The following is a 72089-nucleotide window of genomic DNA, read 5'->3' on the forward strand; positions in this document are numbered from 1 at the left end:
CTATATTGCAAAAAGTATTGGGACGCCTGTCTTTACACACACATGAACTTTAATGGCGTCCCGGTCTTAGTCCGTAGGGTTCAATATTGAGTTGGCCCACCCTTTGCAGCTATAACATCTTCAACTCTTCTGGGAAGGCTGTCCACAAGGTTTAGGAGTGTGTCTATGGGAATGTTTGACCATTCTTCCAGAAGTGCATTTGTGAGGTCAGGCACTAATGTTGGACAAGAAGGCCTGGCTCACAGTCTCCGCTCTAATTCATTCTAAAGGTGTTCTATCAGGTTGAGGACAGGACTTTGTGTAGGCCAGTCAAGTTCCTCCACCCCAAAACTCGCTCATCCATGTCTTTATGGACCTGTGCACTGGTGCACAGTCATGTTGGAACAGGAAGGGGCCATCCCCAAACTGTTCCCACAAAGTTGGGAGCATGAAATTGTCCAAAATGTCTTGGTATGCTGACACCTTATGAGTTCCCTTCACTGGAACTAAGGGGCCAAGCCCAACCCCTGAAAAACAACCCCACACCATAATCCCCCCTCCACCAAATGATTTGGACTAGTGCAGAAAGCAAGGTCCATAAAGACATGGATGAGCGAGTTCGGGTTGGAGGAACTCCTAAACCTTGTGGGCGGCCTTTTCAGAAGAGTTGAAGCTGTTATAGCTGCAAAGGGTGGGCCAACTCAATATTGATCCCTAAGGACTAAGACTGGGATGCCATTAAATTTCATGTGCGTGTAAAGGCAGGTGTCCCAATACTTTTGGCAACATAGTGTATATTTGTGTTGCCATGCAACACAAGAAAAAGTCGGCCCCGGCACCCTCAGTAAGTCAACTTCTGCTACTTCAGTGGCAATGGGAGACCAGACTGATGTGCTCTCCACTCCCCTGCTCTGCCCCTCCTCCCTATGCCAAATGGAGGGGAAAAAAAGGCCACAAAGACTCCTGGGATGTATGACATCATTATGGCCTAGGCCAGAAACCAGGAAGCAACTGAAGAAAAAAAAAAAGTTTAAAGCAAATATAACATCCCTTCCTACATTTTTACTATGGCTAGCAGCATAGAGATTAAAAAAATAGTTCATGTTGATTTGAGAGAGTTTAGTTGCGCTTTAAAAAGAATATAAAATAACAATATCCAGTTATAGTTTCCTTTAACCACTTCAATACCGGGCATTTTCACCCCCTTCCTGCCCAGGCCAATTTTCAGTTTTCAGCGCTGTCACACTTTGAATGACAATTGCGCGGTCATGCAACGCTGTACCCAAATGAGTTTTTATCATATTTTTTTCCCCACAAATAGAACTTTCTTTTGGTGGTATTTGATCGCCTCTGTGGTTTTTATTTCTTGCGCTATAAACAAAAGAACAGTGGCAAGTTTGAAAAAAACACAATATTTTTTACTTTTTACTATAATAAATATCCCATTTTTAAGAAAAAAACAACAAAATTTTTCATCAGTTTAGGCCGATATGTATTCTTCTACATATTTTTGGTAAAAAAAATCACAATAAGCGTATATTGATTGGTTTGCGCAAAAGTTATAGCGTCTTTTTTTTTTCTTACTGGTAATGGTGGCGATCTGCGATTTTTATCGTGACTGCGACATTACGGCGGACATATCGGACACTTTTGACACTATTTTGGGACCATTCACATTTATACAGTGATCAGTGCTATAAAAATTCACTGATTACTATACAAATGTCACTGGCAGGGAAGGGGCTAACACCATAGGTGTGCGCAGCCTATTGTATTAGGGTGTGCACGTCAAAGCTCCAACACATATGCATTTGTCACATATTAACTGGCCTTTCGTCATCCTAAAACAATGGGGGAGAGCAGGTGAGCACACAAGGGGACCAGGGCAGCAGAAAGAAAAGGAACTGGGACAAGAGGGGTGGCATACATTGGTACCAATCCCCTGTATTTATCTCCAGTGGCAGCTGAATATCGCCGAGAGGAAGAGGAGGAGAAGCCTACTTTCAGCTGCTGCAGAAGAAAATACAGATCGGTCCATTAATTTCCACTCCAGCCACCTATCCTGTCCAGGTTCTGGGGGTCAGCAAGTAAGGATTGCTGCTTACCTGTCACCTGCTCACAAATGATGGGTTGCCAACTCCAGGATTAGGGTGTGCCCAGGCACACCTGGCACACCCCTTGCGCATGCCTATGGTTAACACTAGGGGGCGATCAAGAGGTAAATGTGTTACCTAGGGAGTGATTCTAACTGTAGTAGGAGGGGACTCACAAGGGGAGGAGACCGATCCGTGTTCCTCTGTACTGGAAACACACCATCGGTCTTCTCTCCCCTGACAGGACACAGATCCACGGGCCTGCTCTGTTATTGGGCAATCGTGGGTGCCCGGCGGACATCGCAGCCTAGATGCCGGGTAAGCCGAGGACGTCATATGACACCCGCCCAGGATGGGAGACCCCTCCTGCGGACGTCATTTGACGATGGCCGGGATCAGGCCCGGATTTACTCCCTTTGCCGCCCCAAGGCCGGGCCCTTCAATGCCGCCCCCCCCCCCCACAAACACACACCACCAGAAAGAGCCCCCAGACATGATACGGTCAAAGACTGCAGACATGATATAAGAGATGGTCAGAGACTGCAATCATAGTACAGGAGATGGTCAGAGATTGCAGACATGATACAGGAGACGGTCAGAGACTGCAGTTCCTATGGACATTAGTAGATAATGGCCGATAGGCCCTCTCACCTGACCCAGCGATACAGCAACGGTTCCCTCTGATCAGGAGTCAGCTCACTCTGAATTGCCCGTGGCGAGTCTGTTGGGTAGCACCCAGATCTGTATTCCTGCAATGACTCCATTCCTTTCTCCGCCAGGGATGGCGTCAGGCTGTGTGGCTTTCCCTCTGGTGGCGCAGGGCAGCGGGGTTCTCTCTCTGATGGTGTTCCCTCAGCACTGCCCTCTCCCTCTGGAGTACTGGGTGTACTTTCCTGGGTGTAGACCCCCCCAGGACAAACCACCCCCCTCCATTAGTACAGACCCCCCCCAGGACAAACCCCCATCCATTAGTACAGACCCCCACCAGGACAAACCCCCCTCCCTTCATTAGTACAGATCCCCCCAGGACAAACCCCCCTCCCTTAGTACAGACCCCCCTAGGACAAACCCCCCTCCCTTCATTAGTACAGACCCCCCTAGGACAAACCCCCCTCCCTTTATTAGTACAGACCCCCCCCAGGACAAACCCCCCTCCCTTCATTAGTACAGACCCCCCCAGGACAAACCCCCCTCCCTTCATTAGTACAGACCCCCCAGGACAAACGCCCCTCCATTAGTACAAACCCCCCAGGACAACCCCCCTCCATTAGTACATACCCCCCAGGACAACCCCCCCTCCATTAGTACATACCCCCCAGGACAACCCCCCAGGACAACCCCCCTCCATTAGTACAACCCCCCCAGGTCAACCCCCCCTCCATTAGTACAAACCCCCCCAGGTCAACCCCCACCCCCTCCATTAGTACAGACCCTCCCAGGACAAACCCCCCTCCCTTCATTAGTACAGACCCCCCAGGACAAACTCCCCTCCATTAGTACAAACCCCCCAGGACAACCCCCCTCCATTAGTACATACCCCCCAGGACAACCCCCCTCCATTAGTACAAACCCCCCTCAGGACAACCCCCTCTCCATTAGTACAAACCCCCCCAGGTCAAAGCCCACCCCCTCCATTAGCACAGACCCCCCCAGGACAAACCACCCCTCCCTTCATTAGTACAGACCCCCCCAGGACAAACCCCCCCTCCATTAGTACAGACCCCCAGGACAACTCCCCCCTTCATTAGTACAACCCCCCCCCCCCAGACAAACCCCCCCTTCACTAGTACAGAGCCCCAGGACAACCCCCCTTCACTAGTACAGAGCCCCAGGACAACCCCCCCCCCACCCTTCACTAGTACAGAGCCCCAGGACAACCCCCCTCCCAGGACAACTCCCCCTCCATAAGTGAACAGATGGAACAGATGGAGACAGGCTTGACCGGGAGTGAGAGACACAAGAGAACACGCGCCCCCCCACCCCCCGCACAGAGACCAGCCGCTCCGATCTCCGGCGGCTGCTCTCCTTCTCTGACAGGAGGAGGGAGGGGGGACAGGCTGAAGCCTCGAAAAAAACAGCGGCGGCGGTGGGAGCGGAGGGAGCCACGTCTGGACACAGAGAGTAGGAGGAGGGAGAGGAGCACTCTAGCGCTTCAGCGCCCCCACCTCTCTGGTGCCCGGGTGCGCTGCATGCTGCTAGGTTAGTGTGGGGGGCGGCCGAGAAGTCATTGCAGGAGCGGCGCCGGGCCGCCCCTGTACCACTGCCGCCCCGAGGCCTGGCCTCGGTGGCCTTGTGGGAAATCCGGCCCTGGCCGGGATGGGAAGTGGTTAAAGTAAAGGTTCTTTTTTTTTGTTTTGTTCGTAAAAACATGTCATACCTGCTCTGTGCAAGGGTTTTGCACAGAGCAGCCCCAATCCTACTTTTCTGGGATGTCCCAGTGGCACTCCTGGCTCCTCCTCTTAATTGGGTGCCCCCACGGAGAGCCGCTTTCCATAGGGGCACCCGTGCCAATGGCTCCTGCTGCTATCAATCTATCCAATGAGGACCCGAGATATTGGCTGGAGCTGCTGGGCTCGTGCTCGTCCCTGGAACGATCGGGTTCAGGTAAGAAAAAGGGGGGATCTGGGAGGCTGCTGCAGCGCAGAAGGTTTTTCACCTTAATGCATAGAATGCATTAACCACTTCAATACCGGGCACTTATACACCTTCCTGCCCAGACCAATTTTCAGCTCTCTGCGCTGTCGCAGTTTGAATGACAATTGCGCAGTCATGCAACACTGTACCCAAACTAAATTTTGATCATTTTGTTCCCACAAATAGAGCTTTCTTTTGGTGGTATTTGATCGCCTCTGCGGTTTTTATTTTTTGCTAAACAAACAAAAAAAGACCAAAAATTTTGAAAAAAATAAAAGTTTTGCTTTTGTTTCTGTTAAAAACATTTGTAAATAAGTACGTTTTCTCTTTCACTGATGGGCACTGATAAGGCGGCACCGATGAGGTGGCACCAATGAGCGGGCACTGATGGGCACTGATAGGGTGGCACTGATAGGCGGCACTGTTGGGCGCTGATAGGCGGCACTGCTTGGTACTGATATGTGACACTGCTGGGCACTGATATGTGGCAATGCTGGGCACTGATATGTGACACTGCTGGGCACTGATATGTGGCACTGCTGGGCACTGATACCCGGCACTGATATGAGGCACTGATAGGCATCCCTGGTGTCACTGGCAGTGGTAGGCATTGAAGTGGGCACTGATTGGCAGCTGCACATATTTGGTATTTTCCTGGGAGTCTAGGGGGGGCATACCTGGTGGTCCAGTTTGGTGGCCATCCTGGTGGTCCTGGGCGGCTTCCCTGGTGGTCCTGGGCTGGCATCCGAGGGGGGGCTGTGCTGATAAACAATCAGCACAGACCCCCCCTGTCAGGAGAGCAGCCGATCGGCTCTCCTCTACTCGCGTCTGTGAGACGCCAGTGAGGAAAATCCGATAAACGGCTCTTCCTATTTACATCTTGATCAGCTGTGATTGGTCTCTGACGGAGACTCTTTACCTAGATCGGAGTTGCGATGTGTCAGACTGACAACAACAACGATCGCCGCAATGCGTACTCCCGGGGGCGTGCAGCGGCTTAATATACTGATCATGTCATATGATGTCCGGTCAGGATATTGAAACCACTTTGCCGCCGTCATTTTGCTATATGGCGGGCGGCAAGTGGTTAAGGTGAAAAACCTTGAGGGTTTACAACTCCTTTAAGCCATAGGCACGTTTATAGTGAATGTGTAACTGATTGTTATGTGGATATTTAAGCTTTTATCATTCAAAATATGATATCTGCATTATCTATTGTAGGATGTTGAGTTATTACGTGTCCCCGTGCTGTGAAATGCACATGGGCCTTGTTAATTATCCAGGACAAACCCAGGTAACCTCAATGGACTGTAATTAGGAGAGGGAGGGGGTGATATTGTTTACCTGTATAAATCTTATATAAAGGGCAGGCAGTGTATGCAGTACAGGGGAGACGGACAGAATGAGGTAGGTGTATAGGAAGCTAAGAACATTTTTTTTTTTTATATATATTAGGTATTTTCCAATGTCTCATTATGGTTATTCACTTTTGCAAGGGAAGCTACACTTTGCAAGGGAGTTTGCCCCAGAACTTAGCGAATGACATGAAGCTCTGCTGACTACCATCATCCAATCACTTGCAAGCAAAAATGCTGCATGTTTTTATTTCCAGTGCATGTGATTGGGTGTTCTTTGCCAAGCTCTTGTGCAAATTCTCTTGCAAAGGTGTAATTTACCTTGCAAATTCAAACAGTCTTGCTCTTAGTATTATTATTATTATTATTATTATTATACAGGATTTATATAGAACCGACAGTTTATGCAGCCCTTTAAAACTTAAGGCATACCTCCCAACATTTTGAGATGGGAATGAGGGACACCTACTAACAGACATATGTAGGCATAGGACACGCCCCCCTGCCACATCCCTTACAGGAAAATTAACCAAAAATAAAAGGTTAATTAAATCCACAAGTGCTTTTTTTTACCACTACTATTCCTTTATATTGGCTTTTAAAACGTACAAAAGCAGCAATTTAGAATTTGGAAGAAAGGTTTAGCGCTGAGAAGGTTTAGCGATGAAAGATAAAAAGTGCATTTTATACACAACTATATGGATCAGACCAAAATGAGGGACCAATGAGGGGGAAAGAGGGACAGAGGGACATTGCTCCAAATCAGGGACAGTCCCTCAAAATCAGGGACAGTTGTGCGCTATGCTTGAGGGTAGACAGTACAAATACAATACACTTTAATCCAGAAGGATTTAAGGGGCCCTGCTCCTTAGAGCTTAGTAAATCATCTCTATTGCCTGCAGGGAGGTACCTGTGAATTATGGGACCCTATAGCAAAATGTTGTTGGGAGGATTCTGTGTAGCAGCTGGCTATATCAATTTTGACATTGGGGGCCGGTTCACACTGGGATGACTTGCCAGGCGACTTGGCCGCCTGACAAGTCGCATTCCGTTCTGTACAATGGAACCGTTCTAATCGGAGCGACTCAAGTCGCTCCGACTTAGAAAAAGGTTCCTGTACTTCTTTGGGGGCGACTTGAGGCGACTTGCATTGACTTCTATATAGGAGTCGTTTTTCAAGTCGCCGCTGCTGTCGTGTGCAGGTCGCCTGAGGCAGTCGCGCTGCAAGTCGTGCTGCCTCAGTGTGAACCGGCTCTAAAACTGATGCACACAGAATCTGATGCAGCTGTGCATAGTAACCAATCAGCTTCCAGGTTTTAGTCCTGGTTCACATTGATGCTACTTTGAAATCGTGCTACTTCACTTGAAGTAGCACGATTGCAAAATAGCAGGCCGGTGCGATTTCAGATGCTACTCGGCTGACATCTGTGCCACTTCATGCACAGATGTCTATGCAAGTCGCACCTGCAATTTAAAAAAAAAATAGTGCAGGAACCTTTTTTTTAAATTGGTCCTGCACCGCAAAGTCAGAGTCGCACTGATTTGAGCGGTTCCATTGGCGATAATAGGGTGCAACGTGTCATGCGATTTGGAAATGTCAACTGGCATGACAAGTCGCACCGGTGTGAACGGGGGCTTATTGTCAAAGCTTAATTGAATAAGCTGAAGTTAGAAGCTGATTGGTTACTGTGCACCGCTGCACCAGATTCTGTGTGCTCCAGTTTTTGTAAATCTACCCCCCCCCCCCCCCCCCCATGTTAAGGATATTAACATAAAGTATGTCTAAATCAGGGACAGGCAATGGAAGATCAGTCAGCACAGTCAGACTAGTAGGGACCAGTGCTTAGTTACAATAAAAGTCACAATAATAACAAACATGATAATATTTAAAATTATGACAAAATAATTATTCAGTTGCCATATTGCAGTCGCCCACCGTGGATATACGTTGCTACTTTGATGTTAAATACTTCAGTTATGGCAGCAGTTAATTTTTAAATGGTGTGCGGTCCACTTTAACATAAAAGTGGTCCCAGCGGTGGATCCAACACGGGATCACTTTTGTGGGCGACGGGAGAGGAGCCCCTCTCGCCGCTTACTGGTCGAAACTGGGAAACGATCCGATTGCCTGATGAGCAGGAAGTTGAGTGAGGACAAGATAGCCCCAACTCAACTCTATGCGCTTGGAGGACCGGAGCGACATCAAACGTCACCTCCGCCCTCCAGACTTAAAGGGGATATTTTTTTTTCTTGAAAAAAAAAAAATTATATATTTTTTGTATTATTTGCTTTTAAGAGTAAATGTGAGATCTGAGGTCTTTTTGACCCCAGATCTCACATTAAAGAGGCCCTGCCCTGCTTATTTCTATTACAAGAGATGTTTACATTCCTTAGAATAGGAATAAAAGTCATCAAACTTTTTTTTATTAAAGGGACAGTGTAAAAAAATAAAAAAACAAAAAGTAAAATAAATAAGAAAAAAAAAAAAATGTCAAGCGCCCCATCCCTCCGAGCTAGCGCGCAGAAGCGAACGCATAGGCAAGTTGCGCCCACATATGTAAACGGTCACATGTGAGGTATCGCAGCAATCATTAGCGTGAAAGCTGTAACTCTAAACTGGTAACCTGTAGGAATTTTTCAAGTGTCGCCTATGGAAATTTTTAAGTACCAAAGTTTGTCGCTATTCCCACGAGCGTGCGCAATTTTAAAACATGACATGTTAAGTATCAGTTTACTCAATGTAACATTATCCTTCACAATCTAGAAAAAAAAAATTGAGCTAACTTTACTGTTTTCTTATTTTTAATTCAAAAAAGTGTATTTTTTTTCCCATGCAATGATCTCCAATTTATTCCATAGGGTCTCTGTTAAATATATATATATATATATGTGTATATATATGTGTGTGTGTGTGTGTGTATATATATATATATATATATATATATATATATGTGTATATATATGTGTGTGTGTGTGTGTGTATATATATATATATATATATATATATATATATATATATATATATATACACAATGTTTTGGGCTCGATCTTAAAGGCATCTTTCACACGGGCGGCTGTCCTGTAACATGTAAAAGCATGTTTTGTTATTTTGAAATTCCAAGACTCCAGGCACAGTGATGCAGTTGAACATTGCGATTAGTAGCGTTTATATGCGGCTGCGTTTAGCTGCGGAGAAACATTCTTGCCATTTCTGATGTTCTTCCTGTTGCTTTTCTTTCCTAGTTGCCGCTGCTATCCGCAGGTGAAATAGTACACTGTGATTGCCTGCGGTTATGTACAGATAGCTGCGCTAAATCGGTCCTGGATGCAGTCAAATTTATTTTTTCAAACTGCACAAAGCTGCATGTAATGAAACCGTTGCTAAACGCAGTGTGTGCAGGCCAGTCAAGTTCCTCCACCCCAAAACTTGCTCATCGATATCTTTATGGACCTTGCTTTGTGCACTGGTGTGTGCAGTCATGTTGGAACAGGAAGGGGCCATCCCCAAACTGTTCCCATAAAGTTGGGAGCATGAAATTGTCCAAAATGTCTTGGTATGCTGACGCCTTAATGCCCTGTACACACGGTCGGATTTTCCCATGGAAAATGTCCGATCGGAGCATGTTGTCGGAAATTCCGACCGTGTGTGGGCTCCATCGGACATTTTCCATCGGATTTTCCGACACACAAAGTTGGAGAGCAGGAGATAAAATTTTCCGACAACAAAATCCGTTGTCGGAAATTCCGATCGTGTGTACACAAATCCGACGGACAAAGTGCCACGCATGCTCAGAATAAATAAAGAGATGAAAGCTATTGGCTACTGCCCCGTTTATAGTCCCGACGTACGTGTTTTACGTCACCGCGTTCAGAATGATCGGATATTCCGACAACTTTGTGTGACCGTGTGTATGCAAGACAAGTTTGAGCCAACATCCGTCTGAAAAAATCCTAGGATTTTGTTGTCGGAATGTCCGAACAAAGTCTGACCGTGTGTACGCCCTATAAAAGTTCCCTTCACTGAAACTAAGGAGCCAAGGCCAACCCCTGAAAAACAACCCCCCACCATAATCCCCCCTCCACCAAATGATTTAGACCAGTGCACAAAGCAAGGTCCATAAAGACATGGATGAGCGAGTTTGGGTTGGAGGAACTTCTAAACCTTATGGACAGCCTTCCCAGAAGAGTTGAAGCTGTTATAGCTCCAAAGGGTGGGCCAACTCAATATTGAACCCTACGGACTAAGACTGGGATGCCATTAAAGTTCATGTGCGGGTAAAGGCAGGTATAATAAACATTTTTCTTCTAGAACATTTTTTTTTTTTAACATATTTTAAAATCTGCATTGAAAATTATTTACCCCCCAGAATATTTTATATTTTCTGAAAGCAGAAGTGCTGTAGAATAAAAAGATGGATGGCAGTTGCAATTGTCTATATTTGCACAACTTTTTATCAAATCTATATTTTCAGGAGGGGGGGATGCAAAAGTGGATTTGAGTGCACATAAACACAACATCATTTCTGATTTTTTTTTGAGTAAAATATAAAAGATGAGGTTGTGTCAAGTACATAGACACAACCTATGCACCTACAAAACAGCAAAAATGACAGTACCCAAAATTATCAATAGGCAACATTTTGACCTTTACACAATATCAGTTTAGAGTTAAAGGGGTTGTAAAGTCAAAAGGTTTATTATCATTCTATGCATTAAGATAAAAAGCCTTCTGTGTGCAGCACCCGCACTAATACTTACCTGAGCCCCATCTCTGTCCAGCGATGTCCACGAGTGTCTCAGCTGTCCGGGACTCTCCCTCCTGATTGCCTGAGACACAACTATGGTGCCATTGGCTCCCTCTGCTGTCAATCAAAATCAGTTAGCCAATCAGGAGAGAGAGGGGGGGTGGACATAGGGAGCTGCAGCTTGGCTTGGGTGCCCCCACAGCAAACTGCTTGCTGTGGGGGTACCCAACAGGAGGGGAGGGGCTAGGAGCACAGAAAAGGGACTCGAGAAGAGGAGGACCCGGGCTGCTCTATGCAAAACCACTGCACAGAGCAGGTAAGTATAACATGTTTGTTATTTTTTTAAAAAGAACAAAAAAAAACAAGACTTTACAATAACTTTAAAGTGGTATTAAACTTTTCACAAAATGTTTTGTTTAAAAAAAATGCCCCCCCCCCCCCCCCCTGCAGGTTTAGGCCAAAATGTGCTAGTATGCACCATATACCAGCACATTATGCCAGACTTACAGTACTTGTCAAACAAAGCCTCCCAGTGCTGCACTGTTAGCACTTCTGCTAGTCCCCAGTGCTCCGATCTTCTCCTGACCTTCCTTCTAGGATCTGTCCCTTCAACCTCTTGAATGGCCAGGCCGCGATGATATCACACCGGTGAATTCCCACAGAAGTAACATCACCATAGCACAGCGAGGGTGCTTTAACCACTTCAGCCACAGACCATTTGGCTGCCCAAAGACCAGAGCACTTTTTGCAATTCGGCACTGCGTCGCTTTAAGTGACAATTGCGCGGTCGTGCAACATGGCTCCCAAACAAAATTGATGTCCTTTTTTCCCCACAAATAGAGATTTCTTTTGGTGGTATTTGATCACCTCTGCGGTTATTATTTTTTGCGCTATAAACAGAAAAATAGCGACAATTTTGAAAAAAAAACATTATTTTTTACTTTTTGCTATAATAAATATCCCCCAAAAATATATAAAAAAACATTTTTTTCCTCAGTTTAGACCGATATGTATTCTTCTACATATTTTTGGTGCAAAAAATCGCAATAAGCGTTTATCGATTGGTTTGCGCAAAAGTTACAGCGTCTACAAAATAGGGGATAGTTTTATGGCATTTTTATTAATAATTTTTTTTTTTACTAGTAATGGCGGCGATCAGCGATTTTTTTTTTTTTATTGTGACTGCGACCTTATGGCGGACAGATCGGACACTTTTGGCGTGATTTTGGGACCACTCACATTTATACAGCAATCAGTGCAATTAAAAATGCATTGATAAATGTGTAAATGTGACTGGCAATGAAGGGGTTAACCACTAGGGGGCAGTGAAGGGGTTAAGTGTGTCCTAGGAAGTGATTCTAACTGTGGGGGGAGGGGCTATGTGTGACAGGACACTGATCACCGCTCACCACATCCCACGCCAAGAGAAATTGCATGAGCTGATAGGACAATATTGACTGGTGTCATGTTAATACAAGTTAACAAATGGAACAAATTCAGATCCATTTGTTATCCGAATGATGGCCTTAAGTTAAAGTTGAAATTCAGTTCACCTCCTAGGTGGCTTTACCCCCGCGTTGGGCATCACCATTATGGCACATGTGCAGATGTGCCCACAAGCTCTGCCCAGCCTTTGGGTCCTGGCAAAGCCAATCAGCACATATGTGCATGCACAGGTGATCTTCCATGAATGCGCAAATACGGGGAATTTTTGGACTCCCCTGCTAGCAGTCTTTGTGCATGGGTGGGAAACCCATACATGCGCAGATGGCTAAAAAACCAGCACAAGCACAGATGTGCTGCTTAAGGGCTCTGTCAGGATCCAAGCCCTTTGGCAAATATGCACATGCGCAGGGGGTGAGGAGAACTTCTCAACTAACTGAGAAATGTGGAACTGCTGCTTTGCAAGACAAATACTTTTTTTACTGAAAAAAAAAATTAAATTTGTAAGAGAGGTATATCATTTATATATAATTTTTTTTTGCCTAAAAAAAGAATAGGCTGATAATTGATAAAAAACCATATCTAAAAAATCAACAGGTCCTTTTTAGAGTGTTTTATTGTTTTTGCAGGTTGATGCCCCATCTGTACCAAACGCTCTGGCACCTTGTTGTCCTGTACAATGTCCCGACTTCATACTCAGATGGTAACCCAACAGACTTGCCTAACAGCGGGATATTGGTACCTGGAGATGTGCTCATTGGGGCTGTGATTCCCCTCCACATTGACTATCTTAACCAAGAAGTCACCTTTCAAGAGAAACCCCACGCAGATGCTTGCTTAATGTAAGATAAGTCATAGAATTTCTATGTGTAGCACTAACTCTCGGTGGAGCTGCTGGTTTAAGCGGGCTTGTTACCTTCACTCTCCTTCCCTCTGTTTCACCGGCACTGGGTCTAGGGTTGCGTTGAGTTTACCTCTGGACGACACACACACCAACACTTGAGTACGTTTTCAATGCTTTATTGAACATTTTACTAAGGAAATAGCAGGAAAGAGGCAGAAGGGAAACTGCAGAAGAAACTCAAATATCTTCTCATAAGGTTCTTGACAAATGTCCTGGTAGGATTTAGATATTATAATAGGATGCGCTCCCCTCGTGGGACACACTCCTTGCTTGCCTGGATAGGCCTCTCTCACTTGCCTAGCAGCCAGTACAGAGCACGAACAAAAGTCTCTGCCACATACTTGTTTGGGATAAACCGGTACGATCCTCTGCCACAGGATGTATCGGTCTTTTCTGCAATGAACGTCAGTCACAGTGCTTGAACCTTTAAGCCAACCCGGCAACACTATGCTGTATAGTTACTTTTAGGATACGTCCTCCAACCGAGTCACCAGGCCCCTCTCCAGACCAGCACACTGCGGATCTCCTCGGTTGTCCAGCTTCCTCCCTTTGGATAGACAGCTCAGGACCATTCCTCGGCTGCTGTGGCAGGCCCCAGACAAGATTCTGGGCCCACCCCTGCGCCGCAGCGGCGTGGGCCTCCGGAACGGAGGACCACGAGATTGCTCTCTAATGCATACCTGTAGGCCAGGAGGGCCAGCAGGTGGCTGAAAAACAAACCCCTCAATATGGCATCTGTCACATAAATACCCTCGCCCGGCATGCATCTCGGAGGACCACCTCCACCGAGTTGTCTCCGGGACAGAAGAGCATCCATACGCTTCGACACGTTGCCTTTCCAACACTGACCAGTAATAACAGCGACACCCACCGGTCAGTCTGGAAACACATACAACGTCAGCCAAGCTGGAACAGAGGCAAACTTAACCTATTTAACGAACAAGTTACTAAATTTACCTAACATATGGTAGATCGCAAATCTACCTGCGCTACATATGTATGGTGGTGGGGCTGGGTGTGGAATCTCACACCATTTTTGGGTCCATAATTATTTCTTGCTATTGGATGGAAATAAAGTTCTTATGTAGTGTTTGGCGAACAGTTCAGGCCAAGTAAAAGTTTTGGCCTGAACATTGCCTGTTTTCCCGTTCGGTGAGCGCCCGAGTTTGCGGGAGAACATCCCGCCAAACATCCCGCTGAGCGCCCCACAATGCACTGAGCACTTCACAGTAGATTCTAGGGCCCTGATTGGATGAAGCCTTGCACCTGACCACTGGTCAGGTGCAAGGCTATCCCAATTAGGGCACGGAGCACTGTCAGAGCCCTGATTTGACAAAGTGATGATGACTTTCTCCAGTAACGGCTCAGTGCTCATAGTCCTACCGCACACTATAAAAGGTTCCTTCCCATGGGAGAGATAAATAGAGCAAGGCTCAGTTTGCTACTAGCGAGTTAGTGTGTTCACTTAGTGCCGGTTCACACAGGGGTGGATTCAAAGTCACCCGACTCTCGTCTGACTCTGAAGCCGCCCCATACAGAGTGACTTCAACGCGGCTTGCAAAACGACTTCTGTATAGAAGTCAATGCAAGCCGCTCCGAAGTCGCCCCAAAGTAGTACAGGAACCTTTTTTTAAGTCGGAGCGACTATTAGAATGGTTCAATTGCAATGCATGGAGCGCGACTTGTCAGGTGCCTAAGTCGTCTGACAGGTCGCCCCTGTGTGAAGCGGGCACTTGTTGTGACTCTGAGTGTAGTGTTAGTGTAGTGTTAGTATAGTGTGAGTATAATGGGCCAGTATAGTGTAGTGTCAGTGTAGCATGTTAGTGTAGTGCTGTGTTTAACACAGCATTACAAAATATTTAGTGCTATATACAGTGATGTATACCCTTTTTTTTGGTTGCTGTGTTTTTTTTTTGTTTTGTTTTTTGTCTCTTTTTTTCTTTTGTCCCCTGCCTGCCCACTTTTTTTTTAAATTGTCAGCTGCAGTTTTTCTGGCTGCAACGCTGGTGTTCCACCTTTTGTGTTTTTTTATTTTTTGCATAGTTTTTACATTTCCCTCAGCATCAGTCCTCGATTTAAAGTGCACCAAACACAACTTTTTATTCAATAATGTGCATCCAATCACACATTTTCCAGTTTCTATTACATTTGGGTAATAAGCCCCCCCCCCCATCATGTCTGGGAGGCCAACAAGGGGAGGCAGATGTTCCCATGCCACTATGAGGGAGCCAGCAGCGTCTGTGTCCACAGGCAAAGACATGGACATGGTCCGTCCTCAGGCAGGGCACATTTGTCTCTGTTTTGTGATGTTGCCTGTGCTATCCAGCCACAGCATGCAGAGGAGGGGGTGGAGGGGCTTACTAAACCATCCTCATCCTCCTCATCATCTATGACCCAAGCTGAGACTAGTGCGAAGTCCACTGCAGCTGCCAGAGAGGCTTATTCTGCCTCCTTGTCTATAGCTACTGCTGCCCTAGCCCCAGCATCATGCATGGAGGAGTCAGCTGAATTATTTGAACGCAGTGTCACCCACTTGCTCCTTGAGGATTCACAGACTTTACTTGATTCAGATGTTGGTTCTGAGGTAGTGAAAGGGAGTAACATGAGCCAACAGAGAGGGGAGAACACTGATAAACAACAAATTGGCAGTCATGTTCCCCCATCTGCAGCGTATTGTCAAGTTGGCTCCAGTGATAATGAGGATGGAGGGGATGATGATGATGAGGTCACTGATGCGACTTGGGTGCCGGTAGAGCAGAGGAGGAAAGTGAGGGGAAGGAACAACCCCAACGAGGCAGGATGTCCTCCAGAGGCAGCTATCATAGAAGAGTAGAGAGCAGCCACCCTATTCCATCATATTGTGGAGCTGTTATCTCCCGGCCCACTTCTCACAGCTCAGCTGTGTGGGCCTTATTTAGCACATGTTGCAATGACGATCACACTGTTGCAATTTGCAAATCTCTGCAGCAAGAAGATCAAGGGTGGCAAAAACACCAGCCATTTAGGTGCCACATGCTTGACATGACATTTAACCTCCCACCACTCAGCCCATTGGCAAGAGCACCTGAAAACCAGACACAGTTCTTCTATTCTTACTCCTCACCTTTCATGTCTACCCCTGCTATATCTCATGAACTCTGAAGCAGCCTCCACTGACAGGGATGATGATATAGCAAAGAGTGTCACAGGTCCTTGCAACACGTCGCCAGCAGCACACCACCAGCTGTAGAGTGTAGCAGGCAAATTTCTGTGCCCCAGTTGCTGCATCGAAAAAAAAATACATTCCTTGCCCACATGCCCAGTGTCTAAATTTCAGCTTGTCCAAATTCCTGGCTTTACAACTCCTGCCTTTCCATCTGGTGGATTCTGCCCCCTTCTGTGAATATGCAGAATGTGCTGTATCACAATGGCAGGTTCCCAGTCACTATTTCTTTGCATGAAAGTACCATTACTTGAAAGGCAATGTTTTGACATTGTTGGGCAAGACAATCACCTGCAAGGTCCATATTACTGCTGACACGTGGTCCAGCAAACATGGTCAGGAACGATATACTTAGTTCACAGCACACTGGGTAACTCTGTCTGCAACTAGGAAGAATGCAGGACAGGGCTCAGTACTGGAACTTGTTTTTCCGCCACGTCTCTATACAACTGGTGGGTATGATGTGAGATCTGTCAGCTCCACCCTCTCCTCCTCCCCATCCATGCCCTCCTCTGCTGGATTGTGCTATGAACCACCAATACCCACTAAGTATTCCAGGAACCATTTAACGAGTCAGGCAAAAAGATGTCATGCAGTGCTTCAGCTGGTCTGTCTAGGGGACAGGAGGCACACTGCAGGGGCAAGCCCAGAGATGGTTCATGCCATGGAAGCTTGAGCCAGGAATGGTGGTGTGCAATAATGGCACTAACTTTCTGTCCACTCTTCGACAGGGAAAGTTGACAAATGCCTGGCACATGTCCTTAATTTGGTGGTGCAGTATTTCCTAAAGAGGTACCCAGGTTTACAAGATCTTCTAAGGCAGGCCAGAAGAGTCTGAATCCATTTCAGGCGGTCATATGCTGGAGTAGCTGCAAATGCAGCAGAGGGCCGTCATTGAGTACCTGTTTGAGTATGGCACAAGGATAGGCTCAGGGCATCTCTGCTATTTTTTCCCCATGCCAATTAGTAATATTAAAGGGTGCATGCACTGTACGGTCACCATTTGAGGAGGTGACAAGGATGGTGAGCTTCGACAATGCATGCATCAGTGACACAATTCCGCTTGTGTTCCAGCTGGAGCATACTCTGCGTGGCATTATGGACAGGGAGCTCGAGACAGAGCAGCGGGAGGAAGAGGAGGACTCCCTTTCCTCTCAAGGCCTGCTTTATGCAGACACCATTCTTGTGATGCCAGAGGACACACAAGAGGAGAGGGAGGAGGAGGAGGTGGACTCTGGTAGTTTTGTCGGCATAGAAGCAGAGGAAGACATACGTCCAACCTTAAGGGATGGTTTTCAGTCCCCAGAAACCTTGGGAGTAGTACGTGGCTGGGGGGAGGCAGTTCCAGATACTGTAATGCTCAGTGACCCTCAGCACTCATGCTTCTCATGCCTCCACAAACTTGGGGTGCATGGGCTCACTTCTTCTTCAAAGCCTGCAAAAAGACCAGAGAATTTGTGGCATCAAGGAGAAGGCTTATTATTGGTTGGCAACCCTCCTTGAACACTGTTACCAGGGGAAAGTCTCGGAATCTATCTTGAGGAAACCTTAAAGTGGAGTTTATGTAACACCTTTTCAAATTCTGGTAGGTTATAGTCTCATGAAAAAGGTATTTTTGAGGCTTCTGTTTGTCAAAAGAGGAGCAGTGGAGAAGAGGGTTGCCTTAGTGATGCATTTTAAAATGCTATCAGCTTCAAGATCCCATTGGCAGCATCTGCATCATATGGTGGAAGATTATCTAGGGGTGAAAACAGACATGGAGAGCTTTCCAATAGATGATCCACTGGGTCTCTGGGTCATGACAATAGACCAATAGCCAGAACTTGCCCAGTATGCAATTGAGCTGCTGGGCTGCCCTGCAACCAGCGTTCTTTTGGAATGGGCATTCAGTGCTGCCAGAGGTTTTGTGACAGATAAAAGAGCGTGCCTGTCCACAGACTCCATTGATCGGCTGACATTTGTCAAAATGAATCTGTCCTGGATTAGCAGCAGCTATCAAGCCCCTCATTCTGATGTTACTGGTTAAGTGTTGGGATCTCAAATCTCTGCAAGACTGTCTAAGCTGCCTAGCTTGGTTGGTGTTGATTTTCTCTTTTTTGGTATAGGTTTCATGGGCATAATTAACACCCAAGGACCAAGTTTTCCACACCTGTTTGACAGGTGCATCAAATTAAAATTTTTTTACAGCAAGGCTAATTCTTGTTTTCATCAAGAGTATCTCTAGATGGTTACAGGGTGAAGGCACCACCAACACCCAAAGACCAATTTTTCACAGCTGTGTGACAGGGGCATAAAATTTAAAGGGTAACTCCACTTCCGTGGAGAAAAAAAATAGCAAATAAAGAAAAAATAATATAGTGTATACAATTGCGACACAAGTCATATTGTAATTGAATGTTATTAAAAAATTACCTTTCCTTTTCAATCTGCAGCTGCTGTGATTTTCTGTAAATGCAGTGCAATATGGCTACCTGGAGTTGTTCTGTACACAGAGTGTGTACTGACCACCCCCCAGAAACATAATTTTCTGCTTGTGTGATGGGCTCACTGATTTTCCCAGAAGTCTAAGATATGTCAGATTTCAGGCATCCTTTGCTTCAAAAATGTACCGTATTTATCGGCGTATAACACGCACCGGCGTATAACACGCACCACAAGTTTAGGAGGGAATTTTACGGGAAAAAAATTTTTAGGAGGGAAGTTGAAGGGAAAAAAAACTTACATTTAAATGCCCATCATTGCAGCCTTCTCAGTGCAGCCTTGCCCCAGTGCAGCCTTGTCAGTGCAGCCTTGTCAGTGCAGCCTTGTCAGTGTAGCCTTGTCAGTGCAGCCTTCCCCAGTGCAGCCTTCCCCAGTGCAGCCTTGTTAGTGCAGCCTTGTCAGTGCTGCCTTCCCCAGTGCAGCCTTGTCAGTGCTGCCTTCCCCAGTGCAGCCTTGTCAGTGCAGCCTTCCCCAGTGCAGCCTTGTCAGTGCAGCCTTCCCCAGTGCAGCCTTGCCCCAGTGCAGCCCTGTTAGTGCAGCCTTCCCCAGTGCAGCCTTGTCAGTGCAGCCTTCCCCAGTGCAGCCTTGCCCCAGTGCAGCCTTGCCCCAGTGCAGCCTTCGATCCCCTGCCATACTGGGCTTCAAAATTGCCGACCGCGATTTGAAAATGGCGCCGCCGGCGCCGAAATACACAGAGCCGGTCCTCGGCTCTTCTCGGCGGCTCTCGTTCACTTTCAGCTCCACTCGTAGTCCCGCCCGGGATGGGCGTGACTGTGAGCGGAGCTATCCGAACCTAGCCGAGTAGACTCGGCTAGGTTCGGGCGGCGCTCGAGTGAAGCCGAAAGTGGCCAAGAAGAGCCGAGGACTGGCTCTGTGTATTTCGGCGCCGGCGGCGCCATTTTTAAATCGCGGTCGGCGATTTTTTAGATCTGGTAGCTCAGGATCGCAGGGGATCGGCGTATAACACGCACCCGCGATTTTTCCCCTGATTTTAAGGGGAAAAAAGTGCGTGTTATACGCCGATAAATACGGTAATTTTTGGTGAGATACTCCCTGTTAGGAACACAGGCCCTGAAGATTTCCCCATTAGTACTGTGCAGGTGCACAGCTGAAAGATAATTATGAAACCACTCCCATTAGACTCACTCAAACCAGAGGCAGAGAGGAACAAACAGGGATTTCTTCAGAATAACAAAAAGTAGAAATCTGCAATAAAGGTTGTTATAATCCTTGCAATGTACATAGATCACACACCCAGAAGGGAATGTTTTTTTCTCAACAAAAGTGGAGTTTCCCTTTAAATTTTTTACAGGAAGGCCAATTCTTGTTTTCATCAGGAGTACCTCTAGATGGTTACGGGTGAATGCACCATCAACACCCAAAGACCAATTTTTCCGCAACTGTGTGACAGAGGCATCAAATTTAAATTTTCTACAGCAAGAACAATTCTTGCTTTCATTAAGAGTACCAGTCTAGAAGGTTACAGGGTGAAGGCGCCACCAACACCCAAAGACCATTTTTTAACAACTGTGTGACAGGGGCATTACATTTAAATTTTTAGAGCAAGGCCAATTCTTGCTATGATCAAGAGTACCTCTAGAGCAGCGGTTCTCAACCTGGGGGTCGATTGCTGATTTGCCAGGGGGTCGCGAATGCTGGCCGAGATGGACCCGAAGTTACTTTGTTACGCCGGAGTCTGTCCATCTCGGCCAGTGAGATGTCACTTTTGGGAGAGGAGAGACCGCAAAGAAGTGACATTCCGTCAGCGCCATCTTGGTACTCTCGTCCGCAGTGAGGCTACACTTAGAAGTCGGCAAGCGGACATCTTTTTACACCCACCGAAGTCCGCTTGCTGAGGATGAGTCTACCAAGATGGCGGCGACGAAACGAAACACAGACGGCTTGCTGATTCTGACGGAACACCAGTGATTTAGTAAGTCAGAGATAGCATTTTTGTACATCAATTGCCACCACTGTGCCATCCATTGCCGCCACTGTGCCCATCAATTGCCACCACTGTGCCATCAAACGCCGCCATATGCCATCAAACGCCGCCATATGCCATCAAACGCCGCCACTGTGCCATCAAATGCCGCCACTGTGCCATCAAATGCCACCACTGTGCCATCAAATGCCGCCACTGTACCTTCAAACGCCGCCACTGTGCCTTCAAACGCTGCCACTGTGCCATCAAACGTCGCCACTGTGCCCATTAATTGCCACCACTGTACCATCAAACGGAGCCACTGTACCCATCAAATGCCGCCACTGTGCCATCAAACGCCACCACTGTGCCATCAAGCACCGCCACTGTGCCCATCAATTGTCGCCACTGTGTCCATCAATTGCCACCTTTGTGCCATCAAACGCAGCCACTGTGCCCATCAAACGCAGCCACTGTGCCCATCAAACGCAGCCACTGTGCCCATCAAACGCAGTCACTGTGCCATATCAAATGCTCCCACTGTACCATCAAATGCTGCCCCCGTGCCATATCAATGCTCTCACTGTGCCCCGCCGCCCACCGTCTGCCCGGCACTTACCCTGTCTCTCGGTGGGGCATTTTATGTATTTGTAACTTATATGTTAAATAAATATTTTGTGCTGTATATTACAGATTGTTTTTGTGATTAATCACTACGCTTTAAGACGTTAAATTTGTAGGAATGAAAATACATCCTGCATATCATATATTTATATTTCGATTCATAACAGTCGCAAAATTACAGCAATGAAATGACCAACAAAAATAATTTTACTGTTAGAGGTCCCCACAACTTGGGAAATTTTATCAAGGGGTCACGGCACTAGGTAGGTTGAGAACCACTGCTCTAGATGGTCATGGGGTGAAGGCACCACCAACACTCAAAGACCAATTTTTCTACAACTGTGTGACAGGGGCATCACATTTCAATTTTTTATAGCAAGGCCAATTCTTGCTTTCATCAAGAGTAGCTCTAGAAGCTTACGAGGTGAAGGCACCACCAACACCCAAAGACCAATTTTTTCACAACCGTGTCAGGGGCATCACATTTCAATTTTTTAGAGCAAGGCCAATTCTTGCTTTCATCAAGAGTACCTCTTTCTTTATAAATGTTAGTTTTTCTGCAGCAGGTTCTATAGACGCTGCAGATGCACCACTTCATAGGCAGACTAAGGGGACCCCCCCCCCCCCAGCCACTATATTCAAAGGAACTTTTATTTATTTTTATTTTTTTTTACTTTAAGCATCATTAAAATTACTGCTCCTTTTAAACCTATGTTTTTTTAAAGTTTTTTTTGCATTAGTACATATGCCATACCCTTTTTATGGCCAATAACTTGCATATAAGCCTTCAAAGTGGGGATTTTTTAAGTTCAAGTCCCATAGACTTCAATAGGGTTCGCAGTTTGGGTCCAAACTTTTGCGATGTTCGAGAATTCTGGCACAAATTGAACTGGGGGGTGTTCGGCCCATCCCTATTCTTAAGTTATTCTATCTCATAAGAAACTTAATTACAGCATTAGCAGAAAGTACATGGGGCCCCAGTACAAGTTGTGTTATGGGCCTCACCTAAATGAGTCCACCTCTTGCTGCCACTTCCTTTCCTGGGGGGAACGAATAATGAAAAATCCTCTCTGAGGACCAGAATTGAGGAGTTTTTGTTCACATTAGAACTTCTTTTCTACCCATACAAATCAACAATTAGATTAAAGCAGCTCATTGATTGGGAAAAAGTCAACTGTAGGTTGTTCAACTTAGAAACAGGTTGCCCGCAGGTCAGATAAAGGTTAGCTGCAGATTGATGCAACTTTGAAGCAGGTTAAGTGCAGAATCTGAAAGAGGTCAACTGCAGGTTGATGCAACTTAGGTCAAGTGCAGGTCAGAAGGAGGTCAACTGCAGGTTGGTACAACTTAAAAGCAGGTCAAGTGCAAGTCAAAAAAAGGTCAATTGCAGGTTGATGCAACATAGAAGCAGGCCAAGTGCAGTTCAGAAGAAGGTCAACTGCAGGTTGATGCAACTTAAAAGCAGGTCAAGTGCAGGTCATAAGACGGACAGCTGAAGGTTAATGCAACTTAGAAACACGTCAAGTGCAAGTCAAACAGAGGTCATCTGAGCGTTGATGCAACTTGGAAGCAGGTCAAGTGCAAGTCAGAAGGAGGTCAACTGCAGGTTGATGCAACATAGGAGCAACATAGGAGCAGACCAAGTGCAGTTCAGAAGGAGGTCAACTGCAGATTGATGCAACTTAGAAGCAGATCATGTGCAGGTCAGAAGGGTGTCAACTGCAGGTTGATGCAATAAAGAAACAGATCAAGTGCAGGTCAGAAAGATATCAGCTACTGGTTGATGCACCTGTCACTGAACTCTGTATGATCTCATAAGCAACTCAAACTGATGTCAATTGCATTTGCCCATTGACAACAGCCCAAAGCTCCTCAACACATGTCCTGGTGGTGGTTTGGCATCTTTAGCACTGCTTTTTGTAATACAGAACTTGTGAAATTTTGGTCCAAAAAACTACACACCACTTCATTATGGAGTAGAGAAGTCATAGTATCCAGTATGACACCTACAATCCAGTGAACCTGGGAGGTTCTCTTGCCAGCCAATGCAAACATAACACCAATAAGCTAAACAGTGCCCAATGTTAAAGTTGAACTCCTTGCAAGCAGCTAAATACACAGATAAAATACCTACCGTATATGAGAGCTGTTTTGAGACTCACACAAAACTGCCAAATAGCATCGGCGACCCAAATTTCTTCTCCTGCATTTAAAGCAATACAGATAAGTAACCTTCCTGACCCCTGGACAGCAAATGGACAATGAAAGAGCAGCATATGTTTAATGAGGTAATTATGCTGTTTTTTTTTACTGTTTCTTTCTGGATTATTGGGAGCGTATGTGCAGCGTGATATGATGACAGATTAATAATAATAATGTTCCAGCTGTTGAGATAAAAATATTAACAAAAAAGTTTTTGTGTTCTTACACTCTTTCCATTCTTCACTTTCAGGTTCCTCTTTGAACAGTATCAGCTGTTGCAGGCTATGCGGTTTGCTGTTGACGAGATCAATCAAAGCGTCAAACTTCTCCCCAATATCACTTTGGGCTTCTATGCTTATGATTCTTGCACAGTACTGCAGAGGGAGCTAGAAAGCACCCTGTGGATGATGACGGGTCAAGATTGGGTCATACCAAACTACTGCTGTCGTGACCATCCCCCACTGGCTGCCATCATCGGCCACTCAACGTCCACATACTCCATTCTCATGGCTCACATTTTGGGGTTGTATAGATACCCACAGGTAAGACACATAAGCCTCTAGAGGTGAGAAAACCAAAGTCACTGTGGTACAGACTGGATCCCGGTGTCACCATTAGTCAAACACTGGCCAATCAGAGCCTCGATTTTGCTAATTAGCTGGATTAGTAGCAGTTCCTGTGCTTAGTAATATAATCCACCAAAGATCAGGAGACACAGTGGTCTGGAATAGGAGACTGGGCCAAATGATGAGTATGTAACAGTGAAATCAATATCTCTGACTCTGCATCAATGTAGAGACACAGGCTGTACCACCGCTACTTACTTCTTCTTTTTTTAACTTTAATGAATAAAAATAGCAACATCCCACTGGAAACAGGTTCCTCCACTAATGCATTTCTCTATGATATAGGGCTTAATCTCAGTCCATACCATGGACTGAGGAATGCTTTGGAGACAGTCTGTGTCCAGCAGGTTGTGGCTCTATAGACAATATTGCTCTTTGGTCAAAAAGTTTTAGAAATAAAAAAAAAGTAGCCATGATACTGTATGTGCCTGCCACTAAATGCATTATTCCAATAGTGAGACATACCCAGTATGGGCCTCAAGACTACATGACTGGTTTTTCTACAAGCATACTAATTGGCCTGGGAGCAGTACCAAGATTGTTACTACAGGTACAGTAGCTCTGGCAAAGAGTTCCCAAGTGGTACCAATAGGAGCTCACAGGATTCTTAATAGTTGCACCCACAACCTGATTTCCAATACTTTTCAATGAGTCATACTGGACCTGAATGCCCCATTACTTCTGTTGCTATACAACATGCTTCTGCTTGGCACAATCATGGGGTAGGTGGCCTTAAAGCTAGCAAAGTCCATTATAGTAGAGAAAAATGTATTCTCCAACCACAGAAGATCCAGATTGCCAGCCATAACAGGCACAACACTCAAATTTGAGAACAAATTTTTTCTCGGAAATATTTTTTTAACATAAAAATACTACACTATAAGTGGTCTCTCCTGTATCTCCACCATGACCACCCTTCAAATGTTTTCTATTTTGCTCCATAGCAATATTACAAAACCTGACCATAATTTTTTTTGGAAAATGATAATTTGTTTTTAAATTTTTACTCAACAGATAAGCTATTTTTCAACCAGTTCTCTTCTAAGCAACAGGGCAAAGTTCCCTTCCTTCTTCAGGACCGTTCCAAGTGATGCTTTCCAGTCTCAGGGACTGGCACAGATGGTCACACATTTTGGATGGACATGGATAGGTCTGGTTGCTGCTGACGATGATTATGGCCAAGAGGGCATTAAGATCATTAAGCAAGAAATTGCAAAATCTGGAGCTTGTGTGGCATTCACAGAGTATATGCAGACCACCTACAGAGACATCCCTAAGATTGCCAAAATAATCAAGACTTCAACAGTTAAAGTTGTGGTGGTTTTCTCTACGGATGTCTATCTTATTCATTTACTTGATGAACTTTTGATACTTAACACAACTGGGAAAGTCTTTGTAGCTAGCGAAGCTTGGTCTATTACAAACGTACTCTCAATAGATAAGTATTCTTCTATCTTGTTGGGAACAATTGGTTTTGCATTCCGCAGCTCAAACATCCCAGGCTTCCAAAGCTATCTTAACAATATTGACCCATACAATACTCCAGGTGCCTCTTGGGCCAACATTTTCTGGGAAGAAGTTTTTGGATGCACGTTACCTGACCAAAAGATGGTTAATGGGTCAAGGAATGCATTAAATGTATGTACTGGGGATGAGGACCTTAATAACATCCATAATCTTTATAATGATGTGTCAAGCCTGAGAGCATCTTACAATATTTACACTGCTGTCTATGTTATAGCTAAAGCTCTTGATGACCTTATGTTTTGCAACGATGAGGAAGGATCCTTTTCAAAGGGAAAGTGCGCAGATATTGGGAAATTTAAAGCATGGCAGGTAAAAGGCTGTCCAAAAATGTTTAATTTTTTTAATGTGAGTCTGACAATGCATAGGTCTAGCGCCACCCCCGAAGGAGCCGCTGGTTAAATTTTGGGTTCTCTGTTCTGCGCCTCAACTCCAAGAACAACATCAGCCCCCCTGGTACACCTGGTTGAATAAAATTACTGCAAGCACAATTTACAACACAAGTGAGAAATACATTTTGCCTGGCTGTGGGATATGGCAATAAATACACACACACACCTGTTTAGTGGTAAATATGATTCAACTATTGATTGACTATTATAGCTTAAGTAACAGTTAAACCAAATTGAACACACTCAGCAGGTTAGCAATAGACAATGCATATAAACTTTAACCACTTACAGACTGGAAGATTTGGCTGCTTAATGACCAGGCCATTTTTTGTGATACGGCGCTGCGTCGCTTTAACTGACAATTGCGCGGTCATGCGACGCTGCACCCAAACAAAATTGATGTCCTTTTTTCCCAGAAATAGAGCTTTCTTTTGATGGTATTTGATCACCTCTTTTTATTTTTTGTGCTATAAACAAAAAAAGAGTGACAATTTTGAAAAAAACCCAATATTTTTCACTTTTTGCTAAAATAAATATCCCCAAAAATGTTTTTAAAAAACAAATTTCTTCCTCAGTTTAGGCCAGTATATATTCTTCTACATATTTTTGGTAAAAAAATTGCAATAAGCGTATATTGATTGGTTTGCACAAATATTATAGCGTCTACAAACTATGGGAAAGATTTATGGGATTTTTATGGCATTTTTATTATTATTATTTTTTTTACTAGTAATGGCGGTGATCTGCGATTTTTAGCAGTACTGCAACTTTGCGGTGGACATATCGGACACTTTTGACACATTTTTAGGACCATTGACATTTATACATCGATCAGTGCTATAAAAATGCACTGTTTACTGTGTAAGTGTGCTATAAAAATGCACTGTTTACTGTGTAAATGTCACTGGCAGGGAAGGGGTTAACACTAGGGGGCGATCAAGGGGTTAAATGTGTGTTCCCTGGGTGTGTTCTAACTGTGGGGGGAGATAGGAGTGACTAGAGGAAGAGACATATTGTTTTTCCTACTTAGTAGGAACAAACGACATGTCTCTTCTCTCCTGACAGAACAGAGATTTGTGTGTTTACACACACAAATCCCTGTTCCTGCTCTCGTGCACATGATTGTGTGTGGCTGGCAGTGATCGCGCCTGCCGGCCACGCGCATCAGATTCCCTGCCGTGCAGCCCTTAAAGGTACAGACATACCCGTATGGCAATTTGAGGGAACAAACCACTTTGCTGACGTATATTGGTGTAAGCCGGTCTGCACGTGGTTAAATGCAACTAGGGTACTTATAAATCCACACTAGGTTTTGAGTGCACTCAAATGAATAGACAGAGATATAGTACCCCTTTAAACTGGCCAGCAGATCTTAGCTTCAAGCTAGTTACAACTAGGGGCAGTACTTAGTCCTAATTTTTGTTGGAGCTCGTTGGCGCACGTTGCGGCTGTCAGTAAGGCCTGCAGGCAGTATTAGAGCTAAGGGGTCACTGGTTAAGTAGCTCCTAGTGACTTTATTCTCTAGCAGTGGTAGCAAATATTGGCCTCAAGGCCTGCTCACCAGTCCCGGTAACACTGATTTAGTTGCCCTGCCGATCAGGCATCAACTCGCTTAGGTTGCCTAGGGTTGACTCTGGCAGGCAGCATGGCAAAGACAGCTTCCCGGGAGTAGCTCCGTCTCTCCACGATCCGGTCCCAGAACTGCTTCCCCACACTGTAGTAGCTTCCAATGGCGCCTCGTCCTCTCTCTCCACACTGGTCCCGATAACTCGCCGCAGACTTCGGAGATTCCCCAAATGGCTGTGGATTTCTGCCAACTCAGGCTCTGTCTTTCTCTGGCTGACAATCTTGGGCACAGTTGTTCTCTCCTCATTGTCTCTGCGCTGTCATGTCAGAGCCTTTTCTTTTCCTGGGCTCTTCCTGGGCTCCTAGACTCTCTCAAAAATCACATCACCTCAGCCTCTCTAGCTCTTCCTGAAACTCCCTTTTCCCCAGTGTCTTCTCTGTCTGAGTTTTCTGGAAGGACAAGTCAGAATCTCCCTATCTCCATCTTGTGACCTAAAAGAGAAATTGCATGACAATTGTCTTTCATTGGTCCATGACAATATGCCTGCTACATAAGCAATCCATGCAAATTTAGGGGCTAAATATTAAATTATTAAATTCAATTATTCAATTTAGGAGTTAAAGTGGGAAGACTTTAACCCTTATCTCTTGACATTAATTTAACCCTTAATTAAATCCCTAGTACGAATTATCAAATGCAATACATACAGTAGAAGCCCTAAAGCTTTACAGCTGACACATGATCTATGAACACTGAGATCTTGGACGCAGTGACCCAGCAACCCAGCAAATCGCTGACTGGTGGTGAATAAACCTCTTTTGGCCTTGTTAAGTCTGCAAACCCAAACCCCTATGAGCCAAAGTTTACAATAGCGGTCATGCAATCTGGCTCCACTCCTTGGAGAGCCTATGGCAGGTTCTATAGACTGGGGACACGTTTAATATACACCATTGATTTCACTCTTCGAAACTGATTCAGTTTTTCATTCTCTGTGGGATTTTTATTTCTACAATAAATAAACCTGCTTTAAGAGAATTACATAGGCTGCCAGTTCTGACCTCAATGTTATGCCAACCCTCTGAACATTTACTGCCTACACATTTGTAGTTCTTATATCCCTATCTGTATTCTTGTAGCAAATTAGTGACTTAGAAAGCCCTAAAGTCAGATCAGCAAAATGGCCAGCCAATTAGCGATTTTAGAAGGAGGTCAGCAATGGTGGCCTCTATATTTTTATCATGAGAGAATTTCTTTCACAAGCTTTCAGTAGAAATAAAAATTGACTATTTCCCCAAAGGAGGCCAAGGGATCCTTTTGGTCAACAAGTTAAAATATTAAAACCTGAACCCCCTCCATTTGCTCTTTCATAATACAGAACTGTATGTGTTTGTATTGTGAAAGTATCTGGAAGTTTGTTTATCCTTGGTAGCAATCGATCCCAAATTAACTCCTATTGGTCTTCCTTTGTTTTGACTAATGTAAGCTCCTAAAAGCTAATTTATTATTATGGGTTATACTACATACACATTTTTCTATGCATGATCTAATGATTAAAATTTGAGCCACATTTATTGCTGGGTTGTTGCTATCTTTACAGCTTTTGCACTACTTCAAGAAAGTACGGGTTGAACTAAGTGACAAGAGAGAAGTTTTCTTTGATGAAAATGGGGATCCACCAGCTGTGTATGATGTTGTGAATTGGCAAAAGAACCAAGAGGGTGCCATGGTCCAGATAAAAGTTGGAAACTATGACAGTGTTGCCTCATTTGGAAAAACTTTTTCCATAAATACAAGTTCAATGCAGTGGCCAAATGGCAGACAGGAGGTAAATCCATACATCTAGTGTTAAATCTGTTTGTAACTATAATAGTACAAAAGTGATCAAAGCTGCAGTTTATGTAAGTCTAACCATAGTTTAAAAACTAAGCTTTTACTTTTCCTAGGTTTTTGTAATTCCAGGATCAGGGTCTGGAGCTTGGAGGCTTTGAAGAGCTTTGAGTGGGAAGAAGTCTCTGATCCTGAGTCCAGGTCCTGGCGGAGTTCAGCAGGCTGAGTGTGCAGCTGTGCACACCTGTTATAAGCAAGGGCATAGCAGCATTTTTGGGTTCCATCTGTAGACACGTTCCCTATTGTAGGTATGCTGGTTTTAGTTAGTAGCTGGCCCAGGCTGGGGGGGAGAATTAATGTGAGTGCTGTCACTGTGGTTCCCAAACTTTTTAAATCCAGCCTACCCACCGGTGGTATAAATTTGGGGGAAGGCTTGGTTCAGGGATCTTTCGTTCAGCCGCACTAACAGGACATGCCGTGACTTCTGTAGAGGAGAACTGCTGTGCCTTGCAGTCCGTCAGAGGCACTGGGGATCTGGAGATTAGCCAACACTGGAAAGAACACCAGCCATGGACTACTGCACACAGTGGGGTATGAAGCTCAGCGACTAAAAATGTCTACTCGGCAAGACAAGCAGGAAGAGTAATGCAGTTGTTATGGGTAACCATAGAACAAGGTATATTGCAGCCAGTCATGAAGCATGGTAACCAGCATAGGTGATAGGTCCTCCAGTAGCGAGGGGGTTGATGTTCTGACTCCCTCCTTAGTGATTTTTTTCCAGTAGCAAACAGAACCAAACCTTCCATAGGGAAATCCATGACATGGTCACGTTGTAGGAGAGTGAAGGATTTAATAATTGCACACATGAGGTTCATGCTATGTGCACCACAAGGTAGCGGTGGGTAACTGAGGTATGCTGGACTGATGGATGGCGTGGGCTCACCAGCGTCCCTCCTAATTGCAACATATATTAAGCTAAGGTGTGTAGTGACATGGGACAGTGCTTTCAGAGGAACTCTGTATTTTTATTACTGCACACGGTGATATGGCTCATCTCTAAGTCGGGGAACTGCCTTAATGTTTGACTTTCACATGACCACAGCCCCCCTGATTGGTCCCAGGCATTCACGAAGAAAGGAACCCCCACGTGCAGGGTGAGTAGCCCCACCCACACAACAGCACAGTCATTAGGACCCTGAGCTCAATTCAGTACTCACAATGTCACAGGATCCCTGGATTCCCCCTGCCAGTATCCACCGGACAGTCTTCAGTGAGGGAGAGGTTAATTCCCACAATACCACAGGACAGTCAGACCATTTCCAAATTCCAATGGACACTCTTCAGTGAGCTGTCCAGATAAGATCCTTAGCTGAGGCTTCCTCTGATTAGATTTAGAGTAGGATTTCTAGAAGTAGGGCCCCTAGCTATGTCACAGGTCCTCAATTAACCCCTCAGGGTGGGAACTTCTCCTGCAAGATTAGAACCAGGACTCTCTCACCCCTGCTCCAAGTCTCAGACTATTTGTGTGCTCTTCAGCCACCTAATGGGCACACCTCCCCAGGGATTGGCTGAAGCACAATAAACTATTCATGTTGCTCATTTGCCTTGCTCAACCTCCAATGTCCCAGAAGTCTCTGGAAAGCAAGGGAGAGCAAACCTGCAACCTGTGAGACTCAGAACAGCACAAAGCAATCAACATTTGTTCCACTGATTACAGAGGAGCCAAAAAGAATAAAATGTATCTAACATCCCAGTAACCTAATGAGGGGGATGCTACCAGAGTTTATTTCCATATGTTATAGTGATGTTTGGAACCCCTCCATGGGTAACCGTTTGCTTCGTTGGGCTTTCTTTTCTTTCTTAACCACTTGCTGAGCGGCCATCAGTAATTTTACTGGCCATGGCTTAAGCAGGCACATCGACATACCTGTACATCACCCCGAAAAAGTGCACAGACTAAAAGGATTGCAGTGCATAGTATTGTCCTGCTGTGAGCAGCCCAGATACCATGTGATCGCTGTGCGATCACATGATACCTAGTAAACAACAGTTATGAATGGAGTCCTTTCTTGACATCATTGTTTACTGCTGTGTGTGATCTATGATTGGTAATACATAATATAAAGGCCAATCACAGCACCCTGTACCATGTGATAGCTGTGATCAATCACAGCATTACAATTATTAGTAAACAATGAGTCATGAATAAAAGCAATTCATGACAGTTCAAAGAATTGCCGTTACAGTGATCATCACTGTAACAAACAGTCACAGTGTTAAAAAAACAAAAACAAATCACTGGTCACCCCCTCAGAGTAGTACAGTGTCTCTGTCGTGACACTGAACTACTCTGCTGAGAGTATTTAAAAAACGTGTTTTCTATTTTCAAAGCTTTCAGTATTTTTTTTTTATAAAATTGAAAAAAACCCATTGGTGAATAAATACCACCATAGAAAGCTCTATTTGTGTGAAAGCAAACCATATACATTTAATTTGGGTACAGTGTTGCATGGCCGAGCAATTACCAGTTAAATTAGCACAGTGCTGCATAGCAAAAAATGCCCTAGTCAAGTGATAAATAAAAGTGGGCCAACAAGCCCCAAATAGCATAGTATGGACTGAACTCACTGGTGAGCTCTACACTCGAGCTATCAAACCCCCAAACATCACAGTATGCTGATGGCTATGGTTAGCCTCGTGCAACAAGTTTCCATCATGTTCTAACATGTTCTCTATCTAGTTGTGCTATTAACAAACTTCATATACCTTTGTACCACAATAAACTGTAATCCATTGTTGACTTCTTCCCAGGTCCCCACCTCTGTTTGTAGCGTTAGTTGCTTGCCAGGGTCCAGGAAGGCACACCTTAGAGGGGAGCCTATATGCTGCTTTGAATGTATCCCCTGTCCACAAGGCGAGATCTCTAATGACACAGGTAAGAAAGATGATTTATGACAATAGCAGTGAAGTTGCAGCGAAGGCACATAGAAATGTGCCTTACTTTCTTTGGTTTTAAAACGCAACCCCTGTCAAAATATAGTTTTGTTTTGGATAAATTGAAAGAGGGTTCAAATCTGTCTAATGATGTGTGGTTCTCTATGCCTAGTGATGTAGTCTCACTACTTGTCCTCAGGGACCATTGTCACAATGTAGAAAGTGAATGGGAATTAAAAAGCTTTATGGCTGGAACAATCGGTGATGGTGTGTTCCAGTAGGGACAGTTGTGTTGTTTCATTAAGAACTGTCAGTAGTGAGATTGTTTCTCCATTCTTTCCCATTCTTCCTGTTTTGTATCTTAAGAAAGAAAGTATAGGGATATCTCCTCAATTGGAAATCTCCTCAGTACCCAGACAGTGACTAAGTCTTGACAACTGTTCACACCCTTCCCACTTTATAAAAAATAAAAGTTTTGGCTGATAGGTTGTTGGTTTTCATGCATAGCTAAGTCTAGGTTATCTCCTTATGTGGACTGTTCCTATTTAGCTCCCTCTCCTTAAAGAGCCATTGGAGCACCTCCTAAATCCTGAAGCTCTTTTCTCTCTCTGCCTGGTCCTCCCACACTGCAGGCTCCCCTACAGAGTCCACACATTAAAATGATTGTCCTTTTTTTAACCTCAGGCTTCCTTTGCACCTGAGGGATATGTCTGAACAACCCCTGTAATAACATGTGTTTCCCTCTAAAGGGCAACATTAGCCAATCTTAAATTGCTCATTCTAGAGTTTGTTAGCTAGTGGTGCAACTGTGTTTCAGTTTGACATCCTATTCCCTGATATCATTTGTATTACACCTACACTAACCCCTATTGTTTTTCTTGACATGGCACTTTCTCCTTTTTTTGATTTTGGTGTTTGGCCTTGATCATCCATGCAACAATCTCACCACCTGGGGAAATATATCCTTTAGTTTGAGCTCACCATTTCCTGTCTAGCTGCTGATTGTCACCCCTCTCCCCTAAACAGTGATACATTCTAGAAGCAACATGACACTATGCTGCCTTTGGCCCTAGAGCTGCTTTGCCAGGGGACCTTCATCAGCGTCATGCCTGCTTGCTTAAGTGTCTGTCATTATCCTCCATTCTCCCCTGGCCTCCTGCCACCCATGTGGTCCACCTCCCCTGGCCTTCTGCACAATGCTGCCATACAATTGCAGTGGTCACTTCTAGGCACTTGGCTTGACAAAATTGATCTCCCACAAAACGGCACATCTCTCAAAAGGAATGTCACTGTCATTTTTGTGTGAGGCCAGCCAAGGTCCTAGTAGCAGCCACTGTAAACATTTAAGAACATTGTGCAGTTTATCGTGAAGGACCTGGGGAGAATTAAAGCGAGCAGCAGCTGGGGGGGGGGGGGGGGGGGGGGGGGCAGGGAAGAGTTTGATACATGCATCTCAGTACATGCACTGTTGACATGAGACACCATTGTGAATTTTGATTAAATATGTCTACAGCACTTGTGGGTCAGCTGCTATAAGGTGACCATGTCTTTGTCATAGGCCAGGAGGTGAGAGGGAGGACAGTGCTATTGGTCCTTCTCACTTCCTGGATTTTTTTTACTTGACAATAACTATAGGATGTCTACCTGAAATCACAGGTGCATGTAATATGTTTAAGCTCTGACTTGTTCTGACAGCACACTTATAATTACTCTCCATCTTCAGATGCCATAGATTGTTCCAAGTGTCCATGGGATATGTGGCCGAATACAGAAAAAGATCAATGTATTCCAAAACCCATTGAGTATCTTTCATACAGTGAGCCATTGGGAATGACCTTAATGTCTACAAGCCTTTCCTCTTCCATGATCCCATTTTTCATTTTTAAACTTTTTCTTCGTTACAAGACCACGCCAATTGTCAGAGCCAATAATTACTCTGTGAGTTGTATTTTGTTATTGTCCCTGTCTCTCTGTTTTCTCTGTTCTTTCACATTTATTGGTTATCCTGAGCCTAAGAAGTGCCTTGTACGCCAGGCTGCCTTCGGTATGGCCTTTGCTCTCTGTGTCTCCTGTATCCTGGCCAAAACTATAATGGTAGTGTGTGCCTTTTTGGCCACTAAACCAGGAAGCAACCTAAAGAGATGGACCAGTCCTTATGTGTCTTATATGGTCATCGTCATCTGTTCTCTTCTACAGTTTTTTCTATGCAGTAGTTGGGTGGTGGCTGCTCCACCGTTCCCTCAAAATAACACAGAAACACAACCTGAAATCATTGTTGTTGAATGCAGTGAGAACTCACCCACTGCCTTTTGGAGCATGCTGGGATATCTTGGCCTCTTGGCTTCCATCAGTTTTGTTGTTGCATTCTTGGCCAGAAGACTCCCTGATAACTTCAACGAGGCCAAGTGTATCACTTTCAGCATGTTGGCCTTTTTAAGTGTCTGGATTTCCTACATCCCAGCCTCTCTCAGCTCAAAAGGAAAGTATACTGTAGCCATGGAAATATTTGCAATCCAGTCATCAAGCTGGGCTCTAGTGGTCTGTATGTTTTTTCCTAAATGTTTCATCATCCTGTTTCGACCAGAGATGAACTTCAAAGAACATCTCATGGGGAAGGACAGAGGCCGGAAATAGAACATAGATAACGGTCCATGAAATGAGTGTTTTTCCTAAAACTAAAAATGGTCAAATGGTCACTCAACCTGGAACATTTGTACAATTTTGTAGCTTCAGATGAAATGTAAAAAAATTAATTTTATGTATTAAATAACCGTATTATTGGGCATTATCTGGTTCATGAATTTTGTTTCTGTGTGTTTTCTACAAATAGTACCTAATATTTTTTATTTCAAATACATTTTAATATCAATGAGACTACAGCCTGAATGATTTTTACACTGTGCCTTACAAAACAAAAGTAATACATTTTGATTTATTTATCATTGCTGCAAATATTTTTTAATACCCAGCTGAGCGTGGAAGGTTTAGAGCCCTTGTTATATTTGAAATCCCATCTCCAAGCAAATTTTAAAAGAATGGCGCCCCAAGTGGTGTTTACTACAAAAAAACAGCTCTGACTGCAGCACTCACCTCCTCTCTAGTGCTGTCCCCCACAATTTTTCCTTTCTGTCCATGATAATTTGACCCAGAGTAATTTTGTCCCTCTTCCATCCCGGAACTTACAGACCTCAGATACAGTGGGTGAGGGATGTTCTTACTCCCATGGGTCTCCCTCATCTTCTGTTACATCAAAAGCCATGGAGGAACCTAACAGCAGTTTCCCCAGGCTCTGAAGTCTATTGCTGTGACATGCAGCCAACAGGGAAAGATATTGGATGCTTCAGTGGTGGGCAATCCCAGGATTGGGAACTGAGGGCACCCTGCAGAGGTGCAGGGTATGCGCCCTGGGTGCCCAGCGCTAGTGATGCTCCTCCTAAGATTCTTAGAATTTTTAATAGGGTTGGATGTGTTCCCATCCTTCAACCCCAACAAAATAGCAGACTGTGTTTTGGGTGTAATTCTAAATATGCACATACTGCGATTGAGAATTATCTTATTGATTGACAATTTTGTGCTAAAAAAAATATATTCTCATTTTCTTTCCAAAAACGTGGGGAAAAAATGACATTTTGCAAAAGATTCACTATGCCTCTAGAAAATACCTTGGGGTGTAGGCCTTGAAAAATGTGGTCATTTTTTGAGTGTTTGCACTATCCTGGTGCTCCGGGGCCTTCAAAAGTGTGATAGGTAGTCAGAAAATTAGATACAAACAATTGGCCACTGTCTCCCACCTATACTTGGCCTTTGCAGAAAGGAGAGCTGGAAGGGCAACGTATGTAAAAAGAAAATAAATTTCAAAGCTCATCTTACCGACCAGTCTGCAACCAACCAAACTGATCTGTCTAACAGTATGCGTTAAAAGCAGGGGTTTAGTCTGCACACATTTACAAATACAAGCGTAAGCTACAGGTCCGTCAAGGCACCCTATTACCTGTAGTCAGTGGCGGCTGGTGTTTTTTTTTTTTTTTGGGGGGGGCTGTCGGTCGGTCAGCCCCGCACTTACCCCAACTAGGCATCTATGTCACAGGCGAGCAGCGCTCCTACAGGCGGTGGCTTGCATCGTGTCTCCTCATGCTCTGCAACACGGCGGCTTCCGCTGTGCATCTACGCTCTCCTCCCCCTAGGCGTCCAATAGGATCGCCTGTCCTTTCAGCCAATTGGGTGATGGGTCTCAGATCCCGCTTCCTGATTGGTCAGGAGGAGGATCAGTGTGACAATAGCGAATATTAATTCGCTATTGTTACACAACTGGGTGCTCTGCCCACCCTTTTTTGAAGCCTATTAGAGCTTCTGGCTCTAATAACATGCTTAAAAAAAACACCCCAGATTGAAATCCATGCATCCGGCGCCCTGCATGTAGATTAGGGTCCGGATGCATGGATGGGGGGCGGCACCCCTGATAGACGGGCCGTCACTGCCTGTAGTTCCTAGCTCTAACTTCTAAGAGTCTCCACAGTGGAAGCACATGCATTTTAATGGATAGGCAGAGGGCAGGTGAGCCGGAGGAGGCCCACCTCTTCTTAAAGCCACAGGGGCTCACTGAACATCCAACACATAGCACTATGGCAGCAAAGGTGTCAGTGCATTGCCTGACCAATATATTAACAATACAAATGAATGGCCACTGCCCCTACCTATGCCTGGTCTTTGTAGGAAATTAGATGCAAAATTTATGTCCCTAGAAAGTATAAAGATGCGCATTGGATTTTGTGCTCCTCTATGTGGCTAGGCTGTAAAAAAGTCTCACACATGTGGTTTCCTCATACTTGGAAGGAGTAGCAGAACGTGTTTTGGATTGTAATTATAAGTATGCATATGCTCTGTGAGAAATAACTTGTTAGAGCCCATTCACACAGGGGCAACACGACTTCCAGCGCGACTTTGGGAGGCAACTTGGACACGACTTGAGTATGAATCAAAGCGCGACTTGGGGCGACTTCAGCGCGACTTGGGGCGACTTACAACATGACTTGAAGTCGCCTCCAGGACAGGGAGCTGACCATACCAGGCTCTTAGGTCTGGTATGGATATTAAGGGGACCCCCCTACGCTGAAAAAATGGCGTGGGGGCCCCCCCAAAATCCATACCAGACCCTTTTCCGAGCACGCAGCCCGGCCGGTCAGGAAAGGGGGTAGGGGTTAGGGACGGTAGCGCCCTCCCTCCTGAACCGTACCAGGCCACATGCCCTCAACATGGGGGTGGGTGCTTTGGGGAAGTGGGGCGCCCTGCGGCCCCCCACCCCAAAGCACCTTGTTCCCATGTTGATGAGGACAAGGGCCTATTCCCGACAACCCTGGCCGTTGGTTGCCGTGGTCTGCGGGCAGGGGGCTTATTGGAATCCAGGAGTCCCCTTTAATAAGGGGGCCCCCAGATCCCGGCCCCCCACCCTATGTGAATGAGTATGGGGTACATCGTACCCCATACTCATCGTATAACAGAACCTTCCTTTATGTAGAATAAAAAAAATAAAAAAAAAAATACCACCAAAAGAACCCTCTATAGGTAAAAAAAAAAATGATATAAAATTCATTTGGGTACAGTGTTACGTGACTAATTGCCATTCAAAGTGTGACAGCACAGAAAACTGAAAAATGGCCTGGAAGGGGGTAAAACACTCCAATCTGGTGAAGTGGTGAAGATACCTGAGTAATTTAAAGTGTATGTAAGCTCAAATACCAAAGTTGTGTAAATAGCTCCCTTAATGGCCTTGCTGGTTGACTGACAGCTGATCTGGACATTTAGCAGGCAAGGCTGGGACCTGCTGCAATGGTACCCAACATTTAGTTATTTTGTGTTTTTTTTTTTTTTTCATTCTTTTGTTGCAGATTTTCAGAATAAGGAGTCATACAAGAATGAAAAATCCAATCAGACAGCATATAAAAACAATAAAATTACAGTAAAAAAAGCATGTGGGGGAGCAAACATTGGTATATTTTTTGACGTGAGGGGTGGCAATCCACCCGCCACCACCCTCCCTTTGGTCGGGTCACAGACACTGCTCTCGGTCAGTCACCAGCCCCGCACTTACCCCATCTTGGTCGCAGGCAGCGCTTCCTCTGGGCGGCAGGCGTAGGCTTCCCCTGCGTCTCCTCCTCGGTGACCAATAGGAAAGCTTCTCCTCTCGGCTAATCGAGTGATGGGTCTCAGGAGCCGCTTCCTGATTGGCCGGGAGGAGAATCTGGAAGAGATCAGCAAATATTAATTCGCTATCATCACATAACTGGGTGGGCTCAGGGCACAGTGCTCTGCACCCCGAGCCCACCCTTTTTTTAAGCCAATTAGAGCCTCAGGCTCTAATCATGTGCTTCTAAAAAAAAAAAAAAATTGGAATTCATGCGTCCGGCGCCCTGCATGTAGATTAGGGGCCGGGCGCATGTATTAGGGGGCGCACCCCTGCCCCCCATATGGACAGACCGACACTGCCCGTAACAGACCTGATTATTTCTATACAGCATACAATTAAACGGACATTTCTCTTTTAGGTCAATCATATCATCACAACTAGCCTCCCTACATAATTCTACTGACAGCAGACAAATGAATTGGAGTAAGTTCCTTCCATATGACCAGTGAGAATCTGTAGACTTGCACAGGGAGAAAGTGGGGAAGGACAAAGTAAGATTGTCTGCCAAGTGGAGGTTCCCATGGAAAGTCAGGGAACACCAAGAAAGGATAAAGGAAAGAGGAAACAGAGACCAGGGTAACAGAGTCAAGACATAAGGTGGAGAGAAGAGGTGTCCCAGTCTTTAATAATTCTATATAAAAAATCCCCCTTTATTACTAGGTCTGTTGCTGGAAGTTCAAAATGTTCCAATAACCTGCTGAGCAGGTAGGTTTAGTCCATGGAAATCCAAGTTTTTCGGAAACACCTCACCCAACATTTTTGTTGGACAGCTTGGCCTATTACCGGAAGGTGAAATTAACAGATATCATGGCAGGATCAAAAGGTAATAAAAAATCTCTTACAGCGGGAATTTGGAAGAACACATTCGACATTTTAAAGCGGCTGAAAGACTGCATCGTTTATGCCATTATATTTATTTTGCCTACAGTTATGCTTTGTAGCATTTTATCATACCGACTGTACATTATAAGAAGAGTGTGGTACATTATTATCAACACAACAACAGGAACTATTACTATTACTACAAAATAATACATTTTATATAAGTTACCCAAATGTCAACATGTCCTTTGATGCTGGCAGCTGTGACAAGGGAAAAAGAAAATTAAGTACTGATAGTAATAATATCCTGGGAGATTTTTACCCTTTAAAACAATTTTCATCATATAATCAGATTCAGTCTTATATTCCCTTCAGTCTAATTACCTGACGTGTATAAAACACCTCTCAGCTACGCTTAGCAGTGGTGCTGCCATGCAAGTGATTGCGTGTGTGATATCTGCTTGTAATGAAGTTTTGCCTAATAGCTGTTGGCATCTGAAAAAGCAAAAGACAAAAGTGCCTCATTTTGGGGGTCACTGGTGCTCTCCACCCTCCCGAAGCCAATTTCTCCATCAATCAAAGTAACTATCAGAGTCTTCAAACTAGTGCCTATCATAGACAATTGAAACGTTAAAGCTTATCTAAGGGTAGACAGCGTGCATCACATACATGGAAGTCTGTTATCCATGAAAAGTCTGGTTGTCCATTTCTTTGTTTTAGCACTCTCTACGTGACTTTTCATCCCAACTTTCTTTTTTTTGTTCACAATGAACAACTTAAGATAATCTTCAGCTTTGAGACCAATGAAGACCAAAACCTTACAACATTGACATCAATTCCTTCTTTTGTTATATTAAATTTGGTATTTTTTAATACAGAAGGTCGTCTATTCAATGCCAATATAATGATTAAGGTTTTCTCTTGCATATAATATTGGTGGAACCGGCAAATCTTCCCTTGTATGTTACACTGGAAAAACATAAAACAACTCCTCATGTCCAAGAGAGAGACAGAATAAAGAAGGTGTTGCCTTGTGTGTAACACTAATAAAATGAAGACCGTCTTGTGTTGTGTTCAACACTGATATCTTAAGACCTCATTTACATGTGCAATTTAACTAAAGAAGGCCTTCTTCAAAACATAAAGGTCTTTGATTGCACTGAAGGTTTCCACCTATAAATAAATGGGTCTGCAGATGGAGATAGTATCTGGAGCTTCATGGTAGAAAATACATATAATGGTCTTCTTCCGTGTACATTACTAGCAGGTAACAGAAGATATAGCATACTTAATTTTGAAAAGGAACCTACATGGCCTACGGAATAGAGATGTTTTTCAGCTACAATGGTATGACCGGGTTGTGCAGTACTATTTGCCTGCTGTTCTGTAAAACTTGGGTGTTTTATGTCATTTTTGTGGATGTCTTTGACTGTCTGGAGCCTATGCATGGTTGCCACTTGCCGGTTGTTCCTATCAATGGGTACCTGAGGCAGCCAGGAGACCTGGTGATCGGAGGAACTTTCCCTATTCATGTGGACAGAAGCTACACTGAAAACACATTTACCAGCAAGCCAGAGGACCTCAAATGCAAGCTGTAAGTCTATGTAACTTTTATAACTAAATAAATTATTGCTAAGTGAAGCATTAAATAAATAAATACAATAGGTGAAGGGTGCATTTTCACCTTTAAACGCTAGTTCTGACTATCATGTTATTATCTAATTATAATTACCTTACCATCAGTTGATTCCGTTGCTTTCATACCCAAGTATATCTCTATGCATAGGTGACCCAATGAGTGACACAAAACAATATAATATTGTTCCGCTTTTACTATCTTTGGCATGGTGTTAAATAGTGGTTAATAGGTAGGTGTTACAACCACCGTCCACCAATAAGGCTTAATGTACACGGGACGTTTTTACAACCTCTCCTGAACGATTTAACTTGACAGCTAATAACCCACGTTTAAAACATCCATAAGGGGTACATATTTAAATGACACAATGACATACAATCAACCAATCATAGTCATTAAATCTTTATCTAAGCAAACTCATCATGTCACATTATTATTATGTCAGATTTAAATGCAGACATCTCATGGCACATACGTAATTTCCTATGTCTGGTTTCGTTTTCAACACAAGACCCATCTTTACACAACAATATATTTTTACTTAATCGGCAAAGTGATAACCTTTAAAGGAACAGTCACCTATTCGATTACAAAACACAAGAGAGCTTTTTCATGAAGGTATGAAGCCACTAGTGGGACAAGGCTTTCCTTTTAGTTAAGTATACCGTATGTCCTTATGATTGACCAAGTACATTTACAGCATCCTGGCAGAATCAACATATGAAAATGGTGCAAACAAGTCCCTGTACTATGGAGGTAAAATAAACAATTGTGTATGAACAACCAAATGCTGTCCACCAATAATTATACTTTAAATATATGTGGAGTGTTAGCTGCTTCCTGACAATTCCTAGCAGAACTATACGAGCATGAATTGTGTTGTCTTAGCTTAGCCAGTTGGCTTACGCCAGTGGTTCTCAACTCCAGTCCTCAGGACCCACCAACAGGCCAGGTTTGCTAGATAGCTGAAATACATCGCAGGTGATATCACTTGCTGCTCAGTGATTGCGGTATTCTAGTCTGCAACTCCCCAAGGTAATACTTAAAATCTGGCCTGTTGGTGGGTCCCGAGGACTGGAGTTGAGAACCACTGGCTTACGCCATATCAAGCTTTGACAAGGGGCCCCCTCTAGACCACTGCAAATGTTTGTGTTTTACACCCACATTGACATCTTCCATGGAGTCAGTTCCACCCATTAACATCACATTTGAATTTTGAACTATTTTATACTCTTCATAATGTCAGACTCATGACGCATGATCACCTATAAATATGCAAATCCAATCTATGAGCTGGAACATCCTATATCAGTGATGGTGAACCTTGGCACCCCAGATGTTTTGGAACTACATTTCCCATGATGCTCAACTACACTGCAGAGCGCATGAGCATCATGGGAAATGTAGTTCCAAAACATCTGGGGTGCCAAGGTTCACCATCACTGTCCTATATCCATCGAATCCTTTAGGATCACTATGCCATTTGACTTTTATGAGTAATGCATTACAATTTTGTATAGAAATTATGGTCACTGACTATTATAGCCAGATTGTGAGAGAGGTGGACGTTTGAGTTTTAATAGAATGAGTGTGTTTGTGAGATGTGGTACCAATGTTTTATACATACACAGATAATGCTTTTGTAATCAATAAACCTTTTCCATTTAGCTCAGGGAGTTGAATACAATTTTCTTTTCTTTTTGATATTTGTTTGAGGGCTGGTTGAGCATGAATCTGTTTTTATCTCTCAGTTGTAGTTTACAGCCGCCACCTTTAAAGTGATTGTAAAGTCACGTTTTTCTTTTTCTATAAAAATAACAAATATGTTATACTTACCTACTCTGTTGCAGTGGATTTTCATAGAGCGGCGCAGTTCCTCCTCTTCTCAGGTCCCTCTTCTGTGCTCCTGGCCCCTCCCTCCTGTTCAGTGCCCCCCTTACTATGGGGACATCCATTCAGACACAGAGCTTTGGTTTGGCCATGCCCCCTCTGTCTCCTGATTGGCTAACTGACTTTGATTGACAGCAGTGGGAGCCAATGGCACCGCAGCTGTGTCTCAGCCAGTCAACAGGGAGAGTCCTCAAGCTGTGACAGCTGAGACACTCGTGGTAAGTACTAGGGGGGCCGCTGCGCACAGAAGGTTTTTTATCTTAATGCATAGAATGCATTAAGATAAAACATCCTTCTGCCTTTACAACAACTTTAAATAAATATAAATGCAACAATGATTTAGGTGTCCATTTATGAAACTGTGAACAGCGGTGATCACTAGGATCACCGCTGATCTCAGCTCATAAATGGTTTATGAAACAGAGATGATCGGGGGAGAACATGTTCTCCCCTGATGATCTCCGCACCAGGGCCGGGACAAGGGGTGGGCAGGAGTGGCGGCTGCCCTGGGCACTGTGGTATCATGTGAGGTAGGGGGGCACCACAAAGTGATTGGGGGTGGGGATTTGTGTTGGGAGGAGGAATTTGGGGGAAGGCAGGGGGTAAGGATAGTTCTAGAAGGGGACATTTGGGGAGGTGTGCTAGGAGTGGGGGCTGGAGGGGGGTTTGTGTTGGGTGGGGGGAACAGGATTTGTACTAGGATGGGGAATCTGGGAGGTTTGTGTTAGACTGCTTTCACACGGAAAGCGCTGGCCATTAGCACTAAAGCCGGAGTGTGAAAAGTCATACTGCAATGAATGGAAGGCGGTTTTCAGGCGCTTAGCAGAAGCTATTTCCAGCGCTAAAGTGCCTGAAAACTGCCTCAGTGTGAAAGGGGTCTAGGGATGATTGGGGAGTATTTGTGGTAAAAGGAGAACTGGGGGAGGGGGGGATTAGTGTAAGGATGGGGAATTGGAGGAAGGGAATTTGTGCTGGGGGGGATTTGGAGTGTGTGTGTGTGGGGGGGATTTGTGCTTAGAGAGGATATTTGAGGGGTAGAGGATTTGTGCTAGGTGGGAGAATTTTGGGAGGGGAGAGGGATTTTTGATTAGAGAGGATATTTGAGGGGTAGGGGATTTGTGCTAGGAGGGAGAACATTTTTTGGGGAGAGGGGATTTGTGCTGGGGGATATGGGGAGGTAAGATTTTGTGCTGGGAAGGAGGAAAATTCAGTAGGGGGATGAATTTGTATTTGGGGGGTGGGGGAATATACGCTTAGGGGGTAAGCATGCAGATTAGTGCTTAATTGTTTGGGGGTGGGGGATTTTTGCTGACACATAATGTTCATTCATCTCAGGGGGGGGGCGCAATTTGGCTCTAGATGGCCTTGTCCCAGCACTGCTCCGCACACTGTGAAGCTCTAACTGACTGACACAGAAATGACCAGTTTATGAAGCTGCGATCTCAGCACTTCACTGGTGATCTGTGTCAGAATTCACCTCCCCGATTCACCAGCTCAGAGGTGTAGAATCGAGGAGTGAAGAGAGAATCCCGGGGGAAGGATTTCTTTCTTCCTCGTTCAGACCCCCCCCAAGTCAGTAACCATGTCCCCTTGTCATGTCTCAAGCGGTGGATTTTTTGTCCACTGCTTCTTAAACGGACACCTTAAAGTGTAAACACATTATCACTCTAAACCAGCCTTTCTCAACCTTTTTAACACAGAGAAACCCTTGAAATAACTTTCCGGTCTCAGGGAACCCCAGTTAAAAAATTACTATATGTACAACTCATGATACATTATTGTGATGGTAAGTGGGAAGTATGTTCCTTACACTTGTGGTCATTGGGAAGAATTACCCCCCTTACAGACAGCTAAAAAGTTCAATGTTATCTGTGGGAACTTATCCGATAGGCAGAGTTTGTTTATTGCTCAAGGAACCCCTAGCAACCTCTGGAGGAACCCTGGTTGAGAAACCCTGCTCTAAACAGTAGCACTGTGATTCAAGATTCAAATCTAAGTATTTAACGTTCAAACTTGTGAAAAAAATAAACAAAATATGACTTAGAAGGTCCACCAATCGTGAAGAAAGAAATATTTTGAGTACAGTACCATTGGAGGATATCTGTGTTTCCTTTTACATGCTAATGGCCATCACTGTAAATCATTGTTACAAACATATGAAAATGCACCTCATTTGTACCATATCATGCCTACCTTTAGTGTTAAAGGGTTAGTTTACCATTAAAATAAAATTAAAGTAGCACCCAGAATGGTCCATGCGTCCAGAATGTAAGCCAGAATCCAAACCTTTTCCCCCATAATTCCCAATATGTCCCAACTCTCAAACATGTGCAGATTTGTAGTCGAGGGGAAATGCCCATTTCATCCTCATTCCTGTGATGATGGGGGTGTGCTCAACATTCCGTCCATCCTAGCAGAGGTGGCTGTAGGCTTTGTGAGGCCTTATGTCCTGTACACACGGTCGGATTTTCCGACGGAAAATGTGTGATAGGACCTTGTTGTCGGAAATTCCGACCGTGTTTGGGCTCCAGCACACATTTTCCATCGGAATTTCCGACACACAAAGTTTGAGAGCTTGCTATAAAATTTTCCGACAACAAAATCCGTTGTCGGAAATTCCGATAGTGTGTACACAAATCCGACGCACAAAGTGCCACGCATGCTCAGAATAAATTAAGAGACGAAAGCTATTGGCTACTGCCCCGTTTATAGTCCCGACGTACGTGTTTTACGTCACCGCATTCAGAACGATCAGATTTTCCGACAACTTTGTGTGACAGTGTGTATGCAAGAGTTTGAGCCAACATCCGTCGGAAAAAATCCATGGATTTTGTTGTCGGAATGTCCGATCAATGTCCGACCGTGTGTACAGGGCATAAGGCATAACTTAGATATGAGGCCCCACTCACGTCCATAAGGGAAAAAACAATTCAAGCAATAAAAATGTTTTGCATATATTAAGAGTACTGGTGTCAGTGTCCTGTATTTCAAAGCTGGTGTCAGTGCTGTACAAAACAAGATTGGTTAAACTCACAAGTGCTTTTTTTACCACTACTATTCCTTTATATTGGCTTTTAGAATTTACAAGTGCAGCAATTTAGAAATCTGATGAAAGGTTTAGCGCTGGGGAAACTTTTTTTGATAGATAAAAAGTGCATTTATATCTTTATAGATCAGACCAAAATGAGGGACAAATGAGGAGGAAAGAGGGACAGAGGGACATTGCTCCAAATCAGGGACAGTCCCTCAAAATCAGGGACAGTTGGGAGCTATGCTGTACTCACATAGAGCTCCTTGAACTCGGCCTCATGGAAGAGATGGGGCTGTGCGACATTTCACCACCTTGGAGGTCTCATCATCCCTGTTAGGGGCAGTAGGTCCCCTCAGACTCCCTGTAGGGGAAGAGCTCCTGGTGGGAGATAGCCGCAGAGAAGCCGATCATGAGCAGTGCCAGCGCAGAATGAAGAGCGCCTTGCCCTCCATGGCTGAGGATCAGCACTGCACTGAGCTGGGACCTCCCAACCACCGCAGTGGAGCCCTGGGTGGCCGGGGATGAGGGTGAGTCAAGTCAGGGGGACCTGGGCTCTCAATCACAGGCGGGCTCACTGGGACACTGGCAGAGGACTGAGCAGACCTGACTGTAGACCCCAGTCACATGCACACCCCTCACAGGCACACGCACACACCCCCAGTCACATGCATCCCCCAGTCACATGCAGACCCCCGTCACATGTACACCCCCCAGTCGCATGCACACCCCCTAGTGTACGAAGCTCCGCTGACTGTACTGGGACTGATGTATGAGGATAGCCAGAAGCAGCTCTTTAGGAAAACTAGGCGGCCGCGAAGACCCTGGGAGGGCAAGGCCTTAGGCGACTGCCTAATTTGCCTAGATTCTAGATTTTATGAAGGATGGCTGAAATCGCTCTGGATGCTACTTTTTTGGTCAGGATTTGCGGAGGACACACTTGGCTTATAGGTATGTAATTTAAACAAAGTTTAACTTTTCTGCACTGCACCATGATTTGTAACCTACTGGGGACACCTGACTGTGTTGTAAATTTTATTTTAAAGGTCAACCTACCCTTTGAAAACAGCTAGTCAATGTAAAACATTTAGTATGTAAGTACATCTCGTTCAAGGACTGGAAAGACTTATTTTCCTGGGCATTATAAAATCCTATGCATTCTATAAAATAATCTGTTAACAAAAACTTCCATTGCCCCATGTGTTGTATGTTATAGTCCCATATTCAGAAATGGTACACTGAAATTATGAATGTGCATAAATTGGAGTAATCTGGATATTGACTAACTAACCTTTTTTGGATGCTTCCCTCTCTACACTAGCCTTGAACTTGATAATTACCAGAGCATGCAAGCCATGATATACGCCATAGAGGAGATTAACAAGAATCCAGACCTTCTTCCCAATATCACCCTGGGCTACCAGATCTTCGACACTTGTACTATACTCAGACGGGCAGTAGAAGGAACTTTGTGGATGTTATCCAGAGGAAGAGAAAGCATTCCAAATTATCATTGTGAACAAACAGGCACTTTTGCTGGTATTGTTGGTGACTCTGGGTCTACACGCTCCATTTTAATGGCACACATTTTAGGTCTATATAGATATCCACAGGTACAAAATAATACTTTTCTTAAAACTTGACTCTAGGCAGATATAACAGATACATAATAATAAAAACGAATAATAGTGCGCTAAACCTCAAAATGAATAATAAACTCCAGTAAATAAGTGAAAAATAGTGATCATATAAAAATGCAAAAAAGTCCACATGCACAAAATATATAAAACTCTTGAATGCTGACAAAAAACGTGAATAACATCACTCCATGCTCCGTGATAGTCTTTGCAGGAAATATGTGCTGACAGATAATCACCACCACCTCAGTGTGTAATGCCTGCTCACCACCAAAGTGACGCAACTCGTCGGGAGGAGCCGGTGACGACACTTTCTGTAACGTCTCCTCTTTTCCAGCAATGTCTCCCCTCTACTTCCTGAATTACTTCCTGAATTGCTGGAAAAGAGGAGACGGTACTGGAAGAGGCAGCAGAGGAGCCCCCCCTCTCTTCTTTTATATACATTTATTTCGAGGAGAGTTGCTCTGTGGTGTGTTTTTGGATACATCGTGTCTCCAGTCCTGCAGAGTTCCATGAGGTCATCTGGTGATATCCGTGGAGACCCCGGACTTCTACTTCCATCAGAGAGAGCCACTGATTTGATCATCAAAGCCTTTTTGACCCGGTGTCGCTGACATCCGGGTCCACCCTTTCTGGTAAGAGTACCTCATCTTATTTCATCTATTGGATCCACCACTGTTGAAACCTCTTAAGGTCGTTTGCACGATAGAAGATTGACACTTCATTGTCATGCTCTTCCTTTGGACTTTTTTGATATAATTCACTTTATTTTGGACTTTTTGCTTTGTGAATGATTGTCACATTTAGGTACATTTCCACATGCATTGGGTTTGATTTTTCACATTTTTCTCTTTGCATTGTATCACAGAGCATATATTTTGTTAGCGCTACATTTCTCTACACTTTTCGTTTAAATTTTGTCACATTTTGTGTAGCAGCTGCCCCATTCATTGTATATTTGCTCAGTATTATTCCACTTCTCTGACACTTTCGGTGTCTCGTTATCGTGGATGTGTAATGAGGAGGAGAGCTGCAAACTGATCGTTTGAAGCGTTTTTAATACTATGTAAATGTGAGTGCACACGATTTTTATTAATTAAAAGCAAGTTATTTAATCAATCTTGGGCGATGATGATATTTTATTTGCTTTGAGAAATTGAACCTGGACAAATCAAACTGTATATGGAGAAGTCCTGGTAATCCTGGAGCCATTAGCTGAAGCCCGTTTCTGATCTGGCCGATCTTTTCTTTGGAGTAATACTGAAAGTGCCAATAGACCCAAGGGGGTCTTCCTTTGAGGTGAGCAGGCATCGCACACTGAGGTGGTGGTGATTATCTGATGTCACATATTTCCTGCAGAGACTGTCACGGAGCATGGAGTGATTTTATTCATGTTTTTCTTCAGCATTTAAGAGTTTTATATATTTTGTGCAGGTGGACTTTTTTGCATTTTTATATGATCACTATTTTTCACTTATTTGCTGGAGTTTATTATTCATTTTGAGGTTTAGCGCACTATTATTTATTTTTATTAATTATATATGTGGTACCAGAGCACATTTTGAATAGTTGCAGCTGCTTTTCATTTATATATTTAAACATTTATATATATAAATATTTGCACATAGTTTTCTGAGTTCTATCCGTATCAGCGCTTTAGTAATTTTAATTTAAAAGATACATATTAATGCCCCTATGTAATCATTAACCGCTTAGGGACCACCCTATGTACATATACTGTGGCAGGGCGACCCTTAAGCGCAAAATCACGTACCCATACGTAATTTCTTCCTTCGGCTCAAGGGCGCACGCGGTAAATCTTTCCAGAGCTGAAGTGGTTAATACATCATTAAAGGTATTCTCTTAATGCATAGCTCCCAACTGTCCCTGATTTCGAGGGACCGTCCCTGATTTGGAGCAATGTCCCTCTGTCCCTCTTTCCTCCTCATTTGTCCCTCATGTTGGTCTGATCTATATAGTTGAATGTAAAATGCACTTTTTATCTTTCATAAAGTATATAAACTAAAATATTCCGCGCTTAGGACAGTATGTGAAAGAGAACTGCAGCCCCCCCAAAAAATGGAAACACCGAGGTGAAATCCAAAAAAATATATTGAAAAACTCTAGTGGGGAATGTGGCGCTGTTCAAAAGTATGTATTAATAGGGAGTGTGTAGTGATAATATTGTGAGAAAAACTATGAACGGATGTTAAACAAAACATGTCATGTGTATACCATAAATATCAAACGTCACATAGTGTAAAAAACAGAGGTGCAAATGTGTTGTAAATAATCATATAAGAGATACGTCGCTGCACAGTCTATTGTTGGTTCGCTTCCGGTTTTTGGCTGATCGGCTGTGGAACGCACGCCGCTGCCTCGCCACTGTCTTCACTATCGGCTTTCCTCTAGCCAGCGGAACAGTGCCATCTTTAGTTACACTTTATTGTTCTACCTATTTTTAATCATTCCATTTTTTATGTGAGCTGATTGGCTATAATAAATAAATACATATTTTTGGATTTACACTATGAGGCTCCTTTTTTCTCCATACATACGGATACGCTCTGGTGGACTATTTTAAAGGAGCAGTGACAACCCAAAACAGGAAGGGGATCGCGGATCCGTAGAAGGGGACACCGATCGAATTCTATCAGTGGATTTATTTTCATTTGCCCATTACCCCTGCAGGGGTTAGGTCTTCCAGTGAGTGGGGACACAAGTGGGGGTTCCAGAAGAAGATTTTAAAATCACGATCACAATAAATCTTCATGGGATCCTTTTGGATTGCCAAGACACTTTTTCACCGTTTTTCTTCTTTTTTCATGTAGAATTTTATTTTTGGACACTTACACGATTTGGACTTAATTTATGACTATTTTGGTGCACTATCATACTTATTATTTATTACACTATTGTTGCTATTTGTGCATCTTTTAGACATTTTTGTGCGTTTTTACTTGCATTTTTGTTTACTCACGCCACCATTACGCACATTTACACATTGGTATAATATACTTTTTTGAGTGCATGTATCTCTTATATGATTATTTACAACGCATTTGCACTTCTGTTTTTTACACTATGTGACGTTTGATATTTATGGTATACACATGACATGTTTTGTTTAACATCCGTTCATAATTTTTCTCACAATATTATCACTACACACTCCCTATTAATACACACTTTTGAACAGCGCCACATTCCCCACTAGAGTTTTTCAATATATCTTTCATAAAGTGTTTTCCAGTGCTAAACCTTTCATCCATTGTCTAAAATGCTGCAATTGTTAATTCTGCAAGCCAGTATAAAGAAATAGAGGTCGTAAAAAAAAAACACTTGTGGGTTTACCCACTTCCTGTCCTCCATATAGCAGAATGGCGGCTGGAAAATGGTTCTGTTATCCTGACTGGGCGTCATATCATGTCCAGCAGTATAAGCCGCTATTGCGCTCCAGCGGGGAAGCACAGCGAGGCGATCGGTGGTGTGTCAGTCTGACAGACTGCATCTCCCATCTTGGTAAAGAGCCTCCAATGTAAGCTCTTTACCAAGTCATTAGCTGTGTCCAATCACGGCTGATCACAGTGTAAATAGCAAGAGCCGTTTATCGGCTTTTCCTTTACTTGCACTGAAAGGCGCAAGTAGAGGAGAGCCGATCTGCTGCTCTCCTGACAGGGGGGTCTGCGCTGATAATCAGTGCATTGATTATCAGTGCAGATCCATCGATGATGCCCACCCATGACCACCAGGGATGCCCACCTATGATCACCAGGGATGCCCACCCATGACCACCAGGTATGCCAATCAGTGCCCATTAGGGGTGCCCGTCAGTGATGCCTAACAGCCTGCCAGTGCTTCCCGATCAGTGCTGTCTAACAGTGCCATCTATCAGTGCCACCCATCAGTGCCACCCATCAGTGCCCACTAGTGCCACCTATCAGTGCCGCGTATGAGTGCCCATCAATGCCACCTATCAGTGCCCATATCTGTGCACATCAGTGCTGCTTAGTGAGGTATGCTGATGTCACCCTTGCCTAGGAAAGCCCACTGGGGGCCAAATATTAGATAAGTAAGATGAGTGTCTTTACCTTTTTCCTTATATTGTTGATATTTTATATCTTTTACTGGGCATTTCTTAATCAGGTGGTGATGGGCTTCCCAAGAAATATGATCCTCTTTAACATACAGTAAATCCTATACATACATAGGTGGAACCAAATTACCATGGAACAAAATGTTTCCTTGTTTATCCAATATGTCTAATAGAGTTCCTGTAATGTTTTTAATCCACAGATAAGCTACCTCTCAACTAGCCCAACTCTCAGCAACAGAAAAATATTTCCTTCTTTCTTTCGTACCATACCTAGTGATGTATTTCAGTCCCGAGGTCTTGCTAACTTAATCCTGTATTTTGGTTGGTCATGGGTTGGCTTTCTAGCAAGCGATACTGACTATGGTCAACTAAGTCTCCAGGTGGTGAAGCAGGAATTAATCAATGCTGGTGCATGTGTAGCTTTCATCGAAACAATCATGACCGGCCAGGCCAACAGGAATGCTCCACACATTACCAAAGTTATCAAGGGGTCAACAGCCAAAGTTGTGGTAGTGTTGTCCTCCAACTCAGACTTTTTACCAGTTGTAGAAGAGTTAGCAAGACAGAATGTGACTGATAGAATCTGGATAGCCAGTGAATCATGGTCAACCTCTGCTCTTCTTTCTAAAGAAAAGTATTGGCAAGTCTTGATGGGCACTCTTGGGTTTGCAGCCCATGGAGGACAGTTGCCAGGATTTATGGAGTATCTTAACAGCCTACATCCATCAAAAGCTCCAAATGATTCTTTTATAGTAGAGTTTTGGGAGCAAATGTTTTCTTGCAGATGGACTAACCACCTGAATTCAGATGATGGGACAAGTAACAAAACAGCACATGACTGCACTGGAGAAGAAAATCTAGAGAAGCCAATGGTGAAAGTTGATTTTGGAATAACCTTTAATGTCTACACTGCAGTTTATGCGTTTTCATGGGCCTTACACAGTCTGCTTCACTGCCAGCCAGGAAAAGGCCCATTTCATAGTGAATGCGCAAACATTTTGTCATTTGACCCTCAGCAAGTATGTTACTTGTATTTTTCACAATGTCAATTAATTATATGTTTTGTTTTACTTTAAATCCCTCTATTCTTAATGTTTTTTTCCAGCTTCTCCATTATATTAAAAGAACAAGGTTTCAGACTAAAGACAAGACAAACATATTTTTTGATGACAATGGGGAGCCTCCAGCCCTTTATGATATTGTGAACTGGCAAATAAGTTCTACTGGGTCCTTGGAGCAAGTTATAGTAGGACGATATGACTCCAGCTCCATGGATGGCAACACCATGAGTCTAAACCATGCTGGCATTGTATGGGTTAATAACAAAACAATGGTACGAATGCACCAAATGAAAATGGATTCAAGATTTATAGGAAGCTTACCATTTATTGTTTCCCTGTCTATATAGTTTAGAAAATACAAAGTATAAGCTATGTATATCTATCGCTGCCCTTGAGGAACTTCTAATATGCTGTCACCACCAAAGTCATACAGACAGTTTGGTCAAATATGGTGGATGGCTCAGAACATGGGAACAATACAAGGGTTACAAGATGGTTTCTGTTTCTCACTGCTGTATTTGGCAAAATGTGCTCTTTCCTAGAGGTCTGAATAGATGGAGAGGGTATGTGAGGTATTGGCTGGCATCATTATGGACTGTGTGTTTATGACATTTTGGTTTCTCAAATATACAGTGAGGGTTCCCAGGGTTTATGGCTAATGTGGAGAAAACAAACATTTCTCATAATTAGATCTGTTCTGGGTTCTGTTGTCTGAATGCATTAAAGAGCTATGGGTGGGATAAAGCTTGCATTTCTAGGTCCACATCTTACCTGGTAGTCCTATTATTAGTATCAGCTTTCCAAAGGCCTCTCTCTCTCTCTCCCCCTCTCTCTGTCTCTCTCTCTCTCTCTCTTCCCAGAAGAGTTAAAGCTGTTATATACAGTATATATGACACCCGACTATCACACTTATTTAAGCTTGTTTGACATCCTTTTCTAAAACCATGGCCAATACTATTGAGGTTGCCTCTACCCCTACCAGTTTCCACAGCACTATTCCTTCAGATTACTACCCATACACCCAGAAGAGCCAGCTGTAATTTTCCTGTATCACTAAACATGACCTAATTGGACTGGGAGCGAAATGCAAAAGGCCTTTTAGGCCAGACCAGACCAGTGTTCTCTGGTGTGCATACTAATGCCCCCTGGGACTTCTAGTGTCACCTGGGCAAAGTGTACACAATCCAAAGTTGCAGCTGCTGCAGTCTGGTCTCTGGAACGACATAAAAGCAATCATGAGTTGGATGCACAAAGCCTAATGGGCAAGTCAGAGACCTGCTGTGTCCCAACACTGTGGTGCTCCCAATGAGAAGAGAGGGAGTGTGGCGGGAGCTTGAGCAATTTGGCGCCTGTCAAAACCAGGTACCCGCTCCCCCCTCCCCCCAAAAAGTGCCCAATGTGGCAGTGGAGGGGGGAGATTGCAAACAAGCGGAACATCTCCTTTTGGGTGGAGCTCCGCTTTAAGATTTAACCATAAACCTCTCATCCCCTTTAGAACTTCTCAGCATTATTTTTTATTTTATTTTACTCCTTGCTCCTGTAGCGAGAAACACCTTTTGTTATTGTATGCAACATCATCACCTAGCTCGTAAAATCCTTATAGAGACAGATGCTAGGAAGTCAGTTGCCATTGATATACGTATGCAGCCAGAGCTATGTCTCCCAGGAGCTCCAAGAAGCCCTTTCCCAAATAGTGTGTGGGCAGGTTCAGGTTGTTTTGCTGGGAAAGAAATCAATGCAGGATGTGGAGAGGGACATAGAAGGTTGGGTCAATAGATGATATTCTGTAATCCAGCAGGCAGGTCTGACAACACTGCTTAGGATTTCAGAGCAGAAAGGGCACTATGTTGTCAGCTCAGACAGGAAACTGGATCACACTGGATTGCTGGCAGATTAACAAGGTATTTTCCTGTATAGTACTTGCAATATTTTTTAAAGGAATAATACATGGGAAGATGGCAGGTCCAAGCCTTTCCTAACAGAGACAATTGGTTGATGTACCAACCTCATTTTGTAAGAACTTTTACTAAAACATGATACCTGTTTATTTACAGTGGGGACAGAAAGTATTGCAGCCATTTGCTAAAATCATTTAAGTTCATTTTTTTTCCTCATTAACGTACACACAGCACCCCATATTAACAGAAAAACACAGAATTGTTGACATTTTTGGAGATTTATTAAAAAAGAAAAACTGAAATATCGCATGGTCCTAAGTATTCAGACCCTTTGTTGTAACACTCATATATTTAACTCAGGTGCTGTCCATTTCTTCTGATCATCCTTGAGATGGTTCTACACCTTCATTTGAGTCCAGCTGTGTTTGATCATACTGATTGGACTTGATTAGGAAAGCCACACACCTGTCTATATAAGACCTTACAGCTCACAGTGCATGTCAGAGCAAATGAGAATCATGAGGTCAAAGGAACTACCTGAAGAGCTCAGAGACAGAATTGTGTCAAGGCACAGATCTGGCCAAGGTTACAAAATATTCTGCTGCACTTAAGGTTCCTATGGCCTCCATAATCCTTAAATGGAAGATGTTTGGGACGACCAGAACCCTTCCTAGAGCTGGCTGTCCGGCCAAACTGAGCTATCGGGGGAGAAGAGCCTTGGTGAGAGAGGTAAAGAAGAACCCAAAGATCACTGTGACTGAGCTCCAGAGATGCAGTCGGGAAATGGGAGAAAGTTGTAGAAAGTCAACCATCACTGCAGCCCTCCACCAGTCGGGGCTTTATGGCAGAGTGGCCCGACGGAAGCCTCTCCTCAGTGCAAGACACATGAAAGCCTGCATGGAGTTTGCTAAAAAACACCTGAAGGACTCCAAGATGGTGAGAAATAAGATTCTCTGGTCTGATGAGACCAAGATAGAACTTTTTGGCCTTAATTCTAAGCGGTATGTGTGGAGAAAACCAGGCACTGCTCATCACCTGTCCAATACAGTCCCAACAGTGAAGCATGGTTGTGGCAGCATCATGCTGTGGGGGTGTTTTTCAGCTGCAGGGACAGGACGACTGGTTGCAATCGAGAGAAAGATGAATGCGGCCAAGTACAGGGATATCCTGGACGAAAACCTTCTCCAGAGTGCTCTGGACCTCAGATTGGGCCAAAGGTTTACCTTCCAACAAGACAATGACCCTAAGCACACAGCTAAAATAACGAAGAAGTGGCTTCACAACAACTCCATGACTGTTCTTGAATGGCCCAGCCAGAGCCCTGACTTAAACCCAATTGAGCATCTCTGGAGAGACCTAAAAATGGCTGTCCACCAATGTTTACCATCCAACCTGACAGAACTGGAGAGGATCTGCAAGGAAGAATGGTAGAGGATACCCAAATCCAGGTATGAAAAACTTGTTGCATCTTTCCCAAAAAGACTCATGGCTGTATTAGATCAAAAGGGTGCTTCTGTTAAATACTGAGCAAATGGTCTGAATACTTAGGACCATGTGATATTTCAGTTTTTCTTTTTTAATAAATCTGCAAAAATGTCAACAATTCTGTTTTTCTGTCAATATGGGGTGCTGTGTGTACATTAATGAGGAAAAAACATGAACTTAAATGATTTTAGAAAACTTTAAGGGGGTCTGAATACTTTCCGTCCCCACTGTATGTTGAATGGCAGGGTGTACTTACATGTTAGCATTCAGATTCTGCTGCATTTTAAAGGTTCTGTTTTTTTATTCCTTTATGAATGTTCTATTTATTTTCATTAAGGTTCCACCATCAAAGTGCAGTTCTAGCTGTTCTCCAGGATTTATGAAGGTGACTATTCCTGGAAAGCCCGTCTGCTGTTTCCAGTGTGTACCATGTCCTCAGGGACAAATCTCCAATGAAACAGGTGCTTTAAAATATTATGTTTAAGTTTCTATACACACGCTGATTTTTTTACAATACTGACACAAGCTTTCTTTTCTAGATGCTGTGAATTGCCACCCTTGCCCCTGGGATATGTGGCCCAATCTCCAACAAGTTGCATGTTTGCCAAGGACCATTGAGTTCCTCTCCTACAGTGAAGCACTTGGCAGTAACTTGGCTACCATTGCCATATTTTCCTCGATTGTCCCACTTGGAATTTTGGGAGTTTTCATCCATTATAGGACCACACCAATAGTGCGTGCCAACAATTGGTCTTTAAGCTGTTTTCTACTCATATCTTTGTGTCTCTGCTTCCTTTGCTCATTGGCGTTTATTGGATACCCGCAACTAGATAAGTGCCTTCTCCGCCAGGTTACATTTGGTTTGGCCTTTTCATTGTGTATCTCATGTGTTCTTGCCAAAACTATTACAGTCGTCATTGCCTTCAAAGCCACCAAGCCAGGAAGTCAGTTAAGAAAGTTTACTGATGTAAGAGTATCCTACTCACTCATTGTCCTTTGTTTACTAATCCAAGTATCCATTTGTGTGACTTGGCTTTCTTCTTCACCTCCTTTTACTGAGTTTGACTCTAACACTCAGTCAAAGGTGATTATATTGAGCTGCAATGAAGGTTCTCCTACAGCATTCTGGTTCATGTTAGGATACCTTGGTCTCCTAGCCACCATCAGTTTTATTGTTGCGTTCTTGGCTAGAAGATTACCTGACAGCTTCAATGAGGCGAAGTATATTACATTTAGCATGTTGGCTTTCCTCAGTGTTTGGATATCCTACATCCCAGCCTCTCTCAGCTCACGGGGGAAATATATTGTAGCCACAGAGATCTTTGCCATTTTATCTTCTAGCTGGGCTCTTGTAGTTTGCATTTTCCTGCCAAAATGTTTTATCATATTGTTTCGACCTGATATGAACTCTAAGGGACTACTGATGAAGAAAAACAGTGGCTAGAAAAATGTGAACATCTGTCTCATGCAGGACTACAGTTATGTAATCATAAAACTGTTTATGTTGTGAATCACTACCTCTTAGGGGGCTGCTGGATTTTGGGTCCCCCTATTTCTGCACAGCCAGGCAACATGCATTTTCCAACTTCCGCACAGAGTCAGTAACCAGTCCATTAGCTTGTTTTTGTTGTTTATTTTGAGGGAAAACAACTTGGATGGGGATGAGGGGATGCATGACGTGACTTGGTAGCACAACTTGAGGACAAACTATGTACACAAAAATGCAGATCCTGGAATGTACTCCCTCCGGAATGATATCAATCTCTAATGGATCAGTAGCAAAGTTTCATCCTTCCGGAGCACTATGTCCTCTTGGTGAAATAGCACAAAGTCCCAAACTTGCAGGAGCCCTATGTCCCCTTGGTGAAACTCTTAAAGTCCCAAACTTGCAGAAAATACCAACCCACCTTGAAAAGTGTCCCACAGCAAGGGATTTAGGTTAGCTTGTGACACTGTCCCATAAAGACTTGCTAAATATTGCATCTGGCAGCCTTCTCCCTTGTAAGCCGTGGGGGTGTAGGTAGAGGTACTCACACTGTCCCTTTGAATCCTGTTGCCTAAGACTGATCTTCAGGCCTCCTGCTGGACAGATCTTCCCATGCTAGGCAGGGTGTCTCCTGGATGAGACTGAAGGGTGGTGAAGGTCCCTCTCTTCAGCAGCTTCTCCTCAGCTCCAGCCTAAAGGCAGAGCACCCCCCAGCCCTGGGGTCCCCTCCCAGGCCTAACAGTCCTCAGTACTTAATCTTCCACCTGACAACAACAATTCAACTGGCCAGGTTCTTCAATATTTATGGGCCAGTCTTACCACCCTGCCAGGCCTCCTGCCAGGGGATTGGTCAAAACTCTGATGAAAATTCAAGCCCTGCCTCTTTCCCTCCACCCACTAGCTTCTAGTTTCCATGGAGCTTCAGAACCAGGGGGAAGTGATAGAGGTTTGGTCTGATGAACCTTCCAGCCTGACCTTAATCTGAACCCACAAAAATTACCCAGACTCACTTAACTACTGTGAGTCAGCATTATTTTAGCTAACCAAACTGTACACTAGAGGGTACTACATATACCTCCCTAAAAAAGAGGCCCTGTTCACATGGGCTGAAAAATGGCCCCTGGTCCCATAAGCAAGGGTATCCCATAAAAAATAAATGGATGGGGAAAGAGAAAACATTTTGATAGGGCATATTTACAAATAAATAGTATCAAAAATATAACATATACATTTACCATATGTACATGAGCAAAGGGGTAGCATATATACAATAACGTAAATACAGCCCCCCCCCCCCAGCTGGCAAAAATACCTACACAAGCAAACATATACACAAAGCAGTAACTTCAGGGGGAGCACCACCGCCTCCATGGAGGGAGCCCTCTTCCCCTAATTTGATCAAGGAAAGGAATGTCCATATGTCAAACCTGTAATAAAGGCAAACAACTAGACTTGCTGGCTAAACTAACTAAGTTATTCTGCCAGCAGGGGGTTATAAGCCTGTTGACAGAAAGAACAAGGCACTTCAACAATTTGCAAAAGTCTTTTAAGCAATGTTGAGGAGGAGCCTGTCCACAACAGCAAACAGCATTGCAGTGAGTGTCCTATGCCTCACCCCCACACCTTCTGGTTTGATTTGGTCTTTGTAAATAGCTCGTCCCAGGCTCCACTCTTTCTGATGTCCTGGAATTGGGCCTAAGCTTCCTGGTTGTGAGGCCCCATTTGTGGTTTGGGAACATGGAGAAAGTCCTACACCAGTTCCTCCACCCACTGGGCATGGGAAGCCTTGATAATGTCCATCACATCCTTGGGGACATAAGGGATGTGAGCATAAGTGTGCACAGCCTATTGCATTAGGGTGTGCACCCCAAAGCTCAAACACACATGTGTGCATGTGTGTGTTTATATAAATATATTTTATATTTATAAACATACATACATGTACACTCTAATGGCAGAGCCGGTGCAGTAAAGAGAAGTATGGTAGCACTTAATGAATGGCAGCACTGGTCAGAAGGAGATATTTCCCATCTGCCTGCTGGCACAGAGAACGATAATGCTAATGCGCACAGGGTGATTAGGGTGTGCCCAGGCACACCCAGCACACCCCCTGCGCATGCCTATGGATGTAAGATAATTTCCTAACTCCAAGGTGGTCCTCTTCTGCACAATCCCACTGAAATCTGGAGAATCTTGGGAGCTCCCTCAGCCTGCCTTGTCCATGGAGGACACACGCCTGTGGGGACCTAACGGTCCAGTGCTTGTAGGCAGTGTTCTGAGCCTGTGTCCTGGCCCAAGTGCCTGTTGGTCCCGATTGGACCCAATGTTGGGCATACACTCTGTTTAACGGGACAGGGCAGCAGCTGCTCCACCTCAGCCTCCCAAAAAATCTGTTCAGGGGAGACAGATCTCTACATCTGTCCTGCTTCCATCTCAGGCTGTCATGCTTGCAGTGCTGTATCTTGTCCATGAGTGTGTCCCCAGTCCCACTCTTCTTCTGACTCACTGACAAGGGATCACTCATCACAGTATGCCTCCATGGGCTCAAACTCTGCCTGCAATTGGGGTGACCCCCAATCGATCTCACCACCACTGCCACTCCCTACTGGCTCACCTGAAGACGAGTAATCATCATGATCCGGCTTCTTCCCAGTGGGGCTGACAGGGTGGACTTCAGCACCTGGCCTCAGGGAGCCAATTACACAAGCAGAGTATGAGATTTTGGCAGGGAGTTCTGCATAATAACTACCGGTATTTACAGAAGGTGTTCCTAAATTGCATGGAAGTGACATTTGATTTTTTGCAAATTTTAGAAAATGAAAACATTTGTAGACCAAAATGGAATAAACAAATTTAAAGTTAATATATGTTAATATTCTGGACCAAATGCAAAGCATTACATTTACCTTCTCCCTAATCCAGCCATCCCTTCCACATTATATTTTTTTTTTATATATGGTCAAAATTCAAAATCATATATTTAAATTTTCCACATTATCTTTCAATTATTTCTAGCCTACTCCTATTAATCTGCATGATCTTGAAGTTCGTAGACTTACTTTGTGAAGATCCCCTCACATTCACTTCCTTGAATTCCGTGACATGTATTCACTATTCCTTGTGAGTAGGCACTGCCATGTCACACATTTCACAGAGCCTGCCTTCTGAACTATAGAGGTGCTGAGAGGAGGAGTTTCAGGAGGTACAGGAATCACTGCTTGCAGGCAGCAAGGTACCATGGGATATGCAGTCCTTAGAAATTTAATGTAAACAGCAGAGGAGAAGCTTCAAAATATGCAGGGAATCCAGGAAGTTGCGGAAAGAGACAACCAGCAGACAGGCAGCACTCACAACATCAAACTACATTTTTTTTCAAGTAAGAATATATTGGATTGTCAAAAATAACTATTGTTTGTATGTGTATGACGTAATCTTTAACATTGTGGACAAAGGCCAAGGCTTCCCATGTCTATTTTGAGAGTAGATTGCCTATAAGCCCTAAGAGTGGCCAAAATCTAGTAACGTGATTCACCCCATCCCTCCTGCACTTCAATAAGATTTGGTAAGTTTTGGTTTTGTAAATTTCAAACAGGATTTGACAACCCATTCTGCCCCCCAGGATTCGAACGCAGGCAGATTGATCTTTAAGTAAAGCCTATGGGAGAAGTAACAAAGAGTCCAGAAATAACTTGCCACAGACCAGAGCCTGTGTTCAGGCAAGAAAACTTCAGAAAACCTTTGCTCCCTCCATCCTCCTTCCCTTCCTCTATACTGAGGGTCTCTGAAACTTTCTGAATAAAGGGCCAGTTTACTGCCCTTCAGGCTTTTAGGGGGCGGGACGGTGGCCAGTGTGAGTAGAAAATGCCCTGGCATCAATGGGAGTAGAAAATGCCCTGGCATCAATGGGAGTAAAGAATGCCCCATCACTGGTATCAGGGCAAGGAATAGTGCTTTGTCATTGGTGTCAGTGGGAAGAATAGGGCCCTGCAGTTGGTGTCAGTGGGAGGAATAGTGTCCCATTGTTTGGGTCAGTGGTAGGAAGAGTGCCCTATTGTTGGTATCAGTGACAGGAATTATGCCCTATTGTTGGTGTAGAAGGAATAGTGTCAAAAGAGCCTTATAATGGCAAGCAAAGAGCCACATCCAACCCACAGGCAGCAGTTTGGAGACCACTGCTCTAAACCATCTGCTAAATAAACATTTAAGTGCATCTTTAAAAGTAACCAGTGCCCATTTTTATTTTACCCTGGAGGAAAGAACCAACCTTGAGATGAATGCTCTTTATTGGCTGGTAAGTGTGTCCTGTTTTTCTGTGATATGTTAATTCTTATGAAATCCAGGAATAATAGCTTTACAATAACATGAGATTTACATCTGTAGTGAATGAAGAGGTTCACAATAAGTACTAATGAGAGGTTCATTCACTAAGTACTATTCTTCAGAAACCCAAAAAAAGTTTTTTTTTATTTTGGATAGATTGGGAAAATATTAGATCTAATTCTTTTTATTTGGACAGGAATTATACAGTACATAATGGTGACACATGAGTTCTAACTGTTCTTCACTCAATTAGGAAAAACTTTTATCTGGAGTAGAGATGGGGCGAACGTTTCCCAGCAGAACTCCGGAACAGGGGAAAAATTCTAACCCAAACGGCAAACCCCATTGAAGTCTATGGGAGCCGAACATGAAAAATCAAAAGTGCCCATTTCAAAGGCTTGCATGAAAGTAATTAACAAAAAAGCGGTATGGGGGCCCGGGTACTGCCCTGGGGGACATGTATCAATGCAAAAAAAATTGCAAAAATTATATTTTTTTAGGAGCAGTTACTTTAATGATGCTTAAAGTGCAACAATAAAAATTAAAATTCCTTTAAATATAGTGCCTGGGGGTCCCCTTAGTCTGCCTTTAAAGTGGCGCATCTGTATAGAACCTACTGCAGCAAAAATTACATTTCTAAAGGAAAAAAATGAGTCAAATCACATTTAAATTAACTCGCAGTTGCAATTGCTGGCACCCGGCAATTAAAGAAGAAACCGGCGCGGTGTCCCCCCTCCCCAGTCCCCATACCAGACCCTTTGTGTCTGGTATGGATTTTAAGGGGAACCCCACGCCAAAATAAAAAAAATGGCGCCACCCCCTCCCCCAAAATCCATACCAGACCTTTATCCAAGCATGCAGCCTGGCAGGTCAGGAAAGGGGGGATGAGCAAGCCCCCCACACCTCAAAGCACCTTGTCCCCATGCTGATGGAGACAAGGGTCTCTTCTCTTCAGGGTCTGCGGGTGGGAGGCTTATTGGAATCTGAAAGCCCCCTTAAACAAGGGAGCCCCCAGATCCCGCCCCCCCTATGTGAATGAGTATCGGGTACATAGTACCCCCACCCCTACACCAAAAAAGTATACAAAAAAATAAAAATAGGAGACAAGTTTTTGACAAATCCTTTATTACAAAATAAAAAACAGTGTCCCTCAATGTTAATCCATTGTCAATCCCACCACCTGCTGACCTGAGAAAAAAAAAATGCTCTGCTTTCTAGAACGGCCGCCCGCCAAATGTCTCCTCTGTGCTTTGACAGCTCTTATATAGGTAAGGGCAGGGCCACCTGGAAATGTTACCTGGTGTCCCCGCCCCCTTGTGACATCACTGGCCCAGCATGCACCAGTCTGTGACGTTACAAGGGGGTAGGGCAACCAGGTGATGTTGCCAGGTGGCTCCGCCCTTACCTATATCAGAACTGTTAAAGTGCAGGGAAGACATTCGGCGGACGGCCGTTCTAGAAGGCGGATCTTTTTTTATTTTATTTTTCAGGGTCAGTGGTGCGGCGGTGCAGCGGCGCGGCTGGCGATGTGATTGACAATGGATTTAAATCAAGGGACACTGTTTTTTTATTTTTTATTCTTTAATAAAGGAACTGTCAAACATTTGTATCCTGTTTTTATTTTTGTTTTGTACACTTTTCTGTTGAATGGGTAGGGGTACTACAGTATCTCACAAAAGTGAGTAGACCCCTCACATTTCTGTAAATATTTTATTCTATCTTTTCATGTGACAACACTGAAGAAATGACACTTTGCTACAATGTAAAGTAGTGAGTGTACAGCTTGTATAACAGTGTAAATTTGCTGTCCCCTCAAAACAACTCAACACACAGCCATTAATGTCTAAACCGCTGGCAACAAAAGTGAGTACACCCCTGAGTGAAAATGTCCAAATTGGGCCCAATTAGCCATTTTCCCTCCCCGGTGTCATGTGACTCATTAGTGTTACAAGGTCTCAGGTGTGAATGGGGAGCAGGTGTGTTAAATTTGGTGTTAGCGCTCTCACTCTTTCATACTGGTCACTGGAAGTTCAACATGGCACCTCATGGCAAAGAACTCTCTGAGGATCTGAAAAATGAATTGTTGTTCTACATAAAGATGGCCTAGGTTATAAGAAAATTGCAAAGACCCTGAAACTGAGCTGCAGCACGGTGGTCAAGACCATACAGCGGTTTAATAGGACAGGTTCCACTCAGAACAGGTCTCACCATGGTCGACCAAAGAAGTGCACGTGCTCAGCATCATATCCAGCGGTTGTCTTGGAAAAAACCAAAAAAATTCTTAAAATCCATACCAGACAAAAAAGTCTGGTATGAAATGGGGGGGACCTCACATCTTTTTTTTTAACTTTTGACTGGAACTTTTTTTTATTCAGCTGTCAGTGGGGAAGTCCATTGACAGCTGATGACTCATCAGTTGTTAAGGACGCCGCAGCCCGCTTCCCGGCCTGCTCCTTAACAACCAGCTTACGCTGTGCCCTGATTGGGCAAAGCTTTGCCCAATCAGGGCTCAGAATGCACTGCACTGTGTGCAGTGAATTGCAGGGTGTTTGGCGGGGCGAACACCCGGCGAACACTCTGCAAATTCAGGTGTTCGGCGAACGGTCAAACTGGCAAATATTCGATGCAAACTCATGCTCGGCCCGAACCGTTCGCCCAAACCTGGAGTTTAACCAGTTTGCAATCAGACTAATTCTTTCCGTTTTTCCACACATGTTAACATGCACAGTTTAGGCCTAAGAGTAGTTTAATCCCCCAAACGTTACATGTTTTCTGAAAGGTGATACCTATAAAATAAAATGGTGGTAGTTGCAATTTTTTATGGCGCATGATATTAGCACACATGTTTATCAAGTGCTTTTGGCAGTAAAAAATACACTAAAGTTGATTTTAGAACACACAAACACAATATATTACCCCTTTTTTGGGGATCTAAAAAAGATGAGGTTTTGACGAGTAAATAGATACCAAACATGTCAAGACTTCAAATTGCGATCACCTGTTTAAAGGTGACAAACTTCAGTACCCACAATTGTCCATAGACAATGCTTTGAAAGCCCTTACAGGTTATCAGTTATATAGGTGCACCTGTGAAGGAATGTGATGTAGATAATAATAATAATCTGAAAATGTCTATTTTCTTATGTGCATACATATTTTTCTACCTTACTCATTTTATAAGTATACAGATTTGCTCTGTTCCTATATTTTCTCAAAATGGCGGGTACCCCCTACATCCCACACATCAGAAGAACGCGACTGAAGATAAAACCAAGGACAGCCAAACCTCGTTATGAAGATTCTCCATCTTCTTCTTCTTCTACCAATGAGATGTACCTATTAGACTAACATAGCAATGACGTATTTTTGTGTATAAAACTTTAGCACCGCCTTGAATAAATTAGAAGTGTAAAAAGTAACGGTGCTGAGCGTGTCTCAGAGTGTTTACTTTTATATGCATGCATAGCCACACTTTCCAATTAGAGACAGCAGCAGATAACCTTGGGCTCGATTGGAGCTCTTAATCATTTCCATAACAGATGGTGCCGAGACCCGGGACCTCAGGCTACAGTCGAAGCCATACCGCGATAAGCATTCGAGCGTTAATTGAAAGATGAGAGGGGGTTTGCGCAGCCCTAACAGTACCGGTAAGTTGATTTATATTCTTACCACTGTACGACTTTCTTATCTTTCGGTTGACAGCTGGATTCTGTCGGTATGCTGAGACTGTCTTAGAGGCAGGTATTTCCTCGCCTGAGGTTGTTTTAACGAACCTGCCAATGGGTTTCTGCTGTCTGTATTTGTTCACTGTCTGCCATTCTTTGGGCTACGAAACTCAGCAGTCTAATGCCCCGTACACACGGTCGGACTTTGTTCGGACATTCCGACAACAAAATCCTAGGATTTTTTCCGATGGATGTTGGCTCAAACTTGTTTTGCCTACACACGGTCGCACAAAGTTGTCGGAATTTCCGATCGACAACCACGCGGTCACGTACACCACGTACGACGAGACTAGAAAAGGCCGGTTCAGAACCAAGCGCGGCACCCTTTGGGCTCCTTTTGCTAATCTCGTGTTAGTAAAAGTTTGGTGAGAGACGATTCGCGCTTTTTCAGACTCGTGGCTTTCAGATCATTTTCTGCCGTTCAGTTTGTGCTTGTGGGTTTGTATTTGCTCTTCAGTGCGTGCAGTCAGTTCGTATCGGAGTTTTCTGTGCGATCTTCACAGGCCTTGCTGTTCTTCAGTGCGTTCTGTTACTTCGTTCTGAGCAGCCGACCGTTTTCTAGCCATGTTTCGTATGCGTACTCCTCGTACAGTTCGTGCTGTGCGGGGGCTTGGTGTTGGGGTCCTGACCTTGACACAAGTCCAGTCCATGAACAGGGTGGGGAGGAGTTCATGGACCAAGAATTGGTTGCTTCAGCGTGACCAGTTCTGTCATATGCCTTTGCTCCGTGAGATCCGTGAGAATAATCCTGGTGATTTCAGGAACTTTCTCAGGATGACGGACCCCGTATTTCACCGTTTGTTGGCTTCGCTGACCCCTTATATCAGCAGGCAGGATACCTGCATGAGGCAAGCCATCACTCCGGAGCAGAGGTTGGTCGCTACCCTGCGGTATTTGGCGACAGGGAGAAGCCTGCAGGACCTCAAGTTCTCGACAGGCATCTCCCCCCTGGTTCTTCTTTGTGGACATTTACTGCTTGTGTTTGAGCTGACCCTGACAGAAATGTGTGGAGTCCAGAAAATGTTGTGATTGTGTAACCTTATACAAAGCACTGTGGGCTGTTATTTACTAAATGCAAAGACACTTTTCACTACAAGTGCACTTGCAACTGCACTGAAACTGCACTTGTAGTGCAAAGTGGATTTCCCCTTAGGAAATTACCCCCATTTTCTCATAAAACAACAATTACATCACCCCAAAAGTGTTGTAGCGTTGAGACAATAATCCACACATTCTTGATGAACAATCTTTTTAATACCTGCACAATCACATGTGCATTTACCAAAGGTTTTTCTGACAAACCAACATGTTTGTTGTATAACAATTTTTGTGGTGTCATTATCCAAAATCAAAATGTCCATTTTATAGAAAACAGGCCTGTGTAAAACCCACAAGAAAGACACAAATCTTGATCTTACAAAGTTCACATTTGGTAGAACTGGAAGGCAATATCAGACATGAGTATTTAGGAACTGTGTTTGATATTGCGTTCAGATGGGGGGAAATCACCCCTGGAAAAGCCAAATTTGGAAGATGCACACAAATTTCACAATGTCAACATGTGCTATCTGCCATCACGGGGGATCAAGGGACGTGTTTTGGGGGAGAAATCCCTTCCTCACCGCTACTTTATAATTGAGGAAGGGGTTGCACCCCCAAAACGCGTCCATTGATCTCCCATGATGGCAGATAGCACATGTTGGCACACTATGTGCATCCTCCAAATTTGGCTTTGTGAAAAATCACAAAAACATTTCGCACATTGTAGCACACAAAAGAAGAAAGTGATTTGGAGGGGTTTTAAACTCGCCCCAAAACATCAATGATGTTTTTATATTTTGGAATAACATCATTGATGTTTTGCTTGATGTTTTCCAATTGTAAATTACACCCTATGATCTCCCCGATCAGGATCTGGGCACTTTCTGATGTGAAAGGATCTTCATCCACAACCTCACGATCACCTAAAAAGGGAGGAAACCCAAAATAAATTAGGTCTAAAAAAAATGCCGCCATGCATCTCTTATCTGAGCCTGTGGTCGCAGACACTCACCTGTTGTGGTGACTAGTTCCACCACGTCTTCTTCCTCCTGCTCATCTTGTGTTGGGGGGATTTCCCCTTCTTCCAGAGGGGGGGGGGTCTCTGGTCTCCTCAGATGAGGGGTGTCCTCCGAGTCTTTTCTCCCCTATGTAAAACAAAAATGGTATACTTAGCACACAGATATTTGATGGCAGAACTCTAAAGATGAAACATTGCTTGGAAGTGGGGTACAATTGTCTATTTTAGCAGAGTTCCAACATGTAGCTTTTTTAGTGTCCTTTGTCAAGCTGCAATACTTTACCTGTTTGGTACAAGCTTCACAGATGGAGACACACCTATAGTATACACTGGAGCACCTGTGTGCCCCCCCTAATAAAAATGGTGTTCTTGTGTCCCACACTAGTACTCCAGTGTCCAGATGTGAAAACAGCTGCTCAGTGTCCTCTCCTTACACACAATCTAGTTTGCATTTCATTCTAGTAACAAAGCCATCTACACAACCCAATTCTTTGAAGACAAGTATAGGGCCTCAAAGTGGTGGCCAAATGCATATGGCCTAAACAATGGTATTTTATAGTCCGAAAAAAAAATGTGTGATCCGAACGAATAATGTGCCCATGAACATGAAAGTTGCCATTTTAAACTGTACAACAGTTCCTAAAAGCACATGGAGGAGCACGAACGTAATAAACACAAGAACAATAGGAACACAGCACAACTACTTACTTTTTTGCAGCACTCTCCGGATCTTTCTGTACTGCTCATGTTCTCGTAATTTCAGGTCCGACCACCGCTTCCTGAGCTTATCTTTCGATCGTCGTACCCCGAATTTCCGGTGCAGACTCCTGACCACTTTCGCCATGATCTTGGCCTTTCGGACATTGTGGTTGGGGTAAGGCCCATACTTTCCATCATAGTCGGCCTTCTTCAGGATGTCCACCATCTCCAACATCTCCCCAAAGGACATATTTGAGTCCTTTGAACTCTTTCTGGATCGGGACGTTTCAGGCTCCGGCCTTTCCTCCCCCTCCTCCTCGTTGCTGTACTTAGCACGATCCTGCTGTCTATCCGCCATGTGCTCTTCCTCCACTGCGCCGAACGAAAAGGGGTGGGGAATAGAATAGAAAGAACGTCAGGGGCGGGTGGAGTTATACGCATGCGCAGTGTGTATAAATCGTAACGCGCGCTTCTTACGTACGATCTGTGAGCGGAGGAAGGAGCATCGGAGACGCCGATCGTGCTAACGAAGGTAGGATCTAAACTTGGGCCTATACTGCTTCGAAATTGAAGCCTATATTGTAACAAGATTAGGGGAGTTTGGCCTGACATTAGGGTTTGTCTTGTGTTGTGTCTTGCAGAGAAAATGGATGGTTTCAACGACCACAATTTCCTGCCCCTGTTTATTGACAAGTACAGAGAGCTGCCCTGTCTGTGGCAGGTGAGACACCCCCACTATAACCATAAACAGAAGAGGCAGACAGCGCTGGAGAAACTGCTGGAGTTGGTGAAGCCGGTGGTCCCCACAGCAACCATCCCCTATTTGAAAGCTAAAATTGGTGGCCTGAGGAGCACTTATCTTAGGGAGCGCAAGAAGGTCACAGATTCCCAGAGGTCCGGAGCTGCAGCAGATGACGTTTATGTCCCCAGGCTGTGGTACTACGAGAGACTGCGATTTCTGTCAGACCACACTGAAGTCAGGGAATCACTCTCTACTCTTCCTTCCACACTTCCTTCCATACCAGCTGAGGCTTCTGATGTCCAACCTGGGCCTTCCAGCCAGGAAGAAGTGGAGGAGCCCAGCTTGAGTCAGGTATAGCATTCTTCTACAGATTTCTGGTCAATAAATAAATGATGTTTACTAGATGTTATTATTGATCACTAATTGCTGATTGAAAAAAGTGTTTTACATATCAATAGACAGTAGTGGGCACCCAAAATTGGGACAAGAATGCAAAATGCTGGGCTCAGAAGGATAGTCTGTTATATTTGTTAACATTGAATTTGCAGCAGTCAGGAGGTGAAAATTGTGTGTGATTGATGAAAACAATACTAAAACTATGTCCCTTTTTCATACACAGGAAGACCTCAGCCAGGAGGAAGCTGTGGAATGTGGCAGTCAGGAGGAGGCGGGGATTATTAGTGTCAGCCAGGAGGAGGCGGGGATTAGTGGCAGCCAGGAGGAGGCGGGGCTAAGTGTCAGCCAAGAGAAGCCAGGGACCAGTCGCAGCCTGACTGAGTCTCAGGTCCCTCCCCTCCGCCTGCCATATAAAAGGGCCAGGAAGGCCACTCCCAGTCCTGTGCAGGATTCAGCGTACAGGCTGATCCAGGAGGCTTCGGCGTCCCTCCGAGCCTTCCCCAGTCCTGAAGAGGCCTTTGCCTGCATGGCTGCCACCAAATTGCAGGGCATGCAGGAGGGCCAACGCAAGATTTCTGAGGACCTGATTTATAAAGTCCTACGTAAGGGGGAGAGTGGGGAACTGACACACAAGACGGATGTCATGGAGAGGGATGATCCTCCTCCTCCTCCTCCTCCTCCTGCTGCCACAACTCCACCACCACAGCCAAAGGCTGGAAGGAAGCGTGGAAGGAAGACCAAAGAGTGATGACCCTGGGTTCAGTCTGGTCTGACAGAAGATACAGTCTCTCGTATGACCACAGCCTGGGGACATAGATGTCATCTGCTGCTTTCCGGATCTCTGGGACTTCTGGACCAGACTGCCCTCCCTTAGATATGGACTCCTCAGGCCACCAATTTTGCTTTTAAATAATTGATGTCTGCCCTTGGAGTCCAAGGCTTCGCCCACTTCTGCAGTTTCTCCAGCGTTGCCTCCCTCTTTGTTTATAGTTGTGACCCCTTAATAAAATATTTTTCGGTAAATTCTACTCTCCTGTGTGTGTTTTCATCCAAAAAGGACAGTTTGTTGGTGACGATTCAGGTACATTTCTAAAGTACAATGTGAAATTAACAAGGGACAACAACACCAAACAATCTCCTACAGATTAAATAGAACAACATATCAATGGTGTTGTGGGAACTTGTCACAAAAAACACACACAAACATTTTCGGGAGTACAAATCAAAATCACCAAAAAATAAAAAATAAAAAGAGAAACACAAAAAAAGATTCTACATTAAAGTAAAAAAAAAAAAAAAAAAAAATATGTTGTCAGATGTGAGAAATCAAAATATATTGAGGGAATCCCGATAAATAGTAACGAAAAACTTTGTGAGAAGTGTGTGTGAATATGAGCATCAAAACGACTTAATTCTTGTCACATTATAAAGAAGAAGAGAGTGCGCTGTATTAAACCATTTTGAACATTGCAGCGTGACGAAAGTGCTTTATCCATTACGAACGCTAAGTTTACCAGAACGAGCTGTCCCGTGTCGGAATTTCTTCTGAGCATGCGTGGCACTTTGTGCGTCGGAACAGGCCACACACGGTCGGAATTGACGCGATCGGATTTTGTTGTCGTGTCTCCTGCTGTCCAACTTTGTGTGTCGGAAAATCCGATGGAAAATGTCCGATGGCGCCCACACACGGTCGGAATTTCCGACAACACGCTCCGATCGGACATTGTCCATCGGAAAATCCGACCGTGTGTACGGGGCATAAAAGTGCTACATGTGTGTTCTCATCTCCAGACGAGCTGTCGGCCTCTGGAGTGAGATGGGTTATTGTAGCAGACGGTTATAGGACGGGTTACTCAAGGTTTGTCGAACCTTTGAGGGAAATCTCAGCTGCTGGAGCCCCCCGCAGTCTGAAAGCGTTACAGATGTCTCACCCCCAGATGAGCTGTCGGCCTCTGGGAGTAACTGTAATGACGACCTTTAACTGGGTTTAAGGGGAGTTGTCTGCCCCTGAGGTTACCTTGGCCTGCTGAAATTTTGCAGTTCGAAGAGTGGCAGGTGTAATGTCCTGTCGTGAGTGTATTTGTGGTTTACTGTTTGCTATACACGAGAGGGGATGGAGTGGGGACTGGTTAAGGTCGGAGGGGGGGCTGCCCGGGGGATCTGTTGGGCCGTTGCTCCTCACTACCCCTGATGTGTTTGTTCTTGTTCTGAGATTAACGGTACATTACAGGGTTATAGCAGACAGTAGCAGCTAGGAGCGCAGCCTTATGTGCCCCCACCCAAGGAATTTGTTGATAAGGAACGCTGAGAAAAATATTAACCCCTTGGTTGTACGTATTCTCCTCTCAAGCCGTTAGCCGAGAAACAGAGAGAGAAAAGAATGTGATATTGTAAAGAAAGTGATATTGCAAAGAATGTGATACTGTGAAGAGAAGAAGATGTTGAAATAGTTAACAAAGTTGAACG

General features: G+C 44.2%; 2 protein-coding genes across 2 annotated transcripts; both read left to right on the top strand.

Moving 5' to 3' along the window:
* The first annotated feature begins 1828 nt into the window (after positions 1–1828).
* On the top strand, positions 1829–35090 carry LOC141134127 (extracellular calcium-sensing receptor-like). The gene is made up of 7 exons (XM_073623712.1): positions 1829–1842; positions 12879–13091; positions 23837–24128; positions 25227–26048; positions 29293–29520; positions 32334–32457; positions 34180–35090. The coding sequence occupies exons 1-7, from the start codon at positions 1829–1831 to the stop codon at positions 35088–35090; spliced, it is 2604 nt and encodes an 867-aa protein (XP_073479813.1).
* A 5682-nt stretch (positions 35091–40772) lies between these two features.
* LOC141134128 (extracellular calcium-sensing receptor-like) lies at positions 40773–57640 on the top strand. The gene is made up of 6 exons (XM_073623713.1): positions 40773–41056; positions 47341–47632; positions 51953–52771; positions 52858–53085; positions 56534–56657; positions 56736–57640. Exons 1-6 carry the CDS (start codon positions 40773–40775, stop codon positions 57638–57640), a joined length of 2652 nt encoding a protein of 883 aa, XP_073479814.1.
* The last annotated feature ends 14449 nt before the right edge of the window (positions 57641–72089 follow it).

The sequence above is a fragment of the Aquarana catesbeiana genome, linkage group LG03 (genome assembly GCF_042186555.1).
Source record: "Aquarana catesbeiana isolate 2022-GZ linkage group LG03, ASM4218655v1, whole genome shotgun sequence".
Classification (NCBI taxonomy): Eukaryota; Metazoa; Chordata; class Amphibia; order Anura; family Ranidae; genus Aquarana; species Aquarana catesbeiana.

Coding starts and splice junctions, on each gene's coding strand:
- LOC141134127 (XM_073623712.1), top strand. Junction 13,092..23,836: donor CACGCAGATGCTTGCTTAAT/GTAAGATAAGTC, acceptor CTTCACTTTCAG/GTTCCTCTTTGAACAGTATC. Junction 24,129..25,226: donor GGTTGTATAGATACCCACAG/GTAAGACACATA, acceptor TTTACTCAACAG/ATAAGCTATTTTTCAACCAG.
- LOC141134128 (XM_073623713.1), top strand. CDS start 40,773: ATGGCCTACGGAATAGAGATGTTTTTCAGCTACAATGGTATGACCGGG. Junction 41,057..47,340: donor GAGGACCTCAAATGCAAGCT/GTAAGTCTATGT, acceptor TCTCTACACTAG/CCTTGAACTTGATAATTACC. Junction 53,086..56,533: donor GGGTTAATAACAAAACAATG/GTACGAATGCAC, acceptor ATTTTCATTAAG/GTTCCACCATCAAAGTGCAG.